Consider the following 68,471-nt stretch of genomic DNA (forward strand, 5'->3'; position numbering starts at 1 on the left):
TGTCAAGATTTGAATGGGCCTCGGGGCACTTTGTACTTGAAAAGTTGGACCCCGAGGTCAAAAAGGTTAAGAACCCCTGGGCAATGCCACACAGAAAAATATATCAAATTTCTTAACTGCATCGTGCTTAAACATCTTCTAGCAATAAAACTAACTTCTGGACAGGGCGCTCCAAAGTGGGCCTCCTGGTGCGCTCTCCTTTGTGGTTCAGTTCCTTCTCTCCAAACAAGATTTTGGCCCGTCTCACAAGTCCATCTTTGCCTTGAATGACTTCTGAGACTGTCCCAAGTCTCCATTTGCTTTGTGGTAAAGTGTCCTCAGTGTCCAGTACTATATCACCGACCTGCAGGTTCCTTTTAGTGCTATGCCAGTACTGTCTTGTTGTGATGTTGTGGAGGTACTCTTTTTTTTTTTTCCCATCTACTCCAAAACTGTTCCGTCAAGTACTGCACAGGCAGGTCACTCATCCTTTGGCTGGCCTTCTCAGCCTTCGACACGTCACACAGTGACAGATGTAGTTTGCGACTGCTCTGCTCAGTCCACAGATCCAATAGCCATTGGACCTAATTTCATTGATGGTGAAGCCTTTGCCCTGATGTTTCACTGCTTCATGTTGGTGAGCGATGACCAGATTTGTTACGTGATGTCCCTGAGGAATGACTGTTGGGTGTTTGAAAGCATTAGGGAAAGATGAGCGGCTGAGCCTACCTCCCACCTTGAGCACCCCCTCTGCATCCAGGAAAGCGTCGAGGTGATACAGCTTGTTGTTTCTTGGAAGCTGATGTCCTTTGCTTAGCAGCTTTATCTCTTCTCCGTATGTTTGGCTTTGTATGTCCTTGATGATGAGTCGCTCTGCACTTTGTCTTTCACTAACTGTTGAGAGGTCACATGATTTTACCTTTTTAGCACGGCGCAAGAGACGCACCACTGCTTTGATGGCCTGAGACCAACAAGAAAACTTTTTCAGTCTGCCTACAAGGTCAACTTGTTCTGAGGTCTTTGTCTGGAATGCCTGATCCTTTCTAACTTCTGGGGGCTACTGTTACACCAAATACCTCCTGGGTAGTTCTCTGTTCACTGTCTGTTTCTGTTGTGTTGTCTGTCAGTCCCCTTGTCTCTCGTTCCAGACTCCTCCCTTCTCATGTGCCGCTCTCCTGTGTGATTGCAAGCCCCGCCCTCATTGTTTCCACCTGTGTCTCGTTCCCCTGTGTATTTAGTCTGTGTCAACTCCCTGTCCTGTACGAGTTTGTCTTTTGGTGTCCGTTTGCCTAGTAAACTTCGGTCTGTAAAAGCAACTACCGTGTCTGCTTGTGGGTTCTGCTCACCGCGGTCCTGTTCCCAACAGAGAATTCTTATTGCATCCATTGGAGTCACTGCGGGCAGCTCCTTCACGGTTACTCTGTGACAGTGACCGTTTCACAATTGCGCATCAGAGTGAGGTGCTGAACAACCGACAATACTCCAACCTAAGTCTGTAAGAATGGCAAAGGGTTCATCATCCTTTCCTGTTATGACACATCTGCAGTGGTGGGCCGTCAGGGCCTGCTAAGCCTTCTCTGCTGGCCTAAACAGAATCACTAGCTATTTTCACAAATACACTGCTGTTGCTCCTGTCTTCCTCTGTTGCTCTGCTTCCAGCCTGCAGCACTGCTTTCAGTACAGCTGGTTTGAAGGGGAGCTTTTATCCGAACAGATTTGTCAGTGGCCCAGCGTGACCATTAACATGCGCTGTGATTGGTCAGTGGGGCAGGGTGACTTCTGTCAATGAAAGAAGAAGCAGCTAGAACCTAGAATCTGAACATGCATTGTCCGTTAATGACGCAGCAACCCGACAGGGTTGTGCTGGTCAAGTGAGTCAGCCAGGATGCACAACATCGCTGAGGCGAGGTTGGAGGCATCCGACCGAGAAGCATAATTGCACATTGCTCCACGGGAGTGTCCGCTGTCTCATAAAGCGCCTTTTTTTTCTCGTCAAAGTGTTAAAATAGCTCCGCAGGTCGGTTCTCCATGACCTCCATGCCCGTAATAGTGCAAAGAAATCGGCCTTATAGCAGCGTGAGTATCTGCTGTCCACACATGAGTCTGTATGAACGGCCAAGTAGTGGGCTGGTCTGACAGTAACTCTCCCAGTCCGCCCGTGATGTGGACTACACGGCACAGAAGGCCCAGGTAGAAAATGCACGGCCTGCCACTGCACGTCTGGGTACGAGAGCTCCTGGACAATTGTAGCCTATCAGTAACCCCACATCGCAGTTAAGAAGAGGCGGTATTTGGTCTGCCGTTGATGTGAGATGGCACCACCCTTTTGTCGTTTCGTGCGTTGGTATGTGTTGTCTGTCATAGGTATGCAGTCTTTGGTGTATGTAGGAGGCAGTTTGATGTGCACAGTGGAATTGAAACCTCTCACACGCAAACCAGATGCCCGTTCACTTTTAAAGACCATATTTCCGGCCATCACATTAGTGAGTTTCAGTTTAACTGGGCAAGTAGTCAGCTGCAGTTCATTTCATATATCTTGCTCAATGAATGTTGTGTCACTTTGTCCAGCAGAGGTGTCAAAAGTATTCACATTCATTACTCAAGTAGAAGTATAGATACTAAGGTTTAAAAATACTTCTGCAAAAGTTGAAGTATCAACTCAAGCTTTTTACTTAAGTAAAAGTGTAAAAGTACTGGTTTAAAAACTACTTAAAAGTATAAAAGTAAAAGTAATGTAAGGGGAATGTTTTTTTTCCATTAAGGACAAATTCTTAAGCCGCGTCTCAGGGGCCTATAGTGCACTACCCCATCTCCCCCAAAACAATCATTTTTATAAAGGCCATAATGACTATAATGTTTTAAAATGTTATGTTGAAAAATGTGGGATGCACTAGGCTACCCGTTTTAGCTGCATATATGCCCATTTAAAATGATCACATTTTATTACAATGCAAATACATTAAAGTACCATATATGTACTACTGAGCATTAACATGCGTTTCATGGAGCGGAAGACATGATAACTAGTTGCCTATAAGTATTGTAATAGTACAAAATAGGCGGCGGTGGCGGCGACTCCGACACAAACACTTAAAGCTGTGGTTCTCAAACTTTTTCTGTAAATAACATAATTGTGTGACTCATCTGTGCTTTTATTAATAACAGAATAAAGAAAATTGCAATCACTTTCAAGTAAATCAGATTGCCCCATCAGACAATGTTTTGTGTAAGTTCTATCTGTGCAAAAAATTACTCATATTTAGTTACTACTAAATAGCTCATTGTGGAAAACAATAAGCTTTTAATTTTTTTTGCCAAACAAAACAGAATGAGTGCAGATATGTGAGCCATCACGTTGTATCAGTATTAGTGGCTGCAGTGAACTGCTTTCCTCGACACATATGTTATAAACGGGGTTGTAGATTTGATACGGCCTCTCTCAATTCATGCTCAATATTGAGCTATTGAGCTAATATTTGAGTTTTGTCATTATTTTGAGAATCAATAGTTCTTATTTAATTTCTATTCATTTTACAAATTAAATTCTTACAAGTTTGTATTTGTTTTATTTACTTTTTGTTTATTTCTATTTTTCTGAAAGCATTCGTTCTCTTTACCTCTCACTCAATATGAACTATCACAGCTCATATAGCGAAAGGTCACTCACACGAAAGGTCAAAAGGGAGGAGGTCGAATGTAATGCTTGGATGTGAAACGTTGAATAACGTTGCAGTCCGACTCCATGGAGAAGCAGGAATTTGTACCGACAATAATGTTTGCAATTCCAGTTATAAGAATTGCACCCACGACTCCGACGCCAACATAAAGTACACCCTTCAGTATCCTTTTAGGAAGCCAAAACCATGAAGGTCTGGACTGAGCCGTTTCATCTGTTTGATCATCAGGTGTCTTCATCAGGATGCTCTCATCTCTCTGATTCTCAGATGAGTCTGTATTTTCACCTAAAATACGGCATTCCTCTCTCCAATTTAGGCAGGCCTGGCTTGCAATTGTCTCCTCCTGCCTCATCTGAAACTGGAGCTGGTCTTCAAGATCATAGATTGATCGTTGTTGTTCAGCTGTCAGAGACTTCAATTCAGCTGTCAGAGACTTAAGTTCAGCGAGCTCATTGTCCATGATCTCATTCTGAACACTCAATTTGTTGTACTCTGACAGATATTCAACTATGATCTGCTTGTGTTCTTCTATTACCTTGTCTTTATCTCTGTTGTCTGTGTCACGTTCCTCTAAGGTTTCCCTGACATAATCTAATGTTTCTTCTGTTTCCTTGTACAGAGATTTGAATTTGGCCTCATTAGTAGTCAAGCTCTGGAGTTTCTTATCCCGGATTTTCTCATTTTCCTGCAACTTTTCAATGGTTGCCTCCAGATTACTAATCTTTGCCCTCAATGTCTCTTTTTCGAATTCACTCTGGTCCAGTTTGTGTGCAATTATCTGATTCTTCTTGATCAGAGATGTTGTGCTGTTTTCCAAATCTTCTAAAATGTTCTCATACTGATTTTTGTTGGATTTCATTTTGTTTTTGACATATTCCAATTCTGCAACCAAGTCATTATTCGACAGCTCAAGTTTAGATATAGTTAGCTCCAGTCTGTCAATCTGACTGTTGTTCATTGTCTGTTGTTCATTAATAAAATGTTGTTGTTTGTCAAGCTTTTGTATGTACCAGGCTTGTTCTTGTTCCTCCATCTCTGTATTGTCCACAGTAGGTTTAAAAAAAAAAACTGATACTAATAAACGTTGTTTCTTGCCAATACAGCCAACATAAACTGTGGGTTATTTACTGTCTCCTGGACTGAGGTGCCTTTGAGGAATCTCTGACGTCACGTGACACGCCGGTACGTCATAATCCTGCAACGCTGCAATTGTGAACCTGCTGCGACGAGTCGGTCCCGTTTAAGACTCCTTCAAATGCAGCCGAGAAAAGAAGATTTGAATCGACATGCGGCAGCAATCATTTTTAAACGTAGTTCTTGAAAAACAAGGGACCTTATAACATCACCGTTGTGTTAAAATGATCGGTTACGTGACGGCAGGAAGAGACAAGCGAGCTCACGTTATGGAGCCGCCGCGCTGTTAACAGCAGCTCGGCTGCTCCCATCCGACCGTATCTTAACCCTAGAACCCTAACGTCGGGTGGTTTTCACCCGAGCAATTGTGTTTACTTTATTTTCATTGTGTTGCTTTTGTCCGAGTCACGTGAATCCTTGTGTAGCTTCATGCTGCTCACAGACGTTATCGAAAGTGGGCGTGTCTCTCTGCTCCGATAGCTGTTTTTTTCTGGAGGGACGTGTTCGGGTGATTTTCACCCGACGTTGGTGATAGTGTAACTTATTATTTCCCTGCCGACCCCATTTCATGCACAGCTATCGTCATGTCACAGGCTTGGTGACTCCCTTCTCAACAAGTGATTTAAAGATCGCTTTGTTTACGTTGGCAATCGTTAGCTGCGCAGATTTCCTCCTTGACACTAGACTGGGTTCTTACTGTCATGGAAAACTTGGAAAAGTCATGGAAATGTGTTATATTCATGTGTTCACGTGGTTCATTTATGCTGAGTTTTAAATAATAAATATGCTTTTAAAAGAAAGACGCTCAAAATATAAGCAGGCATACATACAGGCATCTATATAAATGTTTATTCTTTTAATCAAACTATTGTATCATTCATTTGTGTCATTTAAGGTAAACTGTATGCTTTGGAATCCTCATTGTTAGTTTAAATACTACATTTTCTCACTTTATCATGTTTACACCAAGATTTCACAAAAATTTTGGTCATGGAAATTTGGTTTAAAGTCATGGAAAAATCATGGAAATCCATTGCTCAAAATGTGTATGAACCCCGCTAGAGCTTATCAGTCTACGTTATCAGTCATAGAGAAGAAAAATACCCCACCAATGCCACCCCAGGAACTGTTGCCTCTACGTCTATGACCTCACACACGTCCTGCTGTTACATTTGCATTTAATCCTTATTTAGGTTAATGGTTGTGAATAAATATAACTTACTGGTTATTTCCAAGGGAATTCATATGGTAAAAAAAAATGTTTTGTAATTTTCCCCTCTCAAAAAAAGCAATTTTTCTTTCATCTCTCCCACAGTTGTCAGTGATTCAGGAGGACTGTGCCTTAGACAAGGCTTGCATGTCCCAGGAACGGGTTGGCCGAAGAACAAGTTCCTAGCTCTATTATTTATTTGTTTATTCATTTTTCATTAACGATTCCCTCATTTTTCACTACATTTTGAGCCTTTTTTTAGGGTACCCCCATGATACCTGTTTTTCATTTTTTTGAGAAGTTATTTTGGATAAAATTAAAGAAGAGTACTTTAATTTGCTTTGTATTGTAGTATTTAGTTGCCGCAAATAATTTGGCATTGTTGAGTGTCTAAAAAAGAAAAATGCAGACTCTGAACTGGGTCCTGGGCAACTAACCCAAATGAAAACTGAGAAACGTGTAACTTTCATGAGTGTCTGCACTGATGGAGCAGCAGCCATGTTGGCGCAGCAAAGGCTTCGTTAGCAGAGTGAAAGCGAGACGCCCAGATGTTCTCGTTACGGTTTTCTGCACCGCGAGGCAATCGTCGCCAAGACTTTACCAGCAGACCTAGCTCCTGTGTTGAATGAGGTCGTGTGCATGGTTAACTTTGTAAAGACAAGCCTTCTGAAAAGCCCCATATTTGCATCTTTATGTGAGGAAATGGGAGCGGACCATGAAGCCCTGTTGCTTCACACAGAAGTCCGATGGTTGTCACGCGGCAAAGTGCTGGCCGTGTGTCTGAGCTGCGGGAGGAACTACGAGTGTTTTTGACTGATGAGAGCCGCGATGATGCAAAGCTGCTCGCAAGTGATGAGTGGTGCGCAAGGCTGTCATACATGGCGGATATATTTCAGCATCTGAATGAACTGAACACACAAATGCAAGGCCAAAATGAAAACCTGCTCACAAGCACAGACAAACTACATCGTTCAAAATTGCACCTCTGGAAACAACATGTTGAAAGTGCCAACCTTGACATGTTCCCCCTCACCCAGAAATGGCAAGATGATGTCAACACTGCTGCACTGTGTGAGATGATAGGTAGACACTTAAAAACTCTTAAGGAGAAGTTATTTTGTTTATTTCCCCTCCACTGAATGCCTTGACTGGGTTAGGGACCCATACAGCTCAGCAACAGTTTTTAGAAAGGACATGACTTTGATGAGCAGGAGGAACTAACTGAACTGAGACAGGACCGTGGGTTAAAGCTGAGCTTTGCTGATCTACCTTGGGGCAGTTTCTGGTTGACTGTTGCCAAGGAGTTCTCCATTCTTGCAAACAGAGTAATTTCAACATTGCTCCTATTTTCCACAGCATATTTGTGTGAGATGAGCTTTTTTAAAGAATGGCTGCTATAAAAGCTAAAAGCAGAGAGAGACTGCTGTTGAAGAAAAGCTTTGTGTTTCTGCGGATATCAGTTCTGTGTTCATCCAAACAGGCCCAGGTTTCACACTGAGTAAATATCAACAAATCAAGAGACAAATTGTCAGCATATATGCTGTATTATGCTATAATGTGACATTTTGTAACTTTTTTGGTTATTGGTGTGCCGCAGGATGGTTTTATTGTAAAAAATGTGCCGCGACTCAAAAAAGATTGAAAAACACTGGCCATACATTCAATTTATTTCAGAATAAATTAATCAGGAGCCTTATGAGAATTATTCCACCTGCTAGAACAATTAAATAGGAAACCAACTCCTGATGATATAATTTAGTCCCTCAAGTGATATAACTCCAGACTCAAAATGGCAATTTAATGTGAATATCAGGCTATAGGTCCATGACAGACTCACTCATCAGACGATCGATGAAGTGGGGCATACAATACATCCCTTATGTTGAACATGCAGCGGTATATTTCTTTAACAGAAAGGCTGTTGGATGTGCAGTTTCATACTTGCTTTCATTGGAGATGATACACGGCCATACTGCCTGTATTGTGAGGCTGATTTCTATGTCAAACTCTGTGATATAAAAAACACATGACAACTCTAAAAGATATTTAAAAGGCAAAACCTTATTATAACAGTTCCACCCAAAGCAAGCTGCCATTAATAAGTAAAACAATTGCTATATCACTATATTCGGTGAAGAACTGCAGCTCTATCAGCACTTTCAAAAATAGTTTAAAAAATCTGTTGAAAGCTGCTCAGCGCTGTATTCATTGAGCAAAATGATTATGTTTTTTATTCCTTACTTTGAATGTGCTGCTCTGTATCTTTGTATTGTGTGTCTTGTGTGTTCTTCTCACCACGTATAATGTTGTATTGTGTCTTTCATCCTGTACTGTTTGCTATTGTGTTATGTTTGACGTGCCAAGGGACTACAGATGCAAATTAGCTGAAGCGATAATCTGGAGCTTTAATCTGGCAGTGGCGGGCCGTCAGGGCTTGCTAAGGCTTCTCTGTTGGCCTAAACAGAATCACAAAGTTATAGCTATTTTATAATAGATATGTTCAAATAAGCACCAAACACTATACTATGACGTAAAATCATATTTAAAGAAAGCTATGCACGCATATAATCACATATATTTGGCATAATAATTGTATTTGTGTATCTTGTGTCCATGTGGACATGTGGAGCAGTAACTGTAGGGACCTGAGGGTGGCGCCCAAGAGCTTTACAAGAATATTCTGGAGAGGGGTCAGTGTATCAGGTGCAATTCCTTTATCCACGTTGCCTTCAGTCTATAGGTCCAGTTAAAAAAATACCATGCTAGTTGACTTGTGAAATCGAAGTAAGGCGCTCAAATAAGATTCATGTTAAATGTGCACAGCTTGCAGCACCTTGTGTTCTTTTTTTTGTAAATTAAGAAAAGCAACTCATTTGGGGTTTATACAACTACTTGAACAGCTGTGATTAATTAGTTAATTAATGTTTGACAAATGAAACAATGAAATGCTAATGCTATATAGATCAGTTGTAAGCCATTAATAGAACAACTTTTTGGTTCTGTGGAAAATCCTTCTTCAGCTTGATACTTTATTTTAAATTCATTAGGAAAACCCCTCTGCATCCTATTTTAGGTGGGGCATCTAAACTAGACTCAGACTTGATGGTTTGTTGTAAAAGCCCTTTACTGATGAATTATTAACCTTAATATTAAACACTTTGTTAACATTTATAACTGCAGGTGACTGAAGAGGAAGTCTCTTGTGGCTCAGAAACATTGGAACACAGGATTTCCCACAACCTGGCAACCCAAAGGTTAATCTTATTAATGGGTTATAGTGGATCTAAATGATTTATTAACCAGTAATAAAGCCATTAATTACAGCTTTTAACCCCTCAATCGATGATGATTAGAAAGTCTGGTACTTTGTTATGGTCTACAAAGTTTGAGATTGTTTGTATAAAGGGTTGTTTTATTTTATAGGAAATAAGTAAGTCAGAGGTGAGATCGTCAGTTTGAAAAAAAAAAGAAGAGAGAAGGAGAGGGAGAGTGGGTTTGAGGTTTGTCAATGTGAACCAGTTGCTCAGAGATGACTGGTGGAGGAGGACGGATAGAGGGAGGGGAATTCTGAGGATAAATGCGCTCTTTCATTTCAAAGTGAGAGAAATCCGTGACTAGAGGCACATATTCACATCGACAGTAACTCCCGGGGAACAACCAGTTGGTCCTTAAAGTGAGACAATCAGCGGAGTGGATCATGGATAACAAGTTCTCTGAGGAACCTCACCTTCAACTTTTGGCTTGATGAGCCACAGGAGAGCTTGATCTTCAAAGACGCGCTCCGGAGGCAAGGGGGATAACGCGCAGTGCTGACAGACTGTTTGGGAAGGTGTTACGCATTAGTAATGGTTTAATGATTCTGAACGGCCGCCTCTTGTTGGATGGGACAGGTGCAGGATTTTCACGTCATAACATGGGTCACCGAGGTGTCCATTTAGTCCTTTCTCTCTATCTTAAAGAGCTTTCCGTGCACAGGGGATAACTTTCTGTGGTGTCACCCAAATCTTTCCACAGGGACTTTCAGAAACAAAAAACAAATCACGTTCAGGAATTATCGTGTTGAGAAGGTTTTGTTTGATTTTTTATAATCAACAACTCAAGAGCACCTTTGGACAGACATGCCACTGGAGCAGAGGTGTCAAGTAACGAAGTACAAATACTTCGTTACCTTACTTAAGTAGAAATTTTGGGTATCTATACTTTACTGGAGTATTTATTTTTCAGACGACTTTTTACTTCTACTCCTTACATTTTCACGCAAATATCTGTACTTTCTACTCCCTACATTTTAAAAATAGCCTCGTTACTATTTAATTTTGGTTTGTTTTCACTCCGGCTTGTCATCGTTCAAAAACACACACACACAAAACCTCTCCGCCCCGTTGCGCACAGATACGTGCGCGCGCACACAGGTGAGCGCTGAGCACACACACCAGCGGACAGAGAGCGTCGAAAAATATGTCGCGTGAAAAGTAAACCGCTATATCTGCGTTTTAAACGCTCCAGGGTGAAGATGCAACAGCAGCTCTCCTGTGAGGAGCACCGGAGTTCTCCTCGCACCGGAGCAGCTCTCTGAACCCGGAGCAGCTCTCCTGCTCCAGGTGAAACGAGCCAAAGTGCTCGTGTCTTCTACCAACAATGAGCAGCTGTCTTCACATATTACAAAAGTACAAAGTACACGGATATAAAACTAAGTAATTAATAAATACATGGACAAATGCCTGTACTTTCGGGTAAATGGTTACGGTACGCCGTTAACAGGTTACGCTTGCGCATGCGCGATTTGACGCAACGCCGTGAGCTCGTCTTTTCTTGCTGTTGGGTTTCTTAAAATAAAAAAACAGATCTAAGCTCAATATTGAGCATGAATTGAGAGAGGCCGTATCAAATCTACAACCCCGTTTATAACATATGTGTCGAGGAAAGCAGTTCACTGCAGCCACTAATACTGATACAACGTGATGGCTCACATATCTGCACTCATTCTGTTTTGTTTGGCAAAAAAAAATTAAAAAGCTTATTGTTTTCCACAATGAGCTATTTAGTAGTAACTAAATATGAGTAATTTTTTGCACATATAGAACACAAAACATTGTCTGGTGGGGCAATCTGATTTACTTGAAAGTGATTGCAATTTTCTTTATTCTGTTATTTATAAAAGCACAGATGAGTCACACAATTATGTTATTTACAGAAAAAGTTTGAGAACCACAGCTTTAAGTGTTTGTGTCGGAGTCGCTGCCACCGCCGCCTATTTTGCACTATTACAATACTTATAGGCAACTAGTTATCATTTCTTCCGCTCCATGAAATGCATGTTAATGCTCAGTAGTACACATATGGTACTTTAATGTATTTGCATTGTAATAAAATGTGATCATTTTAAATGGGCATATATGCAGCTAAAACGGGTAGCCTAGTGCATCCCACATTTTTCAACATAACATTTTAAAACATTATAGTCATTATGGCCTTTATAAAAATGATTGTTTTGGGGGAGGTGGGGTAGTGCACTATAGGCCCCTGAGACGCGGCTTAAGAGTTTGTCCTTAATGGAAAAAAAAACATTCCCCTTACATTACTTTTACTTTTATACATTTAAGTAGTTTTTAAACCAGTACTTTTACTTAAGTAAAAAGCTTGAGTTGATACTTCAACTTTTGCAGAAGTATTTTTAAACCAAAGCAGAATATGAAGAAAAGTGGGAGGAGAGGACAGAAAAACTACAATCAGCGCACATGGAGTTCTACCCTTGAACCTGGCGATCATGTCCTGGTGAGAAACCTCACACCTAGAGGCGGCACCGGAAAAATGCGCAATTACTGGGAAGACATGATCCATGTTGTCAAAGGAAGAAGAGGTCCTGATAGTCCAGTCTACACGGTTGAGCCGTTGCAAGGAACGGGGAGAAGACGTGTGCTACACCGTAACCTGCTCCTTCCATGTCCCTACCTGGTTGAAGAGGCAGAGGCCCAAGAACCTAACCTGAAACAAAAAAACAGTGGAAACAAAACAAAACTGAGAACAAGACAACACAAGGACAATACCTACCCGTCAGACACTGACAGTTCCAGTGAAGAGGAGGATCACTTGTGGATAGCAGTGAGAGAGGCTGATCCACCCCTCAATGCGGAAGCAGAGAAGTTCTGTCCAGGGAGTGAAACACCCAGAGACAAGCCTGATATAGTGATCGTGCCTGAGAAGAACAGGAACACACTGAGGAGAGACAGAGCGAGGAGGAAGAGGCTGAAGCTCCAGCTGTTGAATCCGAAGATGAGCAGAGGGAGGCTGAAACGGTGAGGGACAGGCCGAGTCCGACAGCCCAGACGTGTCTACACGTATGACCAGCTAGGTCAGCCGACCTTTCAGCAGCTGCACACCTGCCCTGTCAGTGTGAGAAGGCCCTTAAGGACCAAACACGACCTCCCCAACGGATCATCATTCATGTATCCTTTTTATCACAAATAGATAGGATGATTACAAGTTCATAAGGTTGTTTATTTGTAAGTTTCAAAACGTTCATGGTGAGGTAATAACTGACACATAGATACAGGTTATCTGAACATTTATTTACATAATAAGTACAGATATGGGGGTACTATGCTAGTATTTTGGAGTTAAGGCAGTAGTGTGGTATATATGCACTAAAATAAAAAAATGAGTAGTGTGTACACTTACATAATAGACTTTCTGATTACATGGCTTTAAAATGTGTAACCACACAGTAGTGGGTGTAGATGGTATTTTCCTTGTCCCATGTACGAAGATATGGCGGGCCCACCAATACTTCGATGGACTATTCACCCTTCAATACTAATGGACTATGGACACTTAGTCTTGTATTGTGGCCATGAAAGACTTTTTGAAAAATGGACTATTTAGATAGTACTGCCTAATCATCCTGTAAAGTGTAATTTGGTTATACTGACCTGTTTACTCACCTTACACCAAATGTTCTATTGTTAAGATATTACTCAGTATTGCTGAGGAATGGGAATGAAAATGTTGGGAACATTTTGTTTTAGTGGGGGAGGGTGTTGCGCCCTAGAACTATTTGGGAATTTGCATATTGATTAGATACACTAAAAGGAGCTAAGATAAGCTTTAATGGGTTTAAGCAGATGAATATATTATTATTTTCATTGTATATAGATATGGCTAAGATACGGAAGTGATGTCATTGATCTGCGCCGTAACGCGGAGGAAAGGGACGGAAGTCACGTAGTGTTTACGTTGGTAAATGGCGGTTCGCGCCGGCGTTGTTGGTGTGTAAAACGAATAATAAAAGAGTCGAGGCGAATAAAAGTTGCCAAAGAGAAGAGACGGAGTCAGGTCTGCTTAAGGGTGCAACACACACTGCCTCCCCATGATTGGCCGGAGAGAGCGAGAGGTGCTCGAGCGACCCCTCCCCACTGACAGGCACCAGTACAGAGTCACTACAATACTGTGTCCACTGACCAAAGGTTTAATTAATGTAAAACTAAAGCAGGCCTGGACTGGGACAAAAATTCGGCCCTGGACTTTTTGGTCCAGACTGACCCACCACAATCCGCGCGCAGATACTGTGCCAACTCGGTCCGTTGATGTACTGTACATATAATCACACAAGCCCTTAATAACACTACTATACTGGAATGGGTCATTGTCTCCTTGTCTCTTATTTGATGTAATTTAAATCTGAAAATTTTCATAAATAAGTGTTCAAAAAAAAGAAAAGCAAGGACAATAAACCATAAACACTGACAGAAACACTTAAAACACTTTAACTCTGTTAATTATAATTAATCAGGATAGTATATTATTTTCCAACACTTTAGAACTAGATTTACACCACACCCTATCTATTATGTCAAGTAAAGTTCATAGACAACGTTTCTGAACATTTAGTGAATGAGTGTTTATACACAACATGTTAGCTAGCACACTCACCTGCTATCACCACCACCAATCTCCTCCTCCCCCTCCTGTATGTTGTAACTTGTTTTATTACATTATTTACTCTTATTGTGAAGAGCATGGAAACAGCAAGTGCTTTTACTTTGAAGGCAGAAAGTACAATGACACGTGCTTGTTGACGCTAACTAATGTTGAATGTTACGTGTGGAAAAGATATACATGTCTGGTGCAAGAGCGCGTTCTCAATGCTTTAACAGTTGTAATACTGCAGTTCACCAGTAGAGTGAGTCCGTTCATACCAGACTTGTCTTGGTCCTCATTAGAAGCTCCACTTCATGACACTGTGCCACCATGGCAGCGGGAGCCTCACTTTCACTGTCCGACACCTCCTGAGAGGGACCCGCCGCGCCCGGCGCAGCCAAAGCCCCGGAGCCAGCGGCTCCGCCATCGCCGCCGGCCCCCGCAGCAGCAAACATGTTTATTATATTTCTGCTCTCAGCAGCATCAGTTGCGAGAGCTTTTCTTCTTCTTTTCCCTCCGTTTTTCTGCACCGCCTTTTCGTTTTTTCTCCATTTTTGCTTTCTCTTCTCTTTCACAGATTGCTAATGATGTGTCATGAGCTCATCATTAAAGGTGATTGGACGAGGGGGGGTCTGGAAAATGCGTGGGCGGGACTACTGGGCCTTACATACAAAAAAAAAAAAAAAAGGTCAGCCACTGCCCATTACTGACCGGCCCACCGGGAAAACTCCCGGTACTCCCTATGGCCAATCCACCACTGAACTAAAGGGAATCCAGAATGTTGTAAATTAATGTGTGGATCACACAGCATTTGTGTCTTAGTGTCTTTTTCCATCCAGTGTCTCTGAATATGTGACAGATGTGTAAAATAATCCAAACACACTGGAACTTTCTCTGTAACGGATCCCCCGTATATGAAGTGGCATGAAACTTACTGCTGGTGAAATTACTCCTTTATTTTCTTCCTCTGGGTCAACATACATCCATCAAACTTGTAATCCGTCACCACCGTAAGCATTAGCCTCATACGGGTCCATTAAACTATTACACTTTGTTACGACCCATCTGTCCGTGACAAGATCCGTACCCGTACCGTCAAGTTAATGTTCAACATAAAACAAATCTGCGCTTCCTTTTACCTTTTTAAAATAAAAATCAGATTTATCTATTTAAGAGAAAGTAGCATAAAGCATAAAACTCTTCAAATAATGCAATGTCATCTAGGCATACGTCAAGAACCAATAAGACAAATGCAAAGCAGGCAATCAACCCAAAACAATAAACCTACCATGGGGTTATTTACACTCCCACCAAATTATAGTGTTTTTACAAAAAAGAAACCGTAAAACACAATTTCCACTTACAGAATAACCCTTCAAATGTATAGACTATACCAGTGATTCTTAACCTGTGGGCCGTGGGGGCAGCAGAGATATTAGTTGTCAACGAGACGCTCAGTTACAATACAGCTTCCCACCACTTGGTGGCGGTAATGCGTCAGTCAGTTATTTAACAAGCTCCAATAAGCAGAACCCTCCTCCCTTTTAAGGAGGGTTATTCATAATGAACTCACAGTTCATTATGAGTAACCCTCCTCCATTGTACATCTAAGTGTGAATGATGACCTCTTGTCTAATGTTAACTGTGATAGTTCATTATGAGGAACCCTCCTCATAATGTACTATCACAGTTCACATTAGGCAAGAGGTCTTCATTCACACCTCCACTTAAAAGGGAGGAGGTTGGATATAATGAAGAGCAGTACTTCTCTGGATAAGATTGCAATCAGATTCCAACGACAAGCAGTTTGAACCTGTCATGCTATTAACAAGAACATGAGCAACTCCAGTGAGAAGAACCGCACCCGCAACTGTAACGCCAACATACAGTCCTACTTTAAGTACATCTTTAGCACGGTCAAACCATGAACGTCTGGACTGAACCTCAGCAGCTGGATCTACAGCCTCATCTCTCTGATTCTCAGATGAGTCCGTATTTTCAACTAAAATACGGCATTCCTCTCTCCAATTCAGGCAGGCCTGGCTTGCAATTATCTCCTCCTGCCTCATCTGGAACTGGAGCTGGTCTTCAAGATCATGGATTGATCGTTGTTGTTCAGCTGTCAGAGACTTCAATTCAGCTGTCAGAGACTTAAGTTCAGCGAGCTCATTGTCCATGATCTCATTCTGAACACTCAATTTGTTGTACTCTGACAGATATTCAACTATGATCTGCTTGTGTTCTTCTATTACCTTGTCTTTATCTCTGTTGTCTGTGTCACGTTCCTCTAAGGTTTCCCTGACATAATCTAATGTTTCTTCTGTTTCCTTGTACAGAGATTTGAATTTGGCCTCATTAGTAGTCAAGCTCTGGAGTTTCTTATCCCGGATTTTCTCTTTTTCCTGCAACTCTTCATTCGTTGCCTCCAGTTTACTAATATTTGCCTTCAAAGTGTCTTTTTCTAATTCACTCTGGTCCAGTTTGTATGCAATTACATCATTCTGCTTGATCAGAGATGTTGTGCTGTCTTCAAAATCTTCTAAAATGTTCTCATACTGTTTTTTGTTTGATTTCTTTTCTTTTTTTAAATATTTCACTTGTGCAGCCAAGCCATTATTTGACAGCTCGAGTTCATATATAGTTTCCTCCAGTCTGTCAATCTGACTGTTGTTCATTGTCTGTTGTTCGTTAATAAAAAGCTGTTGTGTTTCAAGCTTTTGTAAGAACCAGGCTTGTTCTTGTTCCTCCATCTCTGTAAAGTCCACAGTAGGTTTAAAAAACTAATACTAATAAACGTTGTTACTTGCCAATGCAGCCAACATAAACTGTGGGTTATTTACTGTCTCCTGGACTAAGGTGCCTTTGAGGAATCTCTGACGTCACGTGACACGCCGGTACGTCATAATCCTGCGACGCTGCATTTGTGGACCTGCTGGCCGTTTCTCAATAAGCGTTCTTCTCTGTACTTGTGTTCTCGTGGACTCGTGAAACGTCATCAGTCGCGGCCCAAGTACTGTTCCAATTCAAAAGTCCGCTTCTCGCCAAGCACGGTGAAAATGCCCGGATGTGACTTTATCTGCCAATTTTACCGGGGATGCATCAGAGAAGACTTGAGCGTACTTGAGAGAGCCAATATCCCAGAATGAAAATGTAATTTTAGGATATTTTCAGGCGAGAAGTTAATTGTTTGAGCATCAAATCTGTGGTTGGTTTGTCAATAATCAGCCGACGGTTTGAGGTCCTAGTCGCGGGACCGCCGAGCCACGCAACACCGGGCCGTCAGCGCTCTGCTGCCCGCCGAGAGCAGCCTGATCTCGGCTGGACTTTTTGAAATGATCCGCTGGCTCCGATGTCTCTCTCACTTAATATGAACTATCACAGCTCATATAGCGAAAGGTCACTCACACGAAAGGTCAAAAGGGAGGAGGTCGAATGTAATGCCGGGATGTGAAACGTTGAATAACGTTGCAGTCCGACTCCATGGAGAAGCAGGAATTTGTACCGACAATAATGTTTGCACCCACGACTCCGACGCCAACATAGAGTACACCCTTCAGTATCCTTTTAGGAAGCCAAGACCATGAAGGTCTGGACTGAGCCGTTTCATCTGCTTGATCATCAGGTGTCTTCATCAGGATGCTCTCATCTCTCTGATTCTCAGATGAGTCTGTATTTTCACCTAAAATACGACATTCCTCTCTCCAATTCAGGCAGGCCTGGCTTGCAATTGTCTCCTCCTGCCTCATCTGGAACTGGAGCTGGTCTTCAAAATCATGGATTGATCGTTGTTGTTCAGCTGTCAGAGACTTCAATTCAGCTGTCAGAGACTTAAGTTCAGCGAGCTCATTGTCCATGATCTCATTCTGAACACTCAATTTGTTGTACTCTGACAGATATTCAACTATGATCTGCTTGTGTTCTTCTATTACCTTGTCTTTATCTCGGTTGTCTGTGTCACGTTCCTCTAAGGTTTCCCTGACATAATCTAATGTTTCTTCTGTTTCCTTGTACAGAGATTTGAATTTGGCCTCATTAGTAGTCAAGCTCTGGAGTTTCTTATCCCGGATTTTCTCATTTTCCTGCAACTCTTCAATGGTTGCCTCCAGATTACTAATCTTTGCCCTCAAAGTGTCTTTTTCTAATTCACTCTGGTCCAGTTTGTATGCAATTACATCATTCTGCTTGATCAGAGATGTTGTGCTTTCAAAATCTTCTAAAATGTTCTCATACTGTTTTTTGTTTGATTTCTTTTCTTTTTTTAAATATTCCACTTGTGCAGCCAAGCCATTATTTGACAGCTTGAGTTCATATATAGTTTCCTCCAGTCTGTCAATCTGACTGTTGTTCATTGTCTGTTGTTCGTTCATAAAAAAGCTGTTGTGTTTCAAGCTTTTGTAAGAACCAGGCTTGTTCTTGTTCCTCCATCTCTGTATAGTCCACAGTAGGTTTAAAAAACTAATACTAATAAACGTTGTTACTTGCCAATACAGCCAACATAAACTGTGGGTTATTTACTGTCTCCTGGACTGTCTCTGTATCGATTAAACATGAGTTATAATTCGATTTCGAGGATCTAACGAGCAATATTTATTATTTTATTATTCATTCACAGTCACATTAAATCAGTTTGACGGAGGGAAAGGTTAAGATTTATAACTTAAGATTTTTATTTAACTTTTACTTTGAACTACAGAGGTGTCTTATTACTTTTGACCAAATTATTTGCAATTATATGTGTATATATATATAGATATATATAAATATATAACTGTATATATATATATATATATATGAAATACATATTTATAAACATATTATATATATATATATATATATATATATATATATATATAAAACATATATTTATAAACACAATAATATATATATTATATATATATATATTTATAAACACAATATATACAATGATATGTGTATTTCTGTGAAACCAGTGCAAAAAGAGCAGGGCTGTCATATTTTGTTTCACTGTACAAATACTTTATAGTGAAGAAGCAGAGTGAACTCATGAGCAACAACAGCTGAGGTGGTGACGTCATCAAGTCAGTTGCTGTTCCAATTGTAGAAAGACCGTCCTGCGTCCTCCCGTCCTTGAGACTCTGGACTCCCAAGTCCAGACTCCAAAAGTTCACAAATCCGTACTTGTGTACTTGGGTATTGAGAAAAGGCCACTGTCTCTCTCAAGTAGGCTCAAGTCTGCTCTGATGCATCCCCGGTAAAATGGGCGGATCAAGTCACATCCGGGCATTTTCACCGTTCTTGGCGAGAAGCGGACTTTTGAATTGGAACAGTACTTGGGCCGCGACTGATGACGTTTCACGAGTCCACGAGAACACAAGTACAGAGAAGAACGCATATTGAGAAACGGCCTGAGACTTCTCTCGTCAGCACCCGTTGCTTGCTGAGGACAGTAACTGCAGAACAAAACGTGCTTTCACGTCAGTCGCCAATAACATCAGAAAAAAAAGATGCCAGAAGTTAAATCTGAAAGTACTTTGGCTACATTGCAGACTGAAGGAAAGCCCACTGCAAAACTTGTTTCAAAGCCACACAGACCAAGGGAGTAACACGTAAAACATGGCAACGCACCTTTCTGACAGACACCAAACAATAGGCCCACATAGCCGTGTATAATCAATGTCATGATGGCACCATGTAGTTTTCATTAATATCTTGCTGTAGGCTAATACTAATGTTAATGCCGTTTGTTAAGTGTTTAAAAAGCTGGGCAGAAAAAAGATGCTAAAAAAGAAACCAGACAATGTTTTATTTATTACTATTATAGATAAATATACCCGTATCGTATTTGTGGTATCGTATCGAATTCTAGTATCAGTATATTTATTGCAGGTATCGTATCGAAGTCATAATTTTGGTATCATGACAACCCTACTCCATAGTCAGAAACGTGGCAAAAGTTAAATGTATTTCTGGGGCCAGGGCGGGCGACGTTGAGTCCTATTTAAAACAGTTGGCTAAGGATAAACGTAACTACAGTAAAATTGTAATACATATCCGCAGTAATGACTCCTGATTTCGCCACTCGGCGGTCACTAAAATCAATGTGGAATCGGTGTGTACATATGACAAAACCAATCTGGGACATCTCTGGCCCTCTCTTAAATACAGTCAATAGTGAGATGTATAGTCAGATCGCATTCCACTGTTGGTGCCCAACAAACAATTTGGGCTTCGGAGATAATTGGCAGACTTTCTGGGGGAACCCTGGTCTGATCAGGAGAGACGGCATTCATCCCACTTTTGATGGTGCAGATCTCCTTTCTGCAAATATGACCAAGTTTATTGGTGGACTTAATTCATGACAATCCAGACTTCAGACAAGGAAGCAGAGTTGTAGACTTACACCCTTATCTGCATTTTCTTTAGGGCAGTTGCCCTACCTTAAACTCTATAGAGACTTCTATAGAAACCCTCTTTTATCGGACGCATTGCCTTATAACTTTTGAGTTCATACTACCCGAATGTACGCCTTAAGGCGAAGGTTTCTACACCAGGTGTCTAACTGACAGGGCTGTTGCTAGATTTAAGGAAGTGATTCCTTCTTCTTACTGAGGATGATAAAAACAGGATCAGTAAGATGATTAAAAAGGCTAGCTAAGTGATTGGCTTTCCCCCGGACTCACTAGAGGTCACTTTGGAAAAGAGATCAAGGGCCAAGTTAAAAACAATTGTTTCTTTTGAAAGCCATCCACTACACTGTGTTTTTAAAAGGACTCAGAAGTACATTCAGTGAGCGATTCAGGATGCCAAAGTGTTCGACTCAGAAGGTCTTTTGTACCAGCAGCGGTTAGATTTTTTAATGAACACCTTTAGTTGTGGTTTTTAGATTTAATATATTTTCTGATGTCGGTCATGTGTCTTGTTTGGCATTTTTTGGTGTTTGTTCTTTGTAATTTGTCTCTTGTCTGCTGTGCACTGTGAACGTTGACTGTTGGTGTCTGTATGAGTCTGACTTTTGGTGACAAATGAGTTTCCCCATTGGGGATTAATAAAGTTTTTCTAATCTAATCTAATCTTTTAGAGCTCCCCAAGTTATGAAAATATACATTTTTTATATCACTAGCTTGATGCTACACATGATTGGCGCACCTTTCTGGAAAGCTTACGACCTACAGAATCCGGCAATTGCGCCAAAACCACTGCCCGACAAAGCCTCAGCGAGATACCAACCACATTGCAATTTTTTCAGCCAAAAAACTGAACTATGACTTACTTATGGAAGAAACGATACTTGCTTGGTATGTATTGGTGCATCTGCTTGAGCAGAGCCATCTGTTGTAGAACCAGAGGCGTACAGGAAGTTAGGGAATTTTTGCTTTCAGCGGACCTGTTGGATTCCCTGTCTGCTCTTAAATCTCCACCCCCGGTTTCCGCCCACTGCCACGCCCCCCTCCTTCATCCCAGCTGTTGTGCGTTGCCTTGATCACCTTCAGGTGCTTTAGAGACCACAGCCTTACCTAGCTCATTTGTCGGGTTGTTCCAGTACCAGTCTGGTTTTCTGCTTCGAGAGAGAGTAGATCTCGAGCGGTTCAGTTGCCCTCCCGACTCTGGAGCGGAATCAGTCTGGCGTGCTTCGAGAGCGTTGATCACAAGAGCGGTTGAGTTGCCCTCCCGACTCTGGAGCAGGAGAGGAGGATCTCCTGAGTTCACGGGACATTACCGGTTGTATTAGTTTGTTTTGTCGTAATAAAGTCTGCCCTTGGAATTTGAACTGCTGCGTCTGTGCATTTGGGTCCTCAACACCACACACCCTTAACAGGACCTAAACCTACGGTTCACGAAATTGGCACTAAATCAATTACTAAAAATATTTAACTTCACTTAAAGTCAAACTTTTTAGAGATACTGGTAACATATAGTGCTATTTTATAGTAGAAACAAGTGATGATTTGCATAATTAAAAAGAGGAAATGCATCCTGGAAGCTTTTTTCTTTGCTGTGTTCCATCATCAACTGATAAACCATAAAAAGACATAAACTGCTACAATGAACCTCTTAACTGGTCTCACAAGTGTTTTCTGTATTATTATTATTATACCTTTTTCAATTATTCAAATATCCCTTTGGGTTGAGGAGATATTCTGTATTTAGTATGGGAATGCAAACCATTCAGATTTTTTGAGATTGGCGATCTCCTGCCCTCAGGCACTGCCGGTCTATCCTCAGGTGGAGTGGCCTTGGAGGCGGCTGTGGGCCCTGATGTGTGTTTGGATGGCTTTCCTCCCCTCAACCTTAACCAAGTGTCAACAGTTTCTACTTCTAAATCTTCCACCCGTCTCCTGGAACCCATTCCGACAAGGCTGCTTAACCCTCCTGTTATGTTTGTTTCTTAGGTACAGCAATGATGTTCTCTGTGTTGAATCATCCAAAAGTTGACAGAAACCCAAACATCCTAATGAATGTAGTTTATATTTTGTCGCTGCGCCTGAGCCGGGTCGTGACATGTGGGGGCTCGTCCGGGATCCTTTTTGCCGCGTGAGTATTTGGTCACGCAGTCTGGCGGGTGGGATGCGAGAGGTACGGGATGTTGTTCCGTGTAAGTGTTTGGTCGAGCAGTTTGATGTGCGTGTTTCGTTCATGAGGTGCAGTAGTTCGAATCGGTGTCGATAGGCTAAGTGTTGTCTGTCTGGGGTGCTTGCAGCATTTGACTTTGAAGCGGTGTCCCCGTCAGGTGCAGCGGCGTTACTGTTGTGGTGACTGTGTTGTGGTGACCGCTGCTAGAGCTTCTTGTCTCGGGAGCACTTCCATGGTGCAGGGCAGTCACCAGTTTCTGGTTGCTTTCCCTCGCCACTGGGCTCCAGTGCATAAGTACCCGCCGCCATTAACCACATGAAGACTAGGGTTGAGCTTATTTTTTTTAAGTAGTGGGTAGTCAGCTAGAGGGGCGCACTGCTGATTACATCATAGGCTGTAGACTGCACACCGGTAGCCTTCGCTTTTTTTTTTCGTTGATTGTTTCTGACACTTATATATGGAGTGTTAAGCACTTCTTGGCTTCCTCAGAGGAAAATTTGGATCTCTGCGAGAAAGCAACTGCTGAAGATAGCAGAAATGTTTAACTTTGACATTGGTGATACATGTTACTCTGTCTGTGGTATGGCAGCAGCTTCTCACTATGAAGGACTGACGGTGGCCTTAAGAGCCACGTGAAGAGATGCTTCCTTGGAAACGTAATGTAGAATGTATGGGACGCGTTCCCTTGAGCTGTTACAAAAAATGACAAATTTAAGGCACGGGTTGTTGGGTGTCTGGGTATTTGGGCCCAGATACCTCGCATGTGTTAAGCTTGGGATCCTGAAGACTACTGCTGCTAAATGGGCAGTATGGTTCATATGATACGCAAGTTGGTTTGTATTTTGGTTCTTGGGTTCATAGTCTAAATGATTCTGTTGAAACTGGGAGCATTGCACAGCCTGTTAGGTGTCTGGGTAGTTGGACCCAGCTGCCTTGCAGATGAGTATAGGTGGGATGAGGTGTAGTGGTGCTGTGACCATAAGCGCTACAGCTTATGCATTGGTGTGGTGGGAGCCGTGTTGTAGTTGGGTTGCCTCTGTATGCTGTGCTTCTGTGGACGACTTGGTTGGCTAGAGAGCCTTTTGTTTGAGAGGAACCTTTTGGGTGCTACTTTGGATTGATGCCTATGGAAAGTTACGGTTCTGTGTTCACGACTCGTTCCTGATTCTCTATGCAGGAACTGGCCCTCCCGAGAAACCTTGCTGTGCGGTCTCGTGTTTTCATGTTACGGTGTAGTCTCTCTGGCTTTCCTTCCTTCCTCGGCTCTCACTCTTAGATGCTTCTCCACATGTGGCCTGTGACATGGGGCGTGGCTCTCGGTGGCTCTCGCTCGCTAGGCACGGTCCAGGAGAGGCCAGCCAAGCCACAGCGGTCTAATGTTCTGTCTACGTTTCGGGCAGTTTGGGTTTCGCCAACCACGTTGTTTAGCTAATAAAGCCGCTTTGTTTTGGAACGCTGCATCTCTTGTGCATTTTGTCGCGGCGCCTGAGCCGGGTCGTGACATGAGTCATAAGGATTTATATTGACAGTAAACTTTATTTATAGAAATCTGAAATGACATCTTCAGACACTTACTCATCTATTTCACTGTCATGATCAAGGATGTGCTCCAGGGCTGCTATCCTTTTGTTTCTGTTGCTCATGTTGTCCTATAGTAAACTGCCGAGTTGTATGTATCTGCAGAGTGTAAAGTTGGGAGGACTCCCTTTGTACACTCACCTTAAGGATTATTAGGAACACCTGTTCAATTTCTCATTAATGCAATTATCTAATCAACCAATCACATGGCAGTTGCTTCAATGCATTTAGGGGTGTGGTCCTGGTCAAGACAATCTCCTGAACTCCAAACTGAATGTCAGAATGGGAAAGAAAGGTGATTTAAGCAATTTTGAGCATGGCATGGTTGTTGGTGCCAGACGGGCCGGTCTGAGTATTTCACAATCTGCTCAGTTACTGGGATTTTCACGCACAACCATTTCTAGGGTTTACAAAGAATGGTGTGAAAAGGGAAAAACATCCAGTATGCAGCAGTCCTGTGGGCGAAAATGCCTTGTTGATGCTAGAGGTCAGAGGAGAATGGGCCGACTGATTCAAGCTGATAGAAGAGCAACTTTGACTGAGATAACCACTCGTTACAACCGAGGTATGCAGCAAAGCATTTGTGAAGCCACAACACGCACAACCTTGAGGCAAATGGGCTACAACAGCAGAAGACCCCACCGGGTACCACTCATCTCCACTACAAATAGGAAAAAGAGGCTACAATTTGCAAGAGCTCACCAAAATTGGACACTTGAAGACTGGAAAAATGTTGCCTGGTCTGAGTCTCGATTTCTGTTGAGACATTCAGGTGGTAGAGTCAGAATTTGTAAAAAAAAAAAGGTCCCGTCAAAATAGTATTTCTCGCAGGTGGGGTTGTTAAACAGAGTGTGTGCGTCAGAGATTGGGAGCTCATGATATATATATATATATATATTTTTTTTTTTGTTGTTTCATGTTGATTACACCAATTAAGGCAAGCAGAAGAAGTTTCAATTAGAAAAGGTACTTTCAAATATTTTCATCATTTTGTGATGGGGTCTTTTGTCCTCCTGCCTCATCTGGAGCTGGTCTTCAAGATCACGGATCGATTGTTGGTGTTCAGAGACTTCAATTCAGCTGTCAGAGACTTAAGTTCAGCGAGCTTATTGTCCATGCTCTCATTCAGAAACACTCAATTTGTTGTACTCTGACAGGTATTCAACTATGATCTGCTTGTGTTCTTCTATTACCTTGTCTTTATCTCTGTTGTCTGTGTCACGTTCCTCTAAGGTTTCACTGACATAATCTAATGTTTCTTCTGTTTCCTTGTACAGAGATTTGAATTTGGCCTCATTAGTAGTCAAGCTCTGGAGTTTCTTATCCCGGATTTTCTTATTTTCGTGCAACTCTTCATTGGTTGCCTTCAGATTACTAATCTTTGCCCTCATAGCGTCTTTCTGTAATTGACTCTGGTCCAGTTTGTAAGAAATGACCTCATTCTGCTTGATCAGAGATGTTGTGCTGTCCTCATAATCCTCCAAAATGTTCTTATACTGTTTTCTGTTTGATTGACAGACTGAATGCATGACCTTGAGCTGTCAAATGATGACTTGGCTGCACAATTGGAGTATATAAAAAACGAAATGCAATCTGTTCTTTTATTTTTTCCGATTCAAATCGATCATTAATAAAATGCTGTTGTTTTTCCAGCTTTTTTATGAACCAGACTTGTTCTTGTTCCGCCATCTCTGTATTGTCCGCAGTAGGTTTTAAAATGTTCTCATAAACTTTGTTACTTGCCAATACAGCCAACATAAACTGTGGGTTATTTACTGCCTGCCTGGACTAAGGTGCCTTTGAGGAATCTCTGGCGTTACGTGACACGCCGGTACGTCATAATCCTGCGACGCTGCATTTGTGGACCTGCTGTAACGAGGCGGTCCTGTTTAAGACTCCTTCAAATGCAGCCGAGAAAAGAAGATTTAAATCGATATGCGGCAGCAATCATTTTTAAACGTAGTTCTTGAAAAACAACCAACCGTATCTTAACCCTAGAACACTAACGTCGGGTGATTTTCACCCGAGCAATTGTGTTTACTTTATTAGGGTCTGAGCGACTGACGTAGTAGGTCCCGTCAAAAAAAATATATATATATATATATATATATATTTATTCACCACCAATTAAGGCAAGCAGTAGAAGTTTCAATCAGAAAAGGTACTTTAAAATATTTTCATCATTTTGTGACGGGTTCTTAGGGCAATGAAAGGTCACCAACGCCACCTGGGGACTTTCACCCCAAGACATCAAACAACCCTAAGATTCAGTTTTTAGGATTTGGTAAGGACACACAGATTCACTACTGATATTGGGCCAGAGACGTGTTTTATCAAATTAACCAGAAGTTTATTACAGGAATTAAATATATATACAACAGTAAAAGACAAACGTGCAGAATAAAATGACAGCCAAAACAGAACAGCAAAATCAACTTAGCAAAACAGATAAAAATGGACATGGCAAAACCATTTGGATCGGCCCAAACCCTGTCCTGAAAATTACGTTCCCCCAGAACTAATACACATTCCCAATTACGTTTGACTGGAAACGCATTTGCTCCTTCATAACGTTTGAGTTTGACGTATTCTGACGTATTACGAGTATGTCTCTGCTCAACGTATATGTTTGTTTTATCGCACTACAACTACATTTCGCCTGCGCTTCATGACGGCTTTTAAGAAGTAATCTATTGTGAAAAGACTCACCCCGGGTCTTTATTATTTTTCTGTATTGTTTTCTAGTGAATGTGTTAATTTAATTCCCATATAGTTTGTATCGCCTGCGCTTCATGTCGGCACTAGACGTGCTTTTAAGAAGTCATTTATTGTGAAAATCCCCGGTCCCCCCGACCCTGCCATTAGCCTTGTTTGCGTTACATTTCATTTAGCTGACGCTTTTATCCAAAGCGACTTATGCTTTTTTCTGTTACTATTGTTTTCTAGTGAATGTGTTAATTTAATTCCCATATAGTTTGTATCGCCTGCGCTTCATGGCGGCATTAGGCGTGCTTTTAAGAAGTACTTTATTGTGAAAAGCCCCGATCCTGTCATTAGCCTTGTTTACATTATATTTCATTTAGCTGACGCTTTGTTTTCTAGTGACAGCATTAGGTGTGCTTTTAAGAAGTACTTTATTGTGAAAAGCCCCGGCCTTTTGGCGTTTCATGTCATGTGGCGTTTTAACCATTATTTTCATTCTACGTTCTCATACCAGCGTTTTGTATTGTTGGGATGTAGTGCAAGTTTGGGATTCCATTTGCAGCTTTATAACTGTTAACCATCTGATGTGTTCGCACCATAGACTGTATATAATAATATTCCCTTTTTTCTGCATTGATCACGACATTATCGCACTTTGAAGATATATTTATTTGCTTTGCATGTTTAAGTGGGAATACTTTTATGTAGGACAGGAAGTACGTCACTTCACCTCGTTTTCTTCTTCGTTGCTCTTTTACATAAAGGAGCCAATGCCCGTGAAAGGTTTATTTCTGAGAGTAGTGACCCCATGTGTGTCTGCTATGTAACTACATCTTCATTCTTGAAAACATTCTGAAATATTCAGAGTCCACCAGTATTCAACTTCAACAACTTTAGACCAGCTTAGGAAAAACCTTTGTGGAGTTTCCATGCTTTGCTGAATGGTTGCAAGATTAATATGACTTATATCTGAAGCACATGTTTCTGAAGATGTGTTGTAAATTCACTCTTCAAAACGTGAAATCTATCAAGATCAGAGCTAAAGAAAAATAAACATCTTTAACAGTGTGCTCTTATCAATTCATAAAATGTACATCAACAGCACTGTGTGTCAAATCATTTTAATCAAAAATAAAACTACAACATAAAACATATAAAAAACATTCACATGTAGGTAGGTGGGTGCCACTTCTCTATCTTCCTCTTCATCCACAGTCCGGTGAAGTGTTTGCAAAACGCAATTTCCAGCGTCACGCACTCCACCAGGGTAAAAGAACGTCAGACCGGCGGGCAAACACTCCGACCGGCGACCCCAAACGTGCCGGAGCGAGGACCCACTCACAGCTACAGCTTTAATGATTTTTGATCTTTTTTTCTCATTTTCCTGCTGCTCTTCAATTTCTGCCTGCAGCTTACTATTCTTTGCCTTCATACCGTCTTTCTAAAATCTACTCTTGGTCAGTTTGTCAGAAACTTTACTTTCTTGTGTTCAATACAGCCCAAATAAACTCTGGGTTATATGACTTTCTGCCTGGACTAAGGTGCCTTTGAAATCTGAATCTCTGACGTCACGGCCTTTATGTCATAATCCTTTGATGCTGCATTTGTAGACCGACTGCGATGAGGCGGTCTCGTTTAAGACTCCTTCAAATGCAGCCGAGAAATAAAGATTTGAATCGACATGCGGCAGCAATCACTTTTAAACGTATCACAATCTTTTTTAAACAATCACTTTTAATCAAGTCAAACTAGGATTGCAATGTACAGCGAAAAACACTATCAGACTAGATCCAGGAATGTCACGATGTTGGTTTGTCTGGTGTCCTGTCTTATTGTGAAGTCCTTGTCTTGTGTGTCCTCTGTGTTCCTGCACTTCCTCCCTTGTGATTGTCCGTGATTGTCTGTCTGCCCTGTTCCCTGATTGTGCATTCCTTTCACCTGTGCTGCCCTCAGTGTTTCCGGCTGTTCCTCGTTACCCTCCTCTTGTATTTAAACCCTGTTTAAATACAAAAAATACTGTAAATACTGTAAATACTGTTTGCCCCCCCCGTAAGCTGTCTCATTGTGAGTAGTCATGTCCTTGTCTTTTGGAGTCCTGGTATTGTTTTTGTATTTTCCACGTCCCGTTTTTAAAGCCTATCCTAAGTTTTGTTATTGAAATAAATTTACTTTGAAACCCTTGCTCTGGCATTTGGGTCCTCTCCTTCCCCCCTCCGTGACAAGGAAAGCATAATGCCATGTTCACACCGGACGCGACGCGAATTTCCGGCGCGACCAGTTTACATGTTAAGTCAATCCACAGACGCGCTGTGGCGCGAATTTGCGAATGTGCGGCGAGATAGACGCGTTGGAGGCGGCGCGAACAGAACGTTTGACCTGGGGCGAACAAAGCGAAGGACGCGGCGCGAATTCGCGTGAGTTGAATTCTCCCAACTCTGGCGGAGAAATCGCGTGACGCAAAGTTGCGGCAGCCAATCAGTGTTGAGAATCAGCGTTGAGAATCAGCGTTGAGAATCAGCGTTGAGAAGCTCCGCCCGTCACCACCGCCTCTCCCCGTTTCTGAATGAAACTGCTGCTGCTCCGCCTGAACCAGCGCTGACAGCGGCTTCACTGAGACGCTGTTGTGGGACCACGGATAATATTATGAACCCAGACACCATGGAGTTTGATGTTCCGACATATGTGGAGTTTACACAAAAAGTATAAAGCAGAACTGGTGGTTATTTCCATGGTGGATGGCATAATCGGTATTGTTTTACGGAGATACGCGAGACGCAGTTCCTGGAGGAGTCGGTGAAATTCACCGAGCTGTGTGCGGCTACGGATGATGTTATGAACCCAAATACGAGGGCGTTTCATGTTCCGACATGTTTGGGACTTCCACAACAAATATAAAGCAGAACTAGTGGTTATTTATTCCATGGTCGATAGCGGAAATGAAAGCTTCGTCGCTTGTCTCTCACAGAGGCAAGCAACAGAGCTAAGCCACGCCCCTTTGGTCGCGCCGCAAATTCGCGTTTGGTGTGAACACCCTCTTTCTACTCGCGCGAGTAAACTTCCGCGGTGGACGCGGCGCCGCAAATTCGCGTCGCGTCCGGTGTGAACACGGCATTAGAGGCAGATTAAAAAAAATACACAAATAGCTAGCTCAGTGTTAACATAGCCCACTACAATATTCCCTTTCATTTGCCTCAAGTAAACCTAAATTTAAGCAGGTAACAGTCGTTAACAACTACAGATAGCCACATTCTTTAACTACCTGTACTTACATTCCCTCCATGCATAATTTACTTTGAGCTAAACTCCTCGGCTATAATCCTGGCTGTCTTGACGAGAGACGTTACTTGGCAGAGTGAGAAAGCCAGCGCAGCAGCCTCCCCAACATCCTAGTGCCCTATGTTTAAATTTGATGATAGGCTATTGGATTGTAATTTGAAGGGGGAGAAAACATACAAACCAGAACGCACGCACATATGTAGCATGTTAGAGTTATAAATAACTTGTCCATGTGAGAAACAATAGTTTAATTTACTGACATCACCAAAATAATAAAACAATTTTTTTGGACGAGTTAACGGCGCTGACTCGCCATCAGAAAGAATACTGGGAGTGTTGCCTCATGGTGTTCACAGAGACATGGCTAACCGAGCTAACTCCGGACACACACACTATTCTGGACGGTTTCCGTTTTACGGCCGGATAGGACAAAGGAAAGCGGTAAGAGGAAGGGAGGAGGCTTGGCAGTGTTTGTTAATAATTGATGGTGTAACTCTGGGCACATCACTGTTAAGGCGCAGACCTGCACAATGGACATTGAGCTGTTAGCATGAGGCCAAACTATCTACCATGGGAATTTGCGCACGTTGTCATGATAGCTGCGTACATCCCCCCCTCTGCTAACGATGACGTGGCCTGTGACGTCATCCACTCGGCCCACATTCACCCAGTACGTCACATGCCACACCAGAGACAATAAGACACTGGATCTCCTCTATGCCAACACCAAGGAGGCATACTCATCAACACCTCTCCCTCCCAGATCTGACCACAACCTGGTGCACCTCCTGCCTGTTGATAATCATTATTAATAATCAGCGTGCTTGAATAATTTTCTGTGATGATAATAAAAGTGTTATGAGGTGTGTGTGGGAATTGAGCACAGTCAAGGGTGTCCAAGGCCACAAATCTGTCATAAGGCTCTGTCAATTTGAAACCTGTAACATATATATTGAGCATTTTTCATTCCTGTTATTTTTCTATCTTGCTACTGTGATAAAAAAAATTCCCCTTGGGGATGAATAAAGTATATATCTATCTATCTATCTAAACTGCCGGGGCACCGACAGGACACAGGGAGCAGGGGTCGGCCGGGGTGCCTACAGGACGCCAGGCCAGTGGAAAGGTTGAGGCCGCTGGGGACGTCACCCTGAATGAGAGCTCCTGTTTGCCCAAAAAGATGACACAGTCATCATCAGTCTTTTTAATATTTCCCTGTTCTTCTTAACTTTTTCGTTGTGGAGCTCCGTTTCCCTGCGAACTTGATTGTTGGTCTGAAAATCCACTCGGGTCTCTCCAAACGTATTCAAGAGCTACGTAGCTTGCAAGTGTCCCGTCTGACTTTGGTGTCGCGTTGCAGCCTTGCAAAGGCAACTCAGGTTAACAAATCCACCGTGGCTTCAAACAGCAAGACGCTCAGTCGCAAATAAAAGGCATTCCCAGCAATATAATTTGCCACTCTTCTCCGATGCTGTTAGCCAGGAATATCGTTCGTAGTTGGCGGACTGAAAGACAACGCACACATGTTTTTCCTTGCTGGGTCAAGGCTGCTAGCTTTAGGGTTGGGTGGACCCTTGCTACGATTTCTAGCTTTTCCTGAAACGCCCTCAATGAGTATGGCGTTGCCAGTAAATCCGCCACCAAGTAAAGATCTGATTTGTTGAAGTCTACAATCAACGATAACGTCCACGCTCCGTGTACTTTAATCTGCAAAGGCCATCTTAAACTGCCCTGCTTCCATAGAGACACAAGAGGAGAAAATCTGATTGGATGAAAGCTCTCCTTAAAACCAACTGCACTGAAAGCAGTGCTGCAGGCTGGAAGCAGAGGAAGACAGGAGCTGTGCAATGACAAAATAAGCTAATAGGGAAAAATCATTATAATACATGTAGTGTATTTGTGAAAAACAATTACATTATAGAATAGCTATAACTTTGTGATTCTGTTTAGGCCAGCAGAGAAGGCTTAGCTGGCCCTGACGGCCCACCACTGTAAAACAGTCAATCTTTTTAAAAAGCTACCAAACAAAACACATAGTAATCTTCTAACAATGTTTACTAAACATTGGTACACAATTCATAGGTTGTATTTGGGTGTACTTTACCAGACTGACCTGAGAAAACAGGAAGGAATCATACAGCTAACGTTTGGCTTCTGTATTCAGCGGCTGCGGTCAAATAGTCCATTTTGGTTAGGAACCTTCCTAACTGAGTGAAATGACCCAGAAGTACCTAAGTGGCCGCCATGATAAGTGCCGGTCGAATTGTCCAAACGCAAAGGAAAGGAGCTTCAAAGCTTCCTAACTTAGCTCCTTTAGCATAGGAACCACTGGACCTGCCTTTGCGAAAGGAAAGGGGATCATGCTGACCCACAATTCCTTGCGGTAGCAACATTTAAAGTGACGTATCATTCGGCCGTTCACGAGAACAGACGATCATGACCAACAAATGCAGATCATGTAAATAACCGTTGCTATAACTTGGAAATACTTTCAATAATCTGTTAAACCGGCTGGAAAATTACAAACTTTACGTTGCTGAAAACTGCTGTAAAGTGATCAAACTGCTGTAAAGTAATCAAACTGACGTATTTGATATTCTCTCTGGTGCTGAACTGCAGCTTCAGCCCTCATTCTTTTATTTTATTTGACTTCAGTTACAGAAGCTTTAATGAAAGAGTTAAGCTGGACGAGCTCTTCAGTCTGAGTCTGAATATATGTTTCTGAATATCATCTTTTCAATCAACTATTTTGTCACATTACAATAAAACACTATCAAGTCAACACGAGTTGTGTGGTGTTTCATAAACTGTTGTCTGCATATTTTTATGATCAGATTATAATCTGCATATAACCCATAACAAAAAGGGATATGAGACACACATCGTTAGTGTGATGACGTATTTAATTCAGCATGTTTGAAACTGAACAAAGAGACAGTTTAGTAGTGTTGTACTCTGTGAAAAATACATTGGTTTCACTTTCATATTTCTCCGTTCATTTCTATTCCTACATCCTTAATAAAGTAAAACCATGAACCAGGTTGTTTATGTTAATAAAGTAATACTATGAACCGGGTTGTTTATGTCATCTGCATGATGCAACATTGTAAGAAGACGGACTAAGTATTTAAGATGCGCTTTATTGTGGTCCGTGATGGACTACAGCATTGTAGTTTCAACGCTGCAGACTGACTGACGTCACTAACATGCGCCGTCGCGTCATAACTACGTCGCTGAGTGAAAGTGGAGTCGGATTTGCCAAACACCACGGTTGTCTTCTCCTAACTCCTTATGAGTTGTCCTTCCCATCTTTCCTTGACCCTGTGACGTTTTCCACAGAGGTTAAGGAAAAGTGCTTAGGGTGAGACGTTAGGAGGTAATTATTTGACTATTCGGCCGCAGCCAGTGTCTCCTCAAGCTATAAGGAGACGCTGCTCGCGCACGTACATGTCAAAACCACAGCGCTCCACTGTCACCTACTGGGCACAGATGGTACTACACATCACAGAAATGTGTTCATTCAAATATTCATTAAATAAACAAAAATGTGACCATACATTTTGTGTGCGTCACATATACAACAAAACTCAATATACAACAAAACAGCAGAGTGTATTAATCTGGGAAATTAAACAATAATTATAATAAAGAAAGTTATTTATTTATTTATATTTGGGCACATCTATTCTGTTGTTCCACAAGGTGCAGCCGTGCAGGGGGAGTTTGGGTAAAATGTAGTTATCAAGCTGCGAGACTCTGCTACTCCACTTTATCTTCCTCACACATATATTGCGCTACAAATACATGTATTGCATAGTCAAAGTTGTACCATATTCTTTCTCTTTTTTTCATTTTTCTTTTGCAAAACAATATATTACCTTTGAACTCTACCAAAATCTTAGTATCTCCTTTGAGAAACTTGACATTTGTCTGTGTTTACATGCATGTTTTATATTTGTATTTGTAAGTAAAGTGTTCATTTTGTAATTTGAGTTTTGTCATTATTTTGAGAATCAATAGTTCTTATTTCATTTCTATTCATTTTACAAATTAAATTCTTCTAAATTTGTATTAGTTTTATTTACTTTTTGTTTATTTCTATTTTTCTGAAAGCATTCGTTCTCTTTACCTCTCACTTAACATTAACTATCACAGTTCACATTAGGTGAAAGGTCATCATTCACACTCGCACTTCTCACTTAATATGAACTATCACAGCTCACATATAGCGAAAGGTCATCATTCACACTCACACTTCTCATTTATATGAACTATCACAGCTCACATATAGCGAAAGGTCATCATTCACACTCACACTTCTCACTTATATGAACTATCACTGCTCACATATAGCGTAAGGTCATCATTCAACCTCACACTTAATAGGGAGGGGTCGGATGTATTGCAGAGAGGTGAAATGTTGTAGGACGTTACAATCCGACTCCAACGAGAAGCAGTTGGAACCTGACATACTATCGACAATAATTTTTGTAATTCCTGTTAGTAGAACTGTACCCACGACATACTAATACTTTTAGTATTCTTTTAGGATGCCAAAACCATGAAGGTCTGGACTGTGTGGTCTCATCTGTTTGATCATCAGAAGCCTCTCATCTTTCTGATTCTCAGATGAGTCTGTATTTTCACCTAAAATACGGCATTCCTCTCTCCAATTCAGGCACACCTGGCCTGCAAGTATTTTCACCTCCTGCCTCATCTGGAGCTGGAGCTGGTCTTCAAGATCACGGATTGATTTTTGTTGTTCTTTTTTTGTTGAGACTTAAGTTCAGCGAGCTCATTGTCCATGATCTCATTCTGAAGACTCAATTGCTTGTACTCTGACAGATATTCAACTATGTTCTGCTTGTGTTGTTCTATTACCTTGTCTTTATCTTTGTTGTCTGTGGGTTTCTCTGACATAATCTAATGTTTCTTTGGTTTCCTTGTACAGAGATTTGAGGTTGGCCTCATTAGAGCTCTGGATTGTCTTATCCTGAAATTTCCTAATTTTCTGCAATTCGTCCTTTGTTGCTTCCAGATTATTAATTTTTGAGCTCATAGCGTCTTTCTGAAATTCACTCTGGGCCAGTTTGTAGGAGATGACCTCATTCTGCTTGATCAGAGAAGTCGTGCTGTCCTCGTAATCCTCCAGAATTTCCATATATTTTTTGCCGTTTGAGTTCATTTTGTTTCTGGCATATTTCAATTGAGCGGCCATGTCATAATCTGACAGCTCAAGGTCATGTATCCTTCCTTCAGACTGTTAATCTCGTCTTGTTCTTTTTTTCTTATATTCAAATGTCTCAGCAATCATAGCTTCTTGCTTGTAAATTATGTTCTTCTCAAATACTTGGTTACTTGCCAATACAGCCCAAATAAACTCTGGGTTATTTATTATCTGCCTGGACTAAAGTGCCTTTGATTAATGTCTGACGCTATAACATCACCGTTGTGTTAAAATGATCGGTTACATTACGTGACGTTAAAGACAAGTGAGCTCACGTTATGCTCCCATCAGTCCGTATCTTAAAGCAGTGATTTGAGATTGTTTGTATAAAGGGTTGTTTTATTTTATAGTAAATGAGTAAGTCAGAGGTGAGATTGTCAGTTTAAAGGGAAAAAAAGCCTTTCATTGGAGATGATACACGGCCATATACTGCCTATATTGTGAGGCTGATTTCTATGTAAAGCTTTGTGATATAAAGAAAACACATGACAACTCTAAAAGATACTCAAAAGGCAAAGCCTTATTATAACAGTTCCACCCAAAGCAAGCTGCCATTGATAAGTAAAACAATTGCTATATCACTATATTCGGTGAAGAACTGCATCTCTATTAGCATTTTAAAAAATAGTAAAAAAAAATAGTTGAAAGCTGCTCAGAGCTGTATTCATTATGCAAAAATGATTATGGTTTTTATTCCTTACTTTTAATGTGCTGCTCTGTATCTTTGTATTGTGTGTTCTTCTCACCACATATAATGTTGTATTATGTCTTTCATCCTGTACTGTTTGCTATTATGTTATGTTTGTTATGACCTGCCAAGGGACTACAGATGCAAATTAGCTGAAACGATAATCTGGAGCTATAATCTGGTACAGCGCATCAAATGGTGACTTTTAAATTTGAACTGTACATGGCCCCTTTTAAATAAAGATAAATAAATAAAATTATTCCTGTCTCCTACAGCTTCCATTACAATTATGCAAATTAAGCGATGACTTCATTTAGTGACGTCTAGCGACTTGTATGACAGCCAATAGCGACTTTCCTTGCTGAAGTCTGTGTGAGTTAATTTCCGTGACTGATAAATTCACGAATGAATTGCAGATAAGATGATTTATGAGGAATCAAGGGAAATGAGACTCTTCCTCTCGAAGCTAATATTTTTGAAGGAGATGAAGCTGAAAATGACTCAAGATAAATTGGATGTGATGATAAGGAAAGTGCGGGGTGTGGCTTGGTTGGGGTTGGGGGGGGAGCGATGGTTTGATGCTCGCGAGAAGACAGACGCAGAGGCTGTCGCCGTCTGGGGAGATTCACGTTCACACGGACTGTGATGCGAGCGAGCCCGACGAGATGGAGACCTGCATCCATCTTCACCTGAATCTGATCGTGAGTCGAGTCCTCGTTAATGATCGTACTATAGATGTCGTTTTGTTATATATATATATATATATATATATATATATATATATATATGTTTTCAAATGAACCGGCAGAGTCTAGTCGGGTGAGCAAAAACATTACATTCCCGCACGGAGGCTGCGTAGATCTAGAAACATGCGATTCCGCTGTTAACAATGCTATTTCTTGAATAATTGTGAGGTAAAACGTATTATCATTTTCGGTTTTAACTGGAATCTGAATATTATGTGTAATATTTGAGTTATAACAGGGCCGGATGGGCCTGTATATCAGGGCGATGCGGATGGAGGTAACCCCTCCTCCCTCCTCCTCCTCTTCCTCCTCCCTGACTACATCAGCTCTGTGGGATCGATACATGCAGGGGTAAATACTGTACACGGGACGGGTTAAATTACGATGATGTGCCGTTTTTTGTGTGTTATTTCAAGGCTTTGTTAGCTTTAATGCCATTCCGTCGAAGGCCCTGTAAGCAGGCACTGGAGTGATTTATATTCCTCAGTGAAGTGAAGGGCACTGTGGAGGAATATATGAGCAATAGCCTTCTGCAGATGGGATTTTAAAAGGCAGACTTGGTGCTGTTCATTGCTGCTGCCTGATTATTTCATGCTCTAGTTAAATGTTCATTATGGTGTTTGTTTTGGCATTATTTCATTTGATCTAGATGTCACCGCCTCTTTTCAGCGTGACTGGTACAGACAGCCTGACTACTGTAAATGCATGAATATCAGTGCTCAGTGAAGCTGAACACGACTGATAAGGATGACAAGTGACAGTTATTAAGCTATAAATTAGCTGACAATTATTATCAAAGGGGTCATTTCATGTGATGTGTGTGTGTGTGTGTGTGTGTGTGTGTGTGTGTGTGTGTGTGTGTGTGTGTGTGTGTGTGTGTGTGTGTGTGTTTGAATTAGATAGATAGATAGAGCATCTGAAAACAATGGAAATACAACAGATAATACTTTGCAGAAAACAATCTGTTTTACACATTTTTATTATTATTTGTTTAACTGTTTAAGTCTGAAGGCACCTCAATGTTTTCTAAAAGCTGTTCAGTATTGCTCAACAAAAGATGAAATATTTTCAAGGGCAGCAACTAACAATTGTTTCATTATCAACTGATCTGGCTTTCATTTATCTACAATGTCAGAATTGTCAGAAGGACCATCACAGTTTCTCAAGGTGTCTAGTCCAAGGTATCTGGTTTTGTTCAACTGCCAGTCCAAAACTTAGATATTCATCATGAAAATCTATGAAAACAATATTTAGAATGTTTGCAACATAGAAGCTGATTCATTTACTGTCAATTTATAAACAAACTAATGGTTTCAGCTTGAATTATTTTCCTGAAGTGGTGATACCTGTGTGTGTGTGTGTGTGTGTGTGTGTGTGTGTGTGTGTGTGTGTGTGTGTGTGTGTGTGTGTGTGTTCATATGCACTGCTGTTTCCTCCCAGGACTTGTGCTTTAATAATCATAAAATAAAAAATGTCCTAAAGCAATTGCATATTACTGGATAGTCCAGATGATGAGTTTAATTCCAAAGACTCAGCTTATTATCAAAACTTGAGTAGAGCAAGAAAAAGGTTTTTGCAAAGCCGTATTTCGCTTGTAGCCGTTATTCACTCTGTCTTCTTTGATGTTTCAGGATCTTGGGAGCCAAGCCAAGATGTGACCGTCACGGCGCGTCATAGTTTGGATCTGTCCTTTACAACATTTGTTTCTATAGCAACAGAAATATCAGAGAATCCTAAAAAGTCCCATTCCCACAATGCAGTCCTCTAGCTGCTCCTCTCAGCCTCCAAAGCCGCGGCGCTTTGACGTCAGCAGGCGGACCAATACTGTAGCGGGACCAAAGTCTCATGGCCCCGGTTTTCAGAGGGAGGATAAAAACATGAACACGATCACCACGGCCTCCCCACGCCGGGCTACTAAAGCGCCTCCTGCACCCACCAGGACCAGGGTGGGCGTGCAGCCTCGAGCACCAGTAACCCAGTCCAGGTTTGCCTCACAGAAACAGGGTTCCACCTTCTCCAAACCAGCGAAGCCCAAACCCAAGAGTGCTCGTGCATCTGCGGCAGCCAAAATTGCACCAGCAGCCGCTCCACCTCCGCTTCCCTCTGTTCTCCCTCTTGACCCGAACTGCAACGAGCCCAGCCTCCCGTGTCTGTGCTGCGATGGCCGCTCCCCGCAAGACAATAACAGCATGTTCAACCATAACCACAATAACAACAATACCATCTCTATCAGACAGCAACTGCAGCTGCCCCCCCCTCCGGCCCCGTTGCCCCAGAGGCAGGATGGGAAAGGGGTCAAGGAGCAGCCTCAGCCTCCCTCCCAAGCACAGGCCCAGCTGGAGGCCTCTGCCCGCCCTGCTGCCAGCCTGGAAAATAAAGGCAAGAATGCAGACGCAAGCGCGGATCTGGACAACAAGAAAAATGTAAAAGTAGAGGAAGAAGACGACGAGGAAGAGAGCAGTGGGGATTTTGATATTGATGATGGTGAAGAGGAGGCGGACAATGATGACGACGACGACGATGATGACACCCTGGTCCCTTCGTGCTGTGACTGTCCCCCCTCCCTCCTGGAGTTTTCGCTCTCCTCCTCTACCTCGTCCTCCTCAACTTCTATCAGCTCCTGCTCTGACCTGGAGTCTGACTGTGCAGATCAATCCACCTCCATCTGCTCTTCTCACGACCAAGATAATGTCACAGTTGCTCTGTCCCCCAAAGACCGCTCTCCCCCACAAGCCCCTGCATGCCAGCCTCCTTCGCGTTCACCCCCATCCCTCCCTCTTAGCCGCAATCCCTTCGTCTTAGCGTCACATTCCCCAATTTCCCCTTGCTCCCCAGATGAGGGCTACCCCTCTGCCCTGGACTCCCCTTCTCCTGACTACTTTGGGGACAAAGGGGATTCTGAGGTCACCAAACAAGGTTTGCTTGACTTTCTAGAATCTGTCGGTGAGTTTGGGAAAATGGAGCGCTTCAGCCAGGTGATCCAAGTGGCTCGTTGGGATCTGGAGGGGGAACAACACTGGGATGTTCTGAGGGATCGGCTAGATCACCTGGATCGCCTGGAGAAGGTGAACCGGGAAGTAAAACTGGCCTACATCGCCAGACTCCACGAGGAGGGATTTGATCTTGGAGATCTGGAGGAGCAGGATCTCTCAGATGTCATGGATGAAATGGGCAACATCGACATTCCCTGGAAGTTGTATAAAAGTGGCAGAGGAACGATGGGAGACTCCCAGGAGTTTTCAGATGCAGGGGTTGACCTCACTGCTCCATCAGACTGTGAGGATCCTCTCGTTCCTGATTCCCTCACCCCTTCTCCTGTCGAGCCGCCACCGAGACCCCCCAAACCTCCTGCACGTCACGCCAGCGTGAACTCTGACCTCCACACCTACATCAATATCAGTCGGGAGACCACCTCCATGGCTGTGTCCACCTCTCCCACATTGTCTACTTTCTCCCCTAACTCCTCATCCCCCACTTTCACCACTTTTAGGTGTGAGAAACCCCTACCTCCCTCTCCTCCCTGTATCCCTCCTCTTCCCATCTCTAAACCGGTCCCTTACCTCACCCTTTATACCACCCCTTCTCCCCCTCCATCCATCCCCACCCCAACTCCTCCCATCCCTCCTCCTCGGAAGCGTCACCTTGCCAGGAAGGAGGCACAGCGGCTCGCTTCTCTCCAGGCCGAATACGAAAAGACCCCCCTTTCCCTTCCTCCTCCCACCACACGCCCCCCACCTCTGCCTCCTCCGCCAGTTATCTCAATCTCCTCCTCATCTCCCCCTGCCATACCACCTCCACCTGCCCTGCCTCCTCCCCCCTCCTTCCATGCACTGGATGTAGAGATTCGGAAGCTATTGATGCTTGCTGGATTGACCCAAGCTGAGCTCCTCAAACTCAGCCCAGAACTTGGTGTGTGTGTTGGAGGGATAGAGGACGAGGTTGATGGAGATCACATTATCTCATCAAGGTCTGGGGAGCTACATGAGTTCAGACTAAAAGAACGGAATGAGATGCAGGAATGTGACACAGAGTTGATGGCCAGAGACAGATGGAGAAGTAGAGGCCTGGATGGAGATCGAAGAGCAGATATAGCTGAAGATGGCAAAATGAACGAGGAGAGCACACAAAGAACCACCTCTTTTACTGAGATGGCAAGGAGAAGGAAGAGGAGCAGCGGTCTGACCTCCGACCCTTACTACAGCACTGGTTTTAGCAATACACAAGAAACCAAAACAAAGAATATGAGTTTTGAGTCTTTCCGGTATCCTGACGAGGTACTAGATTCACCTCCCCCTCCTCCTCCTCCTCGTCCCTTACCCCCAATCCCCCCATCTGTGCCACACCACAAAAGCAGCACTCTCCAGGCTAACTCTGCACAGCCTGAGCGATTTGATTGGCTCATAGCATTCACACCTGAGTGTGAAGCCCGACAACAGCATCCATCCCTGACAGGGAGAAAATCTCATTTGGAAAATCAAAAGAAGCTCAGTTCTTCAGGGTCATCTACAGCGGCAAAGGTCACAACTTTTAAAGAGATGCGGTACCGCAACAAGAGTAACTTCCTCGCAACAAAGGTGATCACCGATCCAGACCCTGACCCAACAGTTATTACTCCAGATGCAGATATACTGTACAACCTGAGGTGGAGAAGAGAGATGGCAGGCGGCGATGGCAACCAATGGGAGTACACCTCTCAGGCTCAGGCCTTCTTTATGCAGCCACCACCAGCTCTCACCTCAATGGCCGCTCTGAAGGAAATGCTCCAGAGAGCTGACGAGGAGGGGAGACAACCGGAGCTGTGCCCATCGCAGAAGATTGGCTGCTCAGTCAGCGACAGCAGCCTGTGGACCACCGGCAGAGAGTGGGAGGGTGAAGAAGTTAAAAGGGATGAAAAGGAAGGGAAAGAAGAAGAGGAGGAAAAGGGGGAGAAGGTGGCGGTGGAGGTGAGAGGACGAGCCGATGGCGGAAGGACTTTTGAAACAAGGACTACAGGTGAGTGGGAATTAGCATGATGATGCAAATGATAATAAAGAAGTTACTAAGATTAACTTAATGACAGGAAGATGTCTGCCATGCATGCAGCTTTGTGTGTGCATGGGGGAAAATAAACACATCAAAGTAAATCAGTGTAATTTGAACGACAGAACAGATCTGGGATGGGCAAATAATGGACAGAAAGAGACGCACAAATAACTTAGTTGGACAGTAGAATGAAAAGAAACCAAAGGTTGACTCATATATGGATATGATAAATAGAACGACAGTGAAGAGATGGAGGACGAGCATGAGTCACAGAAAGACATGATACTTTATGATGGCTAAATGATGATAAACAGAGGGTGGTTGCAGGCGAGGGAAGCTAACAAGACAGTGGAAGCTGCAGAGGGAACTTGAGCAATAGAGGGATGGAGGGATAAATATGGTGAGGGGAGTGAAGGTAATATGAGGAAAAAGAGGCCGTTGGAAACTTTCCAGATAGTTTTTCCTGCACTGGTTATCAAAGTGTGATGCCATCACTGCCTTATTCAATTATTCATCCACTCTTTAGACCAACGGGGAGGGGTATAATGGAGTGCCCACTGCCCACTGAGCTCACCACCTTTCCCCTCTGCCTTTTTACCTTCAACATCTCTTTTCTTTCTAAACTGTGTGTCTTAAAATTAGAATTATTCCTCTTTCTCTGCCGCTTTACTGGTTTTAAATCAAATCTACTCGGGATGTTTATATGCTTTTCTCTTTCTGTCTATCCTGTCTCTCTGCATCCCCCACTTTTGCTCCCTCGAGTGGCACAAGATCAAGTTACTTATCTCTTTTAGTGCTGCAGTGGGCTATATAAACACTAAGGATTAGATTGTCAGTAGGGTGTATGTTTGATTTTAATTGCTCATATTCTCTGTCAATCAGCTGCTAAAAATAGTTTGCTTATGGTGTAATTACTTGGGCATTATTTAACCTTTGCTTTCTGATTATAAAAATAGCAGAATTTCCAATGATTTATATGCTGCAGTAGTTTCCCTCAGAAACCACTGCAACAAGCCAGAAATATAGGTGTGTACACCTTTAAGAGACCAAGGGGTGGATCTAAGAATTTGAGCCAATTGCTGAAAGCTAGTGTCAGAAAAATAGGAAGTATCATGTGTATGTTAGAGTTCAGAGACAGCTCAAGTCAAACCAAGGTATGCTTGCTTTCCAGCTCATTTTGTATCCCATAGCCTAGCACAGGTAATTGAGTAATGAAAATGATTGTAGCCACAAACTCTGAATCTCCACAGAGACAGACATGGTGATTGAGCAGGAACGGACAGAAGTCTGCTGTCTGCTGACTGACTCAGCATTACGCTGTATGCTGTACTGCTGGTGAGGGGAGGGGTGGTGGTGTGAAAGGAGCGAGAGAGAGGTAGAAAACAAACGGCAGAGAAGAGAAAAAGAGAAGGTGATCCAGAGGTGATGATGGCACTGCAGTAAACTACAAAACACCGTGCTATAGTGTTACTTAATATTCATAACTCTTAATACAAGTATGAAATGAAAGTGAAACCAGATGCTGTAAAGAAACCCTACTTTGAAATATGATGAATATATCTTGGTTGAATTTTAATTTATGGTGTCAGTGGCTGATTGACAGTATTTCTACTGTGTCAAACCCTCTTAAATGAAAGACCGTGGTTATTGCCCTTCATAAATCAACTCCATTTACTCTCATGCACTGTCAATGTGTAACTGTCGATCAACTGTTTGACTTAAATACTGCATTACTGCATGATATTACATGATGACAATTTCTGCTGGAATACACTCATGAATGTGCATTTTTCTCTCGACAGACACTAACATTTTCTGCATCTCTCTCTCCTTCCCATTTCTCTGCCACATTTTTTTGTTGTTGCTTTAATCTTGTTTTTCTCACCTATCCATCCCATTCTGTTGTTTCCATTGTTTGTCCATGACTCCACTTTGCTCCCTCATATCACTTTGCTTGTGCGCTTGTCCTCATTTTTTGGCCTTTTTACCCTTTCCAATAAGCAGTTTCCTCCCCACCACTATCCCTCGCCCAGTCCTCCCAACCCTATTTCCTTCACACTGGCCTCCCTTCCTATCGTCCAGGCTTCTGTAACTCCCAGCCCTTTGCAGATCCCAGACCCCACAGCCATGCAGGCAGGGAGTCCACAGACAAACACTATAACACACAGTGGGCCCCTGCTGCCAGCCCAGCTTGTATCCACAGAGATGATTCTAGCACTGATATAAACTCTGGCTTTAACTATGAGTCTCTGGATGATTTTGGTGCAGACTCTCCTTGTGATTATGGGGATATCTTTAACACACACAGGGACCTTGCATCTGACTCTATCTGTAATTTTGACTCGCTATACCGCAGTGACACACACACTAAGTCAGACACAGCTGTTGGTGGCCCCAAAGAGGCTCCAAGCTGCACGACCCCGTATAAGAACATAGATGTCATGATGGAGTATTCAAACAGTGTCAGTGCTATGGACTCGCTGTATTCAGAAAAGCGCACAAACTCACACACGGATCACAACAGCAACAAGGCCAGGACATCTAAGGAGCTTCCTCCTCTTCCTACATATTACTTGTACCACCCAAAAAACTGCCCTCTGCACAGGGGTGCCCCTCCTCGCCTCTCCCCTATCGGTGCCCTCTCCCCTCCCCAGCGACCCGGTGCGCCCCCTCCAGGCACAGCAGGCTACTGCCTCAGCTCCCCGCTTTTCCCCCGCTCTCACACCTTGCCCGCCCTTGCTGCTCCCCTCTACTATCCAAACCTCTACCCTCCTATACCGCCAAGAGCGCCCGCCCTACCCCCAAAACTCTACCAGGCTCCACCGCAGTCACGCGTGGCGAGTAAGATTTCTCTCTCTGCCTTCTCTCTCTCTCTCTCTCCTCATCTTATACACTCTTTCTCATCTTGCTTGCGTGCATGTCTGTCTGTCCTTTTGACTGTCCGTTTCTGTCAGTGTTCTCTGCCCTGGATATAGCGGCTCTCAGACTTTTGTCACTTTCTCGACCCGGGGGTTTTGCAAATTTGAAAGAACGAGGTAACTGTATCGGTTTTATGTATCAGAAGGTAGCTCCCTGCAGGTCATCTGGTACGTCTCATCTACATGGTTCTTTCAAATCTGCAAAGGGCCTTCAGAGGGGTGACAGCTGTTCCTGTCACAGGCTTTCTAGAGTTGCTCTCATCGCTCTCTCTCTATCCTCGTCTCCGTCTGTCTGTCTTTGTGTCGGTCTGTTCTGGTCTGTCTCCACGTTGTTTCGGTTTTTGCACGATATGTTGAAATGGACAGGTGCATTTCATGCCAGGCACAACCCAAGTAGCTTGTTTATCATGTTGTATGTCATTGTTTTTCAATTTAAGTTCAACTTTATTATCTTTAAATTGCCCTAAAATTATCTTTTAGGGCAATTTCAAAGTAATTAAGGTCCACTGCATCCCGTTCATTATATGAATGTATTTATATAACTAGTTTATGTAAATAATTATTTATGAACTGTACACAACACCTGCCCTTTGAATGTGTATGTAATTGGATCTGACCTGACTGATGCGATAGCTTACATGACTGTGTCGCACCTAGCTCTGTAGTTTCTCCTGTGTATGCTTATATTAAGTATGTATGATTGTGTTTGAGTGGGAGTCAAGATTAATGCATGGGATCCTGTTTATCCCTGCTGCATACAGAAAGTTGTCTTCACAGATCCAGATGTTGAAAGCTCACCACAGCCAACCAATATTTACAGGATGTCTTCACACAGTTTGTTGTCAGTAGCACCATCTGCTTCTATCTGCCTACTCCGGTGCTCCTCATTGCTTAATTGCTCCTACTAATAACGCATTTTTTGTTATGATATTTATTTTCTTTTATATTTATGTCTGTGGTGACTAATTTTGCTTCTATTGAATTTTTATCTTTTTCATTCAAATTATAGTAAGTAATTGCTCTTTGCTGTCAGCTGTTCGCAGCGTCTCATTCGCTGGCTCTGTGCCGAGGACAGAGACATCCTGGATGGGCGAAGATGTGAAGCATCCCATGAGAGGTCTGGGCCTGTCCTCTCTGTGCCTGCAGGACAAAAAAGGTGTGTGTGTGTGTGTGTGTGTGTGTGTGTGTGTGTGTGTGTGTGTGTGTGTGTGTGTGTGTCCGTCTATATGTCTTTGTCCCTGATGTCGAGAGCTCTTATAGTTTAACCAAAGACCTTTGTTCTTCCCTCCAGCTCTGGTCAATGCGGTCAGTGTCGCAGTGGAAGCCATCTTGGCCCAGTTCAGCTCATCTCGGACTGTAGTTCAGAAGGTCAGTAACTGCTAAGTTTACGTCACCAGGGGGATTTTAAATAACAGAATTTCTTTTTTTTCTTTTTCTTTGTTTCATTAACGAGAAGTGTTTTGTTTCACGTCACTCTTGAGAACGAAACAAAATGCCTTATCGTTTTGAATTGATTATTTATCTTTGAAAATGCTTTCCCTCCCGTCCTTCTTGTTCTGACTCTATATATGTTGTTCCGTCTCTCCTCAGTCTCTCTCAGTTAACAAGGTACTAGAATATCTTTAGATAACCCAATCTAGTAGTCTTAAGAATTTCTTTGTAAACTAACTCCAACTGCCCAACTCATGTCTATTCACTTCATACCCACCCTCATCGCTCCCCTTTCTCTCCACCTTCCATTTATGTGTCCCATTTTCCTTTTCTCCCTCTTTCTTGAGTCATCCTTGCTGTTCTATTCTCCTGTCTCTCCCTATCACTGCACATCTTCCTCCTCTCCTTTCCTCTTCTCTCCTCTCCCTTCCCTAGGCCTTATCAGGAGACAGCACTATAAATCCATCTCTGGGCCGTCTGGTGCTGCAGTGTCTCTGCCCTGCCCTGCACAGCTTGCTGACCGATGGCTTAAAACCTCACCAGAGTGACCTGATTGCAGGCAGGAGGCCAAATTCAGCCTGGGGTCTGGTCCAGGCCTCAACCAGGCCAGGTAGTGCTCCATTGTGCATTTATAGACTTGGATACTAAGGATTTGATATTGGTTCTGTCTTGTTTTTTCCCCTGGTTGATAATAATAAGCTCTGGACTTTTTCTGCCTCTCATTTTCCCACACATCAGTCAATACTTGTTGATTTTAGTGTCTAAAATGCTGAATTAAGCGAACAACAGGATGCAGATATTGATTGGCTTATGAGTGCCAAGTTTCACTGCAATGTTTTGCAGACTTCTGTAAATTTCTTCTTTCTTCTTCTTCCTCTCAATTTACTTCTCAAGGTCCTAAAACTCAAGCGCTGTTCAACCTACAAGTTCGTGTTGGAGAGCTACCTAAGCTCAGACAGAGAAAACACAGATTCAACGCATTCCTCCTCGGTCTACTGAAGTGAGTCATGGCTCCTCGTCCTTTATGGTCTCCACTGGCGGCATGAAAAGTGCTCAAATCAGTCTTTCACAAATATACATTTGTGAATATACAATATGCACTTGTATTTTACCGTTCTCTTTGGATCCTCAGTACCTGTTCTCTATTATTTTATTTTATTCTAGTACCAAGCTTCTTGATGTCTGGCTGTCTCACCTTCAGTCTTGCAGTGGTAAGTTCCCATCACTCCCCTCTCATTCTTGTGGGCATGCATGTGCTTGACAGTGATCTCTCTTTCTCTCAGATGTGCTAGAGACATATTACCGTCCCTCCTCCTTTATGCATCTGTCGCTGACCGCCTGCCAGCCTCTGTTCGAGGAGCTGCTCCTCGTGTTGCAGCCTCTAAGCCTGCTGACCTTCAACCTCGACCTGCTCTTCCAGCACCACCATTTAGAGCCAGACAGTCACACTCCAGAAATCCCCAGTACAACTTGTCAGGATGCTGGATTCCAGCAGTCAACAGAGGGGTCCAAATCCAAAATTACAAGCTGCAGATATATTGAAAGCCTGTTAGAAGTAGACTTTGGAAGCCCAGAATATCGGGCAGCCAAAGAAAAGTTGTCACCATTGAGAAATCCAAAGAATGGAGTACCAGGGGAGTCAAACCATAGCAGTGCTGCACCCAGAAAAGCTCCGGTCACTCAGACAAGTCCTCAGCTGTTGTGGGTGCAGGAGAAGAATATTGGAGACTTCCCTCTTCCTAATGTTGAGGAGGACAGCCTCACTCATCAGGCAGGACAGGTACTCACCTTTGTGTGGCTGTTCAGTGTTTGTAGTCAAATATGTTGTCTGTGGTCCTGCGGAGCTGACATTTGTGCTATCACAGGTGATCCAGCAGGGATGGGGGGCTGTGATGCGCTGGGGAGGCAGAATGAGTCAGAACCTGTCAGAGCTGAACCTGAAAAAGGAGGATGGGAAGACAGATCTGCCAGGCCTCCAGGCCCAAGCAGGGAGTGACTTTGCTGCGGTCGGCAGTGGCGATGAGGTTCCTTGGGGTTTGGGGAGGCTCTTTGGAGCCTCTAAAAGCCTCAGCAGCCCACCAGGTCACACACCACCAACCAGGTTAGCCAATGAGTTTATTTTTCTTAAGCTAGAGAGAAAAGTAACGCATTTGTGAATTCAACTACTATAGTGACATTACGAAACTCTAAATGAAGTCACTGTTGTACTTTATGTGATTCCTCACTGCCCTTCTGTCCCACACTCTTCCTCTGTTCCTCTCGGCCTCTTTGTGTCTGTCTCTGAAGGCGTCCCTCTCAGTGGCTGGCCCCTGGTGTCACTGCACTGACACGAATGGTGAGCAGCAACTCCACTCCGATAATAAGGAGGGGCCCAGAGCCCCAGGGAGAAAGTGAGCCAGAGTCAGAGAAGGAGGTTGACACATTGGAGATGAAGGACAAACCCAAACCGCTCAGGTACAACAGACATAAAGTGACAGTGATGGTTGTTGATTGTGGAGTTATGAAGTTTGTTGGCTGAGACGCAGTTCTTTTGAGAATGTTAGTTGATTTTTTTTATGTTTTAAACTAAGTTTTGACCAAATCTAACACATTTTACTTTTAAATATGAGCTTATGCAACCAACTTGCCTCCGTCTTGGTGTCTAGTTGTGACATGTTTTTTCCCTTTTTTTTTTTTAAATGACTTCTTCCCCGCCTCCAAGGGCACCAGTGTGTGTGTGTGTGTGTAGAAGACACCAAAAATGTGTCTTTTTTGTCTTTAAAAGACTATAATTGGTGACTTGCCATCAATCCTGCATTGTGACTCATCCGAGGTTCGGCTACATCATATGTTGTCTGTGTAATGTAGACCATTGTGGCTGAGATGATCTCTGCTGTCTGTTCTCAGGTCCATACGAACGCTGTGTGACCACTCTGGAGCAGGTTCGGAGCTGAGCTTCTGCAAAGGGGAGGAACTGGTGGTGTTGGGAGGAGTCGATCAGGACTGGATTCGCTGTCGTCAGGGAGACAAAGAGGGACTGGTACCTATTGGCTACACCTCCCTCATCATGTGACTTCGGTTCCATAACTGCTGCACTCAATCAATAAAAATAAAAAAATGAATATATATTTTAGGTGAGTGTTAAGAGGTTATGGTAAAGCTTCACTACTCTAAAAGGGATATTTCACGCTTTCCTCGGTTTGAGTTTGAGTTGAGTGCATAACAACATCTGTTTTGCTTTACGTGCATCAGGAGCAGTCTGCAGCCCTCTCCCTTTATGAACATATGGGAGTTTTTTTCCCTCATCACAACCCATCCAGTTTGGTAGCATTAAACTAATGGATGTTGGCAGCAGGTGCTGTGAAATAATGACTCAAGTCAAACTTAAATAATTTCATACCGAAAGACCTTTGATCTTGGTGCGAAGTATCCCTTTCTAAAATGTTCTTTTCTCAATGTCTGCCTTCCTTGTCAGCCACTGATCTGAAAATGATCACAGGGCAACTTCTGCCCAGGCAACAACTTGCAGATGTGAGTGCTTTCAGATCAGAGTCTGCCTGTCGTGAGGAGGCGACAGTCGACAGCCTGGTGGTAGCCACGTTGATATCTCTCGCCGTCAGCTGGAGAGAGTCGCGGCTCGCAGGTTGTCGAGTGGAGAAAGGATGTGAGAGTACTGAGCCGTAGCTCCTGTTGCATACTGCGTAGTAATGTAGTGAATTGTAGCTGTGTAGATCTGTGTTCTATTGACCTTTCACCCCTATTGACCTCTCACCTTTATCGCCTGGTTCATGTATGTTTGACATGTTTCTGCTACTATATTTGACTGTATAAATATACATACAAAAAAATATATATAGGTATATAAATTGAGATTGATATTACCAAGATAGATAGAAAGATAGATGAACAAGAGAAAGCAGATAGTAAAACACGAGCAGCAGCTTAATACTGTGGCCACATTGAGGAAGTGGATGATTTAAAAATGAATGGATTCATTCTAAATCTTTACATCTGCAACTTCTCACACACATCAAGTGGTTGTCATACATGCAAAAAAAAGTGTTTGTCTGAGTATGAAATCCAGTATCTTCCCTCCTGTTTGCGTCATGTATTGCTATTGTCTTGATATCATATTAATTCAATTATCAGACTCAGCCTCATGCCTTTAACACTGTATGCATTGTAATGTGCCATGAATGCTTTGAATGAATTCCAGAAAATAAATATCTATCCATCCATCCCACACAGTTATAGAAGATAATATCAGACAAAAGCAATCTGGAGCTTATCTCTCAACTCGTCCAGAACCTCAAGGGGCCAACACGTGTCAGAGTAAACACTTCACTAAACTATGCTCTACTCTTGTTCAACACTATCTGACCTTAATGCAGTGAGAAAGTCCCAGATGTATTTATGATGTATTCATAAATGCTACTGTAAAGTCCGTAGGTGTGGTGGCCGATCTTCACCTCATACCTTAGCTGTTGTATTTACCTGAACCCTTCCCGCCATGTTTGCTCATCATAATCATTGATATTAATGATATCGGTAGTAGAAGTGGTCATGGTGGAAGTGATATGTTAATTTGAACCACATTGCTTTATGTCATATTTATTAGTTATTCTCTAGAATTTGTATTGATGACTATGCATATGGTTAAATGTACAACTAACAGCCTTTTTGTTTGTTTTAGACTCAAGGTTTTGATTTGATGTTGACACATGAAGCCTAAAACAATAGCTTAGATGGTTAAAGTTAATATAAAAGAGACTGATTTTAACTGGTCAGGAAAGGCTGACCCTAAAGGACCTCCATTTAATACAGCAGGATTGTTTCATTGCTATTGATCAATCAGGGAAAGCCCAGTCCTTTAAAGTTTCCTCGTTTTATTGTGTCAATGCCATGTAGCATGACATTACAGTCACTATGGCAACTGTCCAGTAGCATTTAATTGAACCAGTGCTCATAACTTATGATCACAATAAAATGCCATCAAATGGATAACCCTTGGGTGTTTACAAGAAATAGTGTCTCGATAAAGATGAAATATCAGACATTCAATTAACACATTCAATTGTGTTTATATATTTTGGTTTGTTTATTTGTGAGATTCTGGTCTAAATGCATTTGTTCGAAAGCTGTTAATTTATTGGATGTGCTAATTATTGATCTATTGAAGTTTCTGAAAGGAAGAGCTCTATCTGATCCATCAAGTGTCTCTATCTATCTGGGTGTGTGTGTGTGTGTGTGTGTGTGTGTGTGTGTGTGTGTGTGCGTGTGCGTGTGTGCGTGTGTCTGTGCGTGCGCATGTGCATGCGCACATGGCAACGTATTTGGCAGTGAGAGCAGAGATGAGTGTGAGCACATTGGTGTGTCTGCACATCCTGCACTTTCACTGTGTGTGTGTGTGTGTGTGTGTGTGTGTGTGTGTGTGTGTGTGTGTGTGTGTGTGTGTGTGTCTGTGTCTGCTTGTGTGTAAGAATGAGATGTGTACCTCCCTCTACTCCTCTTTCTCTCTGGTGTCATGTAGCCTGTAGACATCCCTGTGTCCTACTATTGCATATGTTCAGTGCCCCTCTAGTGTCAGTCACTGTCAACCTCCTGCATGTGCTTGTTTGTAAATACACCAAATAAAATGATCAGTACAAACCAAAGCTGGGCAGCTGTTTGAGTCATATTTTAGCACTTAAATTCATGTTAAAAGCCCTATTCATCTGAGTTTTGTACATCAAATCATCATGGAAGAATGTAGGAGATGCCTCACTCAGAAATATACATGTCAGTATATGTCCTATATTTGTATCTGAAATGTGACCGGAAACTACCGACGTGTCAGATTGCAAAGGAAGTTAAGACTGTGAAACCTAACTACACACTTTGTCCGTTTCACATTCATAGAGGAGATTTCTATCACTTCTTAGTGATTTTTTTTTTTAAATCCCAGGATGCCCTCGGGTGTCGTGAAGGGCGGAAAGAGGAGAATAAATCTCCGGAATGAGCTGCAGCCCTCCCCCATCTTGCAACCGTGTTCCTTTGATAGTGTCCTCCATTGTGGGTCATTATGGAGAACAACACAGTTTGAGATATACAATCTAACTCCACTAGATAGCACTGTTAGCTCAACCTGATTCAAGTCACTGCAGTACCCTCCCAAAACACACACAGCAAGTAAAAAGCCTTATAACTGATACACCAAGAGTCTGAAGGGTTTAGTAGTAGACATAAAATGTTTTTATTATTATGGTTATAGAGGCAAATAGTCTGAGCTGACATTCTATGGCATGGAGTTATAGTTGTTTTTGATGTTTTGTTTTTCAGATGCATATTATCAGAGGCAACAGGCAAAGGTTACATGTCATGCAAACTAGATAAATAACTCTTTATGTGTACCTTTGCTATAAAGTTAATCATCCACTGGCAATAATGTAGTGCTTAGTTAAAAAAGGAAAGAAGAAAAATATACATACAGTATGTAAACAGTCAAAGAAATTGCACTTTCTTGGCTTGTTATTAGAAGCCACACTACTGAAAGAGAGCAGAATATAACACTGGAAAGACTAAATCACTGTCACTGATTGTCTGACCAATAATTAGCTCACAAAATATCAGCTAACAAAAGAGACAGCTTATGTAATTCTACAAAAAAATAATATACAATCATAGTCAATTTTAGGGACAAATGACTGATATATTGGTCAGCTTTATACTCTGTTAAAAACATGTTAGTAAAATTAACTATTTGATATATATACGTTTTATGTATAATCCCAATAGTATTGTCATGTATAATACTCATTTTACACGCTACTGCTGATAGAAGGAAAACAGGTCTCTCTCTCTCTCTATGTACATTCACATGAAACTAAACTGCGTATGGTTACTTCCATTAAGTGGATTAGCCCAATGGTCTAACATGAGAACAATCTACTATGCAACTGTACAGAAAAATGACCTCCTTAGATATTCACAAAAAAACCCATAACAACAGAAGTCCTTATATAGTCCTTATTAGATGAGATATTGCTTTTAACGACTGCATGAGTTGCTTAGGTACGTACACAAGACAACATGGCACTTCTACAGAGCATTTGGGGCAAATCAATTCTAGTTTTGTCTCCTCTCTTCCCCCTATGACATTCTGATTGTCAATGCTCTGGAGCAAAAACATTCTCAAAGGCAATCTGAGGTAAACAAAACACTTTTCTACCCCTCTCTCCCTTCCCCAGGAAGCAATACTGAAAATAGTCAACAATAAACATTCCTATCATGAATATATTTTGTCCATCTCTTAAGCAGACAGTGCTTAAGCTGGCTTTTTTTTTCAAAAAATAACTTCTTTCTTAAAACCTCATTAGAAATTCTCTTGCAGCGATGCCAAAATTCCTATCACAAAGCCAACCCCTCCCCCCCCCCCCCCCCCCCCTCCCTATTCACTGGTACATAGCAGACAATGTCTTGGTAAAGTGAAGAAAAACCCAACCACTGTCTCAACAGCTTTCAACTGGTTCATCATTTCTTCTTGTGTCATTTCCCAAAGGTGCAATGTGACTTTGAAAGCTTAATGAGTAAATGAGGGTTCAATTTTGACCTACTTAGGGCCTAGGCTACATTTTTGTATCCCCGGGCAGCTCCTGAGCGCCTTGTCTCTTGGAAGCTTCAGAGCTGAAATGCTGAGTACCATATATGTCCACTTTCAGTCTCTGACCAATGTCTGTCTTTGCTTAAGGTGCCTAAGTAAGAGCAAACAAAGTGTGTTTGTGTGTGTGTTTATAGTGTGTTCACTCAGCATACATATATAGTCTTTAGTGTGCTTGATCATCCAGCACTAGTGCAAATTCATTTCAGCTGGTCTGTTTCTTTTATTTCTTTCATCCGGGACAGTTTCTCTCAGTTTCTCTCATCCCTTGCCGCTTGGACAAAAGATGTGTTGCCATGGTTTCATCCTTGGTGTGATGCCCTTCAGAGCGCTAGGTTCACCACACTCATCTGTCAGTGTGTGAGATGTCTTTCAGCTGCTATAATTCTCCATCTCACTTCTTCTTTTTCTCGCTTGTTCTCTGTGTCACTACTACTGTTAATAGCGGTGTTGTGACATCAGTTCCTGTCCGTCTGTCCGATGGTGGGCCTGGTCCATTTCTCAGAGTGGTCCCACCTACGTAAAGGCAAGATAATATCAACAAGGCAATGCGTATAAATCTCTGAGTCCCTCTTGTTTCTGTATCTGATGTTCTACCTACCTCTCATTGTTAGCTTATGAATGCTGCAGGGTCAAAAGTAAATCATTCAGCCGTTTCCTCCTGTGTTCTCTGCTGCAGACCTCTTCTTCCCCTCGTTTTTCTTCCTCTCCCTCCTCATCTTGCCTGTTCTGGGTGTAGGTGGGCTGTGGTGAACAAGTATGGACAACTAATTGTAAAAGCAGATTTTTATCCTTGTGGAAATATGCATGAACAAGAAAGAAAAGACTTTTGAGTAGTTGGGTGGGAGGTGTTTCACTCACACGGGGGCTGGCAGTGAGCGAGCTGGAGGTGTCCTGACTCTGATGGTGGGGGTCACTGCTGATAACCGTCACCTCCACCCCCACTTGCTGATCTGAGGTCAGAGTTCAAACAGTATTCTGTATGTTAGTGAAGGCGCTGTAGGAGGGAATGACAACAGCGCATAATGTATTTTACAGATATATCTGTAATTATGCGAGTGTCCTTATTTCCCCTTGATTCCTATCTGCAATCAGTCATGGAGTCTTTGATGGTAACGGTGTGGTTTCACTGCTAATGGGGAAAGTTGATGTTGGCTGGGTTCTTGGACAGCAGCACTGGATGACAAATAGGGAAACATTTCTGCAGGCTGAAATTCTGTGGTTGGAAAACCACTTAGTTCGTGCTGATGAGTATGATATGGGAAGACAGGCCGAATATGAGGACGACGGGCTGTAAGCAGAGCACACACACACACATACACACACATACATACACACACCTACATGCACACATTAAGTAAAAGAGAGAACACCAGACACCAGATGAAATCTATACAGATGTTGAAATGAAAATGTATAGAGTTCAACCACATACACATGTGCATACACAAACACCTACAGAAACAAAAACTAACACACACACTTGCTTCATGGACCTGACTTGATGTGGCTGTCGTCCCCACTGGCTCCATCACAGGACAGATGCTGTGAGTCTTGCTCCTCTCCCTCTGCGTCTGTCTCCCTCTCTATCCTCAGTCGGATCTGTCTGTCTCTCACAAGCTCCCAGTTCCTCACAAGGAACACGTGGTGGTTCACCACAAAGCTCCTGCCCCGGCACACAAGGAGAAACATGAGCTCACTGACATTAATTCAGTAATGGTTTATCTATGTTAATCGCAGAGGTCTTTCCATACCTTTCGCTGCTGGTCAAAGGCTCCATATCGAGGTGCGGAAACAAGCTAGTGATGTCGCTAGAGCTCTCCTGTGAAATAAAAAGAAAATCGAGGGACGCTTGTAAGTTTAACACTTATTAAAGCCGCATTCTTCACTAAAGTGAAATAACCCGAAGCCACATGAACTCACCGCTGTCCGATGAGAGGACACAAGCCTCTCCTTCAGCCGGCCTGAGTGAAGCAGAGAGAGATACAGAGTAAGACGCTGCAGGAGAGTAGTGATTGGATCCATCTACTAAACTTGAAGACAACACATTGAATACTAGCAACTCACAGTAACGCCGCTTCCTCTTCAGGGGGACAGCAGGCTGCTTTTGAAGCTGTGACAACACAACAGCAGAATTACATGTACATTCATGACACTCCACAAATCTCCTTGTAACACTCTTTTATTTCCAATGATGGATTAGGTTGCCCGTCTGACTTCCTGATTCTGTTTAATGGGGCTCCACTGTACCTGATTGTTCTGCCACAGGCACATAACATCATAAGGTAACTGGAAATTAATCCTCTTCAGCCTAAGATACTTCCCTGGAGGACACAAAGGCAATTTGGGTGAACAATCGCAGCTACAACAAAATACAGCAGTTTTGGGCATTTTTTTAAATACTCACCAACATTTATGGGAGCAGGTAAAAGGCTATATTCATGCTCCCCCGGTGAGTAATCCATATTCTCTTTGCACAACTGTCGGGCTTCGGAGGGCGGGCTAGAAAAGACACTTAAAAACATTAAAAACATAAACCAAAAAAAAAAAATGCTTTTGAATGAACTCTGTCAACGTACTCTGTAGTTTTGTAATCATCAGAGTAAAGACCCGCCCTCAAAAACTTCTTCCTGGGAGGCCCATCTGCTCTTTCCTCTCTTTGGATGGTTACTGTTTGAGATGGAGCCTGGTCGACATCTGATGGGCTAAAACATTCAGTGGGGGTGTCACACTCGGGTTTATCCTCAGCGACACTAAAAGGAAAGCATGAAGAGAGAGAGATAGAATGATAGAGAGGAAAAAGAGAAAGAGAGAAAAGGCACTGGTTTAGCACACAGTGCTGAAAACAGTGGGTTAATAAAGCAGCATTGAGTGGTTGTATTTAATTTTTAAGTCAACCAGCTCAGGTACTTCATAATACAGTTGTGAGTGTTTACCTCTGATGACAAGGAGAGTCACCATGTTTTCTTTTCCGTCCCCTTTTCTTCCTGGCCTGCAGCTCCAACTCTGTCACCTGCTGCCCTGTGTCGCCTCCTCTATCTCTCTCTGGCCCTCCCACTTCTCTCCCATCTCTGTTGTGTCCTGGCAAGAGGCCGGGTGATGACATGGAGGGAGCTGCAGATGAGTGCATGAGGGAGGATACAGTGGAGGGCAGTGGATGCTTTCTGGGCCGTCCTGGCCTTCTTTTTTCCCCCACTGCCACACTGTCTGGCGTTGGCACGGTTTTCTGCTGCCCCCGGCATCTTGAATCACCTTGTAAACCTGCGGTCATTGAAATGGAAAGAGGGAGGGAGGGGTTGAGGCACAGGAGGAGGGGTTTATGTGGCGGAGAGGAAATGAGACAGATGTGGATCAGTGATTGAGCCAGCAGGAGGTGTGATGTGAGGCCAGTCTAGGCTGAGTCATGCGGATGGGACACATATTATGTGAGTCACAACATTTCCTCTGACCAGTTCACTTCTGGGAAATGCATTAAGAGGTGATTTATGTACGCACATTCACAGCAAAAAAACACAAGAATGGCCACTGTGCAGAATGCAAACTTGGCATGAACATGCACGCGTATGCACTCTTCCACACAAATAGTTTTTGCTTGATCGGTTAATATGGAACACAATCTCAAAAGGCTGAGCAGACAAAGACAGAGAGAAAACATGTGTATGAGTGTGCCCTTGCTGGTGTGCTGAACTTAAAAGCATGTGTGTTTACTTAAATGATGAATTGATGTCAAATGTATTTCACTAAACATTTTCCCCTCACAAGTTGTTTTTGCCTACACTCTGACCTCCATGCTATTCCTTCATTAATCACTCCTGTGGTCATCTATCTTTTTGATCCATTTTCCACAGTCCCTCACAGACTGACCACTCTTTCCTTTTTCCAAGTCAGTTGGCCAGCAGTGAGGGATAGGCCGAGCTTTAAATAGCCAATCTGGTGGTTAACTAATGACTGTGTTCACTGGGTAGCCCCGGGCTGCAACAGCGTGTGGTTCACTGCAGGCCGGGAAGATTTCAAAGATTTTCTGGAAGATTTCCATCAAGATGCTACCCTCCTGCTATAACACGTTTTAAAAATTCCAACAGAGTGGTTGCTGAGTGGTAACATTTACATGTGTGTGTGTGTGTGTGTGTGTGTGTGTGTGTGTGTGTGTGTGTGTGTGTGTGTGTGAGAGAGAGAGAGATAGGCACATATCCTGCACAGCAGCGGGAGTCTGAAATTGGCTATAAAAAGAACGGAGTCTGATTTCCTCTCAAACACCCTCCAGTCTTTGATGTGTGACTCAACAACACCTGAGAAAAAGCAATGCTGTCACTATAGTGGGCAAACTATTGGTGCCTAAATCTCATCTCCACATTCTGCAAATACAAAAATCTGTCATAACCACGGACGTGTAAAGCGCCTCTTGGAATACGACCTATTCACGCAGCTAGCTGTCATGATTTGGGTGCTGTAAATGATAAGCACAGTTGACGTTAGATTTTCCATATTATCTGTCAGTATTCTATGGATGCATGTTTTTTGCCACACAATGCAACTATGTATTCACACAACACATAGCATGTTAACAATGGAGTTTTTGTGTGTGCATGTATCAACCCAGATAGCCAGAGAAATACTAACATTGCAGTATTTGTACCCACTTTAGCGCAAATGCTAACATGACCTCACAGCCAGTACAGGCATGTCTACTCAGTCACAGATTTATTGATCAAACCATTCATGCATCCTTACCTGCTTCTCTCCTCTCAGTCCATGCTGGCTCATCTTTCCTCCATGACCTGTCCCCACTTCCTGGATTCCTACCGGCCAATCCGCTCCTCAGACCCCTCCCCCCTGTTGCCAAGGCAGCTGATGTGAACAGGTTGGTGTGTGTTGGGGACGGTGACATCCTGTACAGGTGTGACTCATCTTCACCGTCTTCGTCCTCTCCGTCTGATGCGATCCGTCTGCCTGTATGTTGCTCTTCAGTAAAGCCTCTCCAGCTGGGAGTTGTATTTCCAAATCCTGTGCCTCCCAGGCCCCCAAATTTCGTCCAGCTCTGGCCCAGACCGCCCCAGCTTCCTCCAAATGAAGACAGGTGAGAGGAACCCAGCCCTAGTGATGTGAGAGATGTGTGTTTGAACCTCTCTGCTGAGGATGACGATGTGGCAGCAGCAGCAGACCCCGTTACTCTTGACCCTTTTCTTCCTCCTTCACTTTGCCCTAAAATGAACCCTGACCTTGGCTTTGAACTAGCCAACCCCTCTCTCTCAATTCCATCTTCCTCCTCTTCCTCGTGTAACTCCTCCTCCTCATCCATGTCTTGCTCGCAGTGCCGGTGCCGGTGTTTATGTTTGTGTTTGTGTTCACTCCTCCCACAGCCACAGGAGAGGCTGGATGTGAACCCTGAGCTGAGGTGTGGGGCTCCTCCACTGCCTCCTATATCTCCCCCAACCTCTCCTCCTAAAGCTCCCTCCCGCAGCAACCTGCTCCTCCGCCTGTGGAACCTGGCAGGGTTAAGGAGGAAGTGTGCATGATGGGACTGATGGGGGGCGTACTGGTGTGGCGAGGGAAGCTGGTAGGAGCTGGGGAGGTGGTGATAAAGTGACGAGGCCGGGGGATAGCCACTGTAAAAGCCCATATTTTCAACGGTCTCCTGAAATTTTGACGAGCAACCACATTGCCTGCTGTCCGGCTTCCTGCTGCAATGCACTGGCTGGCAAGGGTAGAAAGGCTGGGGGGAGAAGGAGGGATTAGCAGAGTAAGATGAAGGGTGAGGAGAGTAGAAGCCATTCAGATTGATCCTGAAGATGTTGGAGCGGAGAGAATGGGAGGAGTGATGACGCCTTCCCCCAGCAGCATTCCTACTCCCATCAAAGCTCTGTCCCAATCCTGTCCTCGCCCAACTTCGCCGTCCGATGTGGACCTCGCTGAACTGACCAATCAAATCTTCTAGCTCGGCCAGAAACTCTGGATCCTGCATGTGCAGCTGCTGGTGCTTCTTCTTATGTTTATTTTTCTGTCTCTTCAGTGTATTGTGTCCAAGGCATGGGTAATAGTCCAAAGGAGAGCACTTGGTGTGTCCTGGGCAGGAGCACGGGCACAAGCAAGAACAGGATGAGGAACAGTCGTAATCCCTTCGCCTGTGCCTGTGTCGGTCTCTGTGCCGCTCCACAGTAGAGTTGGTGATGGGGTTTGTGTGTCTCGGCATTAGAGAAAGCGGTGAAGAAACAGGGGAGGGACGATCCACAAGAGAGGAGGGGTGCCTTTGACCCCCCAGAATCACTCCTGACCCCTGACCCAACCTGAACATGCCTCTAACCCCCCTCATCTCCGCTCGCTCAGAAACACTGTTGTTATCCGTTCCTATCCCGCTATCGCTAGGCAGCGTGTCCTCGCTGTGCGACTCACTCCTGGGGGAGGGGGTGGCCTCTTTCAGGTGGCCAGGAGAGCCTGGTGTATGATGCAGTGGAGGAGTGGGACAGGAGAGCTTACATGAAGACTGGTGAAAGGGGAAATGATGCCTTCCTTGACATGGACAACTCTTCTTCACAAAAGGAGAGAGGGATGAGGAGGAGGGAGGACGGGGGGAGGTACAGGAGGATGATGGGGAAGGAAGGGAGAAAGGGTGAGGAAAAAGTAGGGAAGATGTTGGTTCCGTGAGGCTGCCTTCACTATAAGGGCTCTGGGCCCCACTGGAGTGGGTGAGAGATGGAGATGGAAATGGGTGAGAGAGAGGAGGCTGGGGTTGGTTAGATGAGAAGAGAGATGTTTCAGAGGGATTGTTAAACAGGGACGACTGTGTGGTGTTCTGGGAGTTGGCGTTAGCTGTGTGGGCTTTAGGCTTGCGTCCTCGTCTCTTGCCCATGTAGATGGTGCCTCTCTTGCTCACATTGATCTGAGGGCCCAACTTGCTCCCAAAGGAGGAGGACAGAGCTGAGAGTGTGTGTACTGTTGTAGCCTCTATTGATTTACTCACTCTCAGAGAAGTCTCGCCATCTGCTGCCTGGCCTCCCCTTCCCTCCTTTCCCACATACCCAGACAGCATTACCTTGTGAAGTCTCCTCTTCTTTCTTTTCTTCATCTCATTAATCAGCCTCCTGATCTTTAGCTGCCTGTTCCCCTTTTCAGGAGTGTGAAAATCTTCACTCCTGTCAGTGCGATTCAGTGCATCTCGACTGTGGTCCTCGGGGAGGGGTCGCTTGGGAGGACGGCCACGCTTCTTGGGGCTGGATTTAGACTGAGCGGCGCACTGCAGTTTTGGACTTGGCTCCAGCACTGGGGCTTTTTTAACTCTGTCACACCCCATAAGAGGCACCTCAGTTGGGAAAGTGTTTGATGAAAGTCTTGTGAGAGGTTCATCTAAACTATAGCTGTGGGATTTTGGGCGGCCCCTTTTTCGGACAGGGGTTATGGGGCATCTGGAAGCGGGGGTACTAGGGTCTGATGTGGGATGACTCGGCTTTGGGGATGGAGGTTTGGTTGCAGAAGAGAGAGGGGAGGAGCTGCTGTTTAAGGAGCTAGAGGGAGCTGTGTGTGACTCATCAGTCTGATGAATAGTGGCCTTGGCAGGAAGGGACATCTTGAGGTTCTGGGGGAAACTTAGTAAAGGATTATGTTGGGAATCTGAAGGGGCATCCTGATTTTCTGCCCTCTGAGCCCGGTGCACCAGCTTGGTCCAGCTGGGCCGCCTGGCTTTACGTTTCTTAAGCGGCCGGCTGTCCTGCTCTTGGGGGGGGAAAGGGGGAGAAACAGGGACACGGGCAGAGGGAGTGGGCAGAGAGGGAGGAGCAGAAGAGGGGGGGTGGCTTGGAGGCGCAGTTGAATGTCTTGAGACGTCTTGTTCTCTTGATTTACTGGTGTCACCTGTTGCTGTTGCTGGCTCAGCTTGTTTAACTGGCTTGCAACTGACCTCCATCTTGTCTATCTCATCTGGTCTGCTTGGATTCACGACTTTACAGGATTTATCTAGTTTACCAGTATCAACTGTTTCACCAAATATATTATCATCTGGTCTTTGTCTGTCTGGGCTAAGCTTATCTCTCTTTTTCTCTGCCTTTCCTCTTTCAATCTTTAACTCACCCCTCCACGTATCATCAGTTCTATGGCCTTCCTCTTTTTCTTTGCCATGTCTTGATTTCCCATCTTTCCCTTTCTCCTTTTTCTTCTTCTTGCCTTCCACTTTTCTGCTCTGACTCTTTGCTCTTTCAGCTCCCAATCTATCTCTCTTGGATTTTTTGTCTTTCCGTTTCTCTTTCTTTGCTTTCCTCTCTTTGTCTCTCTTTTTCTCTAGTGAGGCCTGTGGAGAGGAATCCTGATCTTGGGTTTGGGCAGAGGAGAGAGCCACAGTGGGAAATGACTGTGGTTTAGGGGTGACTGAAGAAGAGGAAGGAGAGTCTGGTCTACTCTTATTGGACAGGCTGAGTTCTTTATGGGTGGTGGGGAAGGCTGGAAGTCTTGTCGAGGGGTCCATGAAGGAAACAGAGGAGGAACTTCTTTGTTTTCCAACTTTGTTTTTCTGCGAGGTGGAAGAGCCAAGGATATCGACAGAGCCTTTCCCATTAGATAGTCCCTTCTGTTTTGCTGTCTGAACCAAACCATTATGTTTCTTGGAGGTCTTCCCTGCATTCCTGGTTTCCGATGCAGATGGGGCTTGGATGCATGTGGTGGAAGGAGTAATTGAAGCGGTTTGGTCTGTTGTAGGCGAGCAGGGTTTGTGTCCTGCAGAGACAGGCTTGCCATTGACACTGGGAAGCTTCTCTTTCTTCACTCTCTCAGATGAGCCATTTGAATTCACCTCTGTCTTATCGGCCAGTTTGATAGGAACCTGGGGAGTGCAAACACGGAATCTCTGTCATAGACAACAATGGCTGTGACATCCACTAGTTTGGTAATGACAACAGCGAAGGACAATGGGGAAGCGACAACAACTGAAATGCTTTTGTTTTTGCCCGTCCATTAAAAGAGAGTGAGGACAAAATGACTCAATCAGGCAGAGAAAAGAGGGCATACTGAAGAGAAGACAGTGAGGTGATGGGAACAGGAATGGGGCTGACACAGAAAGGAGAAATACAAAGGCAGATAAACAGAGAGAAAGGGAGTGGGACAGGGACAGAGGGGGAGAGAAAGATAAATGAGAGCAGGTAGAGAAAAGAGGGGATGTAAAAATAGAAATAGAAGAGAGGGACAGATATAGAGAGCCAAGCGGAGGCACAAAGAGAGAGAGAAAGCTGTGCTATAGCTGTAGCTATAAATTGCCACTAATACAGATGAGAAGGCCTGACATTTTATACTCGTCCTGTAATTTTGGTATGCTGCAGCTTGAGTGCCGTTTGTGCAGTTAAAGCAATAAGCTTCCCCTTGGGTGATTGTCATCGGGACTGATGGACCAATGTCTGTAATAGCTCCAAGTGGTTGCCGTGCTGCTGTCCTATTTATAGGTCTGTTTATTTAAATGGGCTGCTTAGGTTTCAGTATCGAAACAATAGCTCATTTGACCTTATTACAGAGGAGCACAAAGCTGCACGGTGTTGCACCATGTAAGCATGTCTGGTGGTTAAGTGCAAAAAAACTAAACAGAGCTTACAGCACATGTGTGAAAACCATCAGTCACTGTAACACTTGTTTTCCATTTGATGTTTATCTGTGTGTGTGTGTGTGTGTGTGTGTGTGTGTGTGTGTGTGTGTGTGTGTGTGTGTGTGTGTGTGTGTGTGTGTACCTGTGTCCTTAACTTACCAGTTTGATAGACTTGGTCCCTTGGCTGGTTATGGCCGGGGCTGTCGTGGAAGCTGTTGATGATAATGACAGTGGCTGTGATGATAAAGATGATGATGATGATGATGATGATGATGCAAGTGGTGATGAAGCAGCAGATGCAGATTGTTTGGACGTGGTCTGGGCAGAATCCAAGCCTGAACGTTGATCTCTGGTTGCTTCGTCTGGAGTGGAGCTTGTTTTATTCTGCGGTCCCCCTTCTCCATTCCCCCTCAGCAGTCCCCCCCGGGCTTGTCTCTGATAGGTCCTGATGGTGGGCTTGCAGACGTAGCTCTCCAAGATCTTGGGCGGTTTCTTGGTACGCTTGGCCTGGAGTCCAATCCGGAGACGTACATTCCCCTCGGGGCAGCTGGTCTCTCTGCCAGAGATCTGAAGCTGTTGCTGCCCTGCGCTTCCACAGCGCCCCTCGATGAGCAACTCCAGCACTGCCCCCTTGTCTCCTTCTCTCTTTTTAACTGCTCCTCTTTTCTCCTCCTCCTTTTCCCCTACATCTCCTTTCTCCCCCTCACCCCTCTTCCTTTTCTCTACCACTTCAGAGTCTTCAGATGCAGAGGTGGGGTCCAGAGTGGAGTTTGTGGTTGTAGGGGTTCCCCCCTTCACTCTCTGGTCCATCAGAGAAGTCAGGGGGGAGAGGCAGGATGCTGTGGAGCTTCCAGTATAACACTTTTAAATTACCCCAGTGGGGTTGTTGGGATCAGGAGCAGAATGTAGGAGTAGGTCTGGAGATTTCCAAAAGAATATCCTGTAATAGTCCAAGGACAGTTGCTCTGCGTCATCCAGCTAAGGAAGTTCTCGCTCTTGTCCTTTAGGCTTCAACTGAGATGGAGTCAGAGAAAGAGGGCGAGAAAAGACAGACAGACACAGACAGAAAGAAAGATAGAGAGGCCAGTGGTTAGTCATTTCAGTGAGCTCAGATGCTGAGTCGCAGCAGTACAGGAATTGAGGGGAAAGTCCCGCTCCTGCAGGCAGCTGTAGAGAGGTGCTAAAGCCTGTGTCCACAGAGATGATCTCATCATACATAACCTACAACTCTCATCACCCTGGGGGCCAATCAGCGCCACCGACTCCCAGAATGTCGGCACTAACTGGAAGAAACTGTACTCACATTCCTCAAAAACAGCTCAGCAGGTTTTCTCTAACAATCTGTAAGTAACGGCAGCTTTGAAAGAGAGCAAACACTCCCTAAACCTCTACACTTTTACTTATGTTCTGATCCTCACTCGGCCTCCTCGACCCAAATCAATATATCAATCAATCAGCTCCCGACTAATTCAAACACTTGATCCAGTCTCCTCCCCTCCTCTCCCTACCATCTTTGCGCCTTCTGTTCTCAGCTACTCCCACAAGCACTTCTCCTCCCACCCTTCCCTCTAGTGTACTTTCTTTTCTCTCCAAAACTCCCCTTTTCATGTTTGGCAGAAAGCTTTCGCATGCATTCTCTATTAGTCCCATCCTCTCTCTCTCTCTCTCTCTCTTCTCGCTCTCTCTCTCTCCCCCTCTCTCTGTCTCTCTCGCTCTCTATCTCTCGCTGTAGACCACACAGTAAAATGGTCAACTCATACACTGTATCCATGTTAATCAGAACCATATTTCCTCCTCCACTTCGTTCTTTTCCTCCTCTCCAACCTAAATCCCTCCATTCACGGTCCAACCATTCCCCTCCTCCCCTTTTCAGTAGTGGTAACACAAATCCGTAGGAAAGGGTAAAACTTATTTTTGGAAAGGAGAGCAAATTCCTCCTCCTCCCATTGCTTCCTTTAAGTCAAGTAAGCTTTTCATTGACCCCATTGTAAATGTACTTTTAATGTGACATTACAGCAAGTAACACACCCTAAAATAACATTCTCACCACCAGAAAAACGTTCACTCTTGCTCGCATGGTGTTCAGTCTAGGTTTTAAATGATCGAAGGGAAGCATCTTCTGTCATGCATGTAATCATCCATTTTCTATTAAAACACATCCTGCCAAGCATTCTTGAAGCTCTCTCCTGAGAGTCTGTTATGAAATAGCTCATTTGTCTCACAATGCATTGAACTGCCCCCCTTAAACCTACAAGAGCATCTCAGATAATGTGTTCATTTAAGAGCTCAGTGGGATATCTCTCCTGTCTCTTGGTCCCTCCTCCACACCCAAACTCTTTCCTTGAATCACATGGAGCTCAAATCAACATCTGTTCCAGTAACTGCTGTTATGTAACAGTTTTGGAAAGCATTTCCGAGGGAAAATCTCCTTACAGTCAAATGAAATGATCACAGAGTTGGACAGTGGTCCTCTGCCGGCCTGACCACATGAAGAAAAGGATACAGGCATGAGGAGAAGCTTGATATGGGTCGCAATCCGGTTTTGCAAAGTGACTAGAAGAAAATACGAGTGGCAGGTTTTCAAACTCAAAAGGGCAAGCCCATTCAACATCAGTCAAAGTGCATACTAATTGCTTTTTATACTCTCCCAAGCTATACCTCTCAAACATAACTCAAAATTATTCCAACATTAGACCAGAAGCTATTTCCAGTGACAGGATGATGGGTGGACTTGACACTGCAGTCAGTGTGGGTTCCTCGGCAAAGCTGAGGCAACGATTAAATCATGATAATGGCCCACCCCACCGTATTTCCAGCCATCACCACCATCCCATGACGGTGTTATCATCAATAACTACAACACCATTATCCTCTGCCTGACAACAGCAAGGAGCGCAGGAGCCCTGAAATGAGGGCTGCCGTGATGGCATCTTAAAAGCCTCACTCCACTTCACATACACATGAAAGTTTCTCACGTGAGTCTCCCCCCTTCCTCACACACTTTCTCCTAGTTAGTGTATTACTAGTGTGTTGGTCGTACATTGTGTACCCAGGTCGCAGCTACGTAGGTTGATTGATGTTGCTACTGTAGATACAGTATGGGCAGTGGGGGTGTTACCGCACTGGAGCCAGATATCCCCGGTTTACTGAGGACGTCAACAGGGGCTTCCTTCTCCATAATGACTTTGCGCACATCGGAAAAAACACTACCCGCCTGATGCTGTCGCACTTACAAATGAAACACACATGCACGTGTTGTTGTAGTCGTCACTCGTATGTTCATAATAAAATATGAAACCCACATTAAGCGTCCTAAAACGTGCACAAATTGAAACTCAACATGGAAGTGGGGTCGCTACGTAGCGTCCAAATGCAAATGTGCTCGCTACAGTGTTTGTGATGTGGCTTAGTCCCCGAGCCACCTTTTTCCTCTTCTATCTGTCCTCTGCCAGCCCTTCTGCTGGTGTCAGCAACATTGAAATAAGAAATATACGCACGCACGGAGAACAGAGGGAGAAACATACTCAGCAACAAGGGATAAAATTAGCGCAACGCGGATGCACAACATGATCAGTAACCTCCAGAGCTGTGAGCTCGCTGGGGATGACAGGCCTGCACACATTAATACGGACTGCCATGGAAATCTGTAATAAGGCTACGTAGGCTACTTACCCGAGAGCGCGTCCCGGAGCCAACTGCGTTTAGGCATGAGGTTAAGGTGTTGCTGTCCTGCTTTCCCCTGCTCACCAACAGCAATCCGGAGCTTTTTGGTGCATTAGATGTTGCTTTGATTACATAACTGAGGCCAGTGGAGGTTAAAACACCTCCTAAAACCGAGTTTCAGTCTCATCGGAGCGCGGAGCCCGCTGTGCAACAACATTGGCGCGGGTGTTTTCATAATCATACAGTCGACAGATCTTCGTCGGCGCGTCTCCGCAGCTAGGTGGCGGACTGGTTACACTGAGTCTTATTTCTGCCCACTTCTCTTCGGGAAAGTTGCGTTGCTCCTCGCCAGTAATAATGGGTGAGATTGTGCTCACGCGAGCTGTTAACGTGTCGGGATGCAGCAGCGTGTGTGTGTGCGGGGTTACGGGCTGTGACAGTGCAGAGGGGCTGGTGGATGTGCGGGAATGCAATTGCGTGGCCATTTTCGTGTGGCCAGAGGAGGGGATAAAACGGCGAATACAGCACAGGATCTCTATGCGGTTCATAATAGGCGATTGGGGAGGGCTATTTAGACGGTTAATAAAATGGCGACGACTTGTCTAAAGTAGGTGGTGGTAGGAATTAGGGGTGCAGCTCAAAAGTTGTGTCACTGTAATGTAACGGGACTCAGTTTACTCCTGTGGGAGAGGAGGGAAAGGCAGACTGGAAGAAGCACTTATTCAAAAGTTGACATCGATGGCTGAAGAGCAAAACCTCTTAAAAATTAACTTTTTGGAGAATATTTTTATTTTGTTGTTTTCTTGCAGAATGCTATTTGTTAAGGATACCCAATACATAAAACAAAATAAATAAATACACAAAGTGCAGATAAGAGGTTCCCCCCACTTCTTCTGAATAGTTTTGCAGTTAGGAGGTTTTGCACTTTGGCCATCGATATGTGAGAGCTTTTTATCACTTAAACATATTGAACCAAAACAAGCAATGTTTTCCTCCACTCAGTGGAATGACACAACATCTATCTAACATAGGGCTACATTAAAACTTATTTACAGATTTTACACACGTTTTTTAGTATGAACATAACATAATGTAATCTAGAAATACATTAACATAAATAATAACGATGATAGTCATAATTATTATATAGAAATTACTTTACTATTATTTGTATTATTATTTGTTGTTACAATGTTATCTAGTATGAAGCAGAAGTAGCAAATAACACTTGATGGTTTGTTGTTTATAGGTCTGTAGAGGGGCAGATGAACTCATTATGGGTCGTGACAAACATGAGCTTTTGGGCCCCTATTGGCCCTTTGTTCTTCCTGCAATCAATGAAACTCTCTAACCTCCAAATAGCTGCACATTAATTGCACACTACAGACTCATGAATTTCCCCTGAACCCAGTAAACAACCACAATATGTAGCGGGATTTACAATGCGTTTTGGAAATTCAAATGAATTTTTTTATTTTTATTTAAGAATATTGTATGTACACATAAGGACAATATCACAATAAGGTTTTTAAAACTAGTTTTAGGGTCTTTCAACAAGACAGAGCTTCAGGGTAAGGTAAT

General features: G+C 43.4%; 1 protein-coding gene across 2 annotated transcripts; it reads right to left on the reverse strand.

Moving 5' to 3' along the window:
* Positions 1–52,253: 52,253 nt before the first annotated feature.
* LOC306744510 (uncharacterized protein) lies at positions 52,254–58,654 on the reverse strand. 2 transcript variants are annotated; one of them, XM_079227168.1, is made up of 12 exons: positions 58,403–58,654; positions 56,608–56,932; positions 56,251–56,424; positions 56,079–56,173; positions 55,922–55,995; positions 55,739–55,784; positions 55,595–55,635; positions 55,426–55,493; positions 55,168–55,337; positions 54,533–54,624; positions 54,273–54,415; positions 52,254–54,187 (listed from the first exon to the last, which is right to left on the reverse strand). In XM_079227168.1, exons 1-11 carry the CDS (start codon positions 58,557–58,559, stop codon positions 54,287–54,289), a joined length of 1,371 nt encoding a protein of 456 aa, XP_079083294.1. In that variant the 5' UTR covers positions 58,560–58,654; the 3' UTR covers positions 52,254–54,187; positions 54,273–54,286. The 2 variants fall into 2 exon arrangements, 1 of the variants encoding a protein (XP_079083294.1); XR_013771100.1 differs by lacking the exon at positions 52,254–54,187 and having other exon boundaries at positions 54,394–54,415; positions 55,155–55,337.
* Positions 58,655–68,471: the final 9,817 nt, after the last annotated feature.

Source organism: Taurulus bubalis, assembly GCF_910589615.1.
Source record: "Taurulus bubalis genome assembly, chromosome: 12".
Taxonomy (NCBI): domain Eukaryota; kingdom Metazoa; phylum Chordata; class Actinopteri; order Perciformes; family Cottidae; genus Taurulus; species Taurulus bubalis.

Coding starts and splice junctions, on each gene's coding strand:
- LOC306744510 (XM_079227168.1), bottom strand. CDS start 58,559: ATGTCACCGTCCCCAACACACACCAACCTGTTCACATCAGCTGCCTTG. Junction 56,933..58,402: donor GACTGAGAGGAGAGAAGCAG/GTAAGGATGCAT, acceptor CAATGACCGCAG/GTTTACAAGGTGATTCAAGA. Junction 55,636..55,738: donor GAAGAGGAAGCGGCGTTACT/GTGAGTTGCTAG, acceptor TGCTTCACTCAG/GCCGGCTGAAGGAGAGGCTT.